Source organism: Hippoglossus stenolepis, chromosome 9, assembly GCF_022539355.2.
Source record: "Hippoglossus stenolepis isolate QCI-W04-F060 chromosome 9, HSTE1.2, whole genome shotgun sequence".
Classification (NCBI taxonomy): domain Eukaryota; kingdom Metazoa; phylum Chordata; class Actinopteri; order Pleuronectiformes; family Pleuronectidae; genus Hippoglossus; species Hippoglossus stenolepis.
In genome coordinates this window covers 16,824,880-16,885,827 of record NC_061491.1, presented here as the reverse complement: position 1 = coordinate 16,885,827, position 60,948 = coordinate 16,824,880, and the positions used below count along the sequence as shown (strand labels likewise).

The 60,948-nt window shown below is 41.5% G+C and overlaps 3 protein-coding genes and 1 long non-coding RNA gene across 10 annotated transcripts; 1 reads left to right on the top strand and 3 right to left on the bottom strand.

Annotated features, from left to right (window-relative positions):
• The first annotated feature begins 3,685 nt into the window (after positions 1–3,685).
• LOC118115597 (protein prune homolog 2) lies at positions 3,686–41,905 on the top strand. 7 transcript variants are annotated; one of them, XM_035166866.2, is made up of 20 exons: positions 3,687–4,057; positions 11,521–11,622; positions 12,349–12,551; positions 12,815–12,980; positions 14,532–14,648; positions 15,876–15,964; positions 24,164–24,313; positions 25,046–25,377; positions 25,522–27,046; positions 29,036–29,082; positions 31,469–31,978; positions 33,513–33,601; positions 34,088–34,309; positions 34,535–34,714; positions 35,674–35,773; positions 36,159–36,290; positions 36,461–36,547; positions 36,826–36,924; positions 38,621–38,662; positions 40,824–41,905. In XM_035166866.2, the coding sequence occupies exons 6-20, from the start codon at positions 15,926–15,928 to the stop codon at positions 40,852–40,854; spliced, it is 3,585 nt and encodes a 1,194-aa protein (XP_035022757.2). In that variant the 5' UTR covers positions 3,687–4,057; positions 11,521–11,622; positions 12,349–12,551; positions 12,815–12,980; positions 14,532–14,648; positions 15,876–15,925; the 3' UTR covers positions 40,855–41,905. The 7 variants fall into 7 exon arrangements, with proteins under 7 accessions (XP_035022751.2, XP_035022754.2, XP_035022757.2 ...); XM_035166865.2 differs by having other exon boundaries at positions 31,466–31,978; XM_035166860.2 differs by having other exon boundaries at positions 3,686–4,057; positions 25,522–29,082.
• A 1,422-nt stretch (positions 41,906–43,327) lies between these two features.
• Positions 43,328–45,057, bottom strand: LOC118114917 (beta-1,3-galactosyl-O-glycosyl-glycoprotein beta-1,6-N-acetylglucosaminyltransferase-like). The gene is made up of 4 exons (XM_035165678.2): positions 44,643–45,057; positions 44,440–44,533; positions 43,906–44,310; positions 43,328–43,813 (listed from the first exon to the last, which is right to left on the bottom strand). Exons 1-4 carry the CDS (start codon positions 44,948–44,950, stop codon positions 43,328–43,330), a joined length of 1,293 nt encoding a protein of 430 aa, XP_035021569.2. The 5' UTR covers positions 44,951–45,057.
• Positions 45,058–47,976: 2,919 nt separating this feature from the next.
• LOC124852492 lies at positions 47,977–48,960 on the bottom strand. The gene is made up of 2 exons (XR_007032979.1): positions 48,275–48,960; positions 47,977–48,081 (listed from the first exon to the last, which is right to left on the bottom strand). It is a non-coding gene; the product is annotated as an uncharacterized LOC124852492 (long non-coding RNA).
• A 136-nt stretch (positions 48,961–49,096) lies between these two features.
• On the bottom strand, positions 49,097–52,150 carry LOC118114919 (beta-1,3-galactosyl-O-glycosyl-glycoprotein beta-1,6-N-acetylglucosaminyltransferase-like). Its single transcript, XM_047341266.1, has 4 exons — positions 51,843–52,150; positions 51,111–51,372; positions 49,832–51,018; positions 49,097–49,521 (listed from the first exon to the last, which is right to left on the bottom strand). The coding sequence occupies exons 1-3, from the start codon at positions 52,148–52,150 to the stop codon at positions 50,533–50,535; spliced, it is 1,056 nt and encodes a 351-aa protein (XP_047197222.1). The 3' UTR covers positions 49,097–49,521; positions 49,832–50,532.
• Positions 52,151–60,948: the final 8,798 nt, after the last annotated feature.

Here is a 60,948-nt window from a genome sequence, read left to right as displayed (position 1 = left end):
GTGTGTGTGTGTGTGTAACTGACGGTCGTCTGTTTGTTTCCTGTCTCTAATAATTATTTGTTCAGCTTAAGGGCAAAGATATTCTTTCTCTGGCTGCCACTCGCAAAGGGAAAGTGTGGGGGTAATGGCAATTACACTAATAATAATAATCTTAAAGACCTCTCTCCAAGTCATAAGGGGCGCATCGTCGCGGAGAGAGCCATTAAAATCAATTAGCGAGGCCTATATTGTTTTCAATGGGAAATTAAACCAGTGTAGGAGTGTGGTGCAGACGCTGTCAGCCTTACTTGGGTAATGGGGAATTATTTAGAGGCAAAATAGGACAGATATTTCAGTTTACCCCATAAAAGAGCGAGCAAGGAGGTGCGTAAATGGATCAAAACTGCTGTGTGTGCGCGCGCGCGCGTGTGTGTGTGTGTGTGGGCCTGTTGCCATCTAGAGTTACCTGAGTTATATCTGGCAAACTTGCATGCAAAGCTTTCAGTCATTCTTCCCAAACTTTTTGACCAGTGTCTATTTGTGTGCATATACAAGTTTTAATCTACTAGAGCATTTTAAAATCATCTGACAAGATTTATTAATTTACTGAATTATATTCTTACGTCAAAGTATTTCTCGAAACTGTATATACATCTAACACAGACACACACACACAGAGAGAGAGAGAGAGAGAGAGACATCAATAATGACAAGGGAAAAACTGTTACAGGTCACAACATAATTTTAGATTTGACATTGTTTTTACAAACGGTGTGATGCTTATTTAAGCTACTGTTTTTTGTTTACTATGGATCATGGTAATAGACACAGGTGATGACAGTAACATGGGAAGTCCTTCATTTATCATTTGTCCATTTTCCACTGAAGTACTTTCTGTAAGAGAGGGCTGTGGTGTACGTGGTGTTAACAATTCCTTTCACCACTCGCCAAAATTATCACATGGCAACTATCTATTATTAGATTTTATGTCATTTGATTTGAACAAACAAGGAAGGAGCTGACGTTTTCCCTTCTTTACTTTTTCCTATCAACTGTATTCTTCACATTGCCTTGAATACAGCCCTAACACCTCTGAACCATTTGCAGACTACACGCATGACATGCCCACAGAAGCTGCTTTCAGACATGCACTGAACTCTGGATGATCTCCTGACACTATTTGGAGGCGCTCTATGTTAGAACACATATGTCAGAGCCTCCAGACAATCTTACTTGCAGTTTACCTTTCACACATGCACAATGCAGAGGGAGATTCTCCACTCAGACGCATTCACCACAGCAACAGATTCTCTGCACTATTCAGGTGAGGGATGGTGCAATAGACAGAGGCAGGATATAACATATCTTATCTGCTGCCATTACATGTTATTGTTTACATCACATCGACACTGGCGTCAGCTCAGTCACCACAAACTCTCTTGACGTCTCCGTCGGTGTCTTCTTCGAGTGGCTCTACTTTTTCATCTTGAGATATTTGTTTTCTTTTTTTTTCATGTTTGCGTCTGTCGTGTTTTGGAAACGTCATCAACCCCCCCACTTGCTCGAGGTGAATTTTGCGTGGGATATCCTGCTCTGCTCTCATGTCGAGTTCTGCAGACTTTATCTAACTGGGGTTGATGAAAGGAGTACTGAATAACCAATTCTGACGAGAATGGAATAATCAACAGGTTAAGGGAAGGTGGGCCCATCCAAAATGTTTTGGTGGAGAAATGTCATGAAATATATTCCATCCATCCATTGTCAATACCACTTGGGTATCGGAACCAGTGCCAGCTGACCTTGGCTGAAAGGTGGAGTACACCTTGAACGGGTCACAGGTGTATTTCAGGCAAATATACAGAGGTTCAGCGCATCCCATGGTTCAAGGCGGAGACCCCCCTCTCTCCGTCTCTCTCTCTCTTACTCTCATTGCCTTTCCTATCTCTACTGACACTTTCAACAAATAAATAAAATAATATGATAAAAAGAGAACAGCCCCTAACCCACACCCCCTTCCCCCCCAAAAAGTCTGTAGTCTCAAGTATTGATTTTGTCTCGATTGACTCCAGGCCGTTTGGCAGTGACAATGCACTAACTCAGCTTCCATTAAGACCTGACTAGCACTGTCTTCACCACAAATGTGAAACCACAACATCTCTTTTAAAGGTGCTCATGTTGCATTCTGCAGTAAAGCTACTGCACCAGGCACGGTGATGACTATGGTGCCTACTCTGGTGTTGTGTGTGCCAGTGTTTAAAGTTTGCATTTTGTCCTGTTGCGATCACTTAGCACCATCTACGCTGATGCTGTGATTGACACCCCACTTCTGTGTGTGTATAGGGCCACTGTATGGGGCCCCAAAGGTTCAATAGTGTTTTTTTATAAATTAGTTAACTGCAAATTTGTTAAGTACCAAAAAAAAAGGCAGCTCCTGTAATATTATACAATATGTCACTGTGTATTGTAGAGGACCATGAGTCAAAATTAAATGAGATTACTTTATACTGTATTTGTTTGGCATGGAGCCGCTCCAAAATGAATCAGTGTGTGTTTGTGAACTAACTGCTGCATGGCACAGAGAGAGAGAGAGAGAGAGAGAGAGAGAGAGAGAGAGACTCATATACAAAGATGTGTCCAATGGCACCCTGACCCAGTGATAAATGCCTTATCCGTTTTAAATATTAAAGTTTCAGGGCTGTGTGTGTGTGTGTGTGTGTGTGTGTGTGTGTGTGTGTGTTTGCATTGTTGCTGTTGCCTCTTCTCCAGCATAAACACTGACCTTGTCAGGACCAGTGGACCTCGTGGGGACCAAAGCTCAGTCCTAGGCTAAACATAATTTCTGAGTTCCTGGTTAAGGTTTGGTGTAAGATGTAAACTATGGTTACGTTAAGGTTCGGGTTAGGTGTGAACTGGTCATGTTTAAGGTTAGATATAAGGTTTTGGTTATAGGCTTTTCACATTGAAATAGAGGCCAATGCAAAAGTCTTTATAAGGAAAGCTGCAAACATGTGTTTACTTGTACTTGTATCTTTTAAAGGATGGGAAAGTGAGGATTTGGCCAGTCCTCCCTTTTCCAATTTTTAAGGTTAGAGGTTTAGCTGTGACGGTTAAGGGCTATGAAATACATGCTGCCAATGAGTGGCACTCACTAAGATAGAAGTGCAAGGTTGTGTGTGTGTGTGTGTTTGTGTGTTTGTAGAGAGAGAGAGAGAGAGAGAGAGAGAGAGAGTGAGATTCTATCGTTGGGTGTTCTCTGTTTTGTGTGGTTGTTAATCACACGGCCATCTTTCAGGTTAATGAAAGTGCATCCTGTCACACACACGCACGCACACACACACACACACACACACACACACACACACACACAGTGAACATTGATTCTGGCTCTGGTTTGGATCATATTGCAGTAGAATAGGGGAGAACAATTGAAAACTGCGGCAACTGAACGGTGCAGAAATCGATACCAGTCAATGGGAGGGTGCAGCCTGTGCTGCTGGAGCTGGAACCATTCACTGTACACACTGGTTATTCTCTTTGGTGGACGGTGAGGCTGTGCAACCTGCAGGAGAGCAGGTGTGTGTTTGATTGTGTGTGTGTGTGTGTACGTTCATGTGCATATAGAGAGGGGGCTTGGAGGGGGGAGTGTGGGGGCATCCATACCGCAGGGAGCGCGGTTGAATCACCGAGCGCGCCCCCGCCGGTCGGATCTCCTCTTCTTCCTGCCGACACACCCACTGCTGGGTGGGTGCTGGGTGGGTGCTGGTGTGGGCTCACCCCGGAGAGGAGGAGGCGGAGGAGGAGGAGGAGGACCGACGGCACACGCAGCAGCGGAGAGTGGTGCAGTGCGAGCGCAGCGGGGGACTCGGGAGCCGAGAGAAAACCCACACATACACACACACATACACACACACACACTATCTCTCTCTCCCTTTCTCACACACTCACACACACACACGTACACGCACACGCACACACACATCAGCGGCCTGAACTCTATGGAGGGATCTGCAGCGGCACCGTAGCGACGCAGCGGGCCGTCATGGAGGAGTATCTGCGGAGGGTCCACAGCAGACTGGGGGTGAGTGTGACAGTGGCTGTAATGAATGACGCTGCTGCTGCTGCTGCTTGTTGCTACAGGCTGCGGTCCTGTTGCTGCAAAGAAAAGAAAAAGAAGCCGTGCATGTCTCCCCCCTTGCCAAAGCACCTGTAGATTATGAGGAGGTGGGTGAAGGCAGGAGCAGGAAGGCGTGTTCGACCCCTGAAAACACGAGCTTCTTGTGTTTCGAGGAACATCAGAGGGTGAATTTGAATGAGGGGCTGGTTTGTAATGAGGGAGGGGGGGGGCGTGACATCAACAAGTTTAGCCAGGGGCTGTCCTTCCTCCCCTGGTATCTGGTTCCTCTGCAGACACACGCTGACTCACAATTTGCATTAGATCCAGGGTTGAATATCTGTTCACAGGCATTAAAAAACACCCTGATGCAAATACTAAATGACTGTGAAACCTCTGTGCAGCTGTAGGGCTCACACTGTGTGTGTGATATGTTGTTGAACTGTATTCTTCTGTATTGTGTACAGTCAACCTGCCTGCAGTGACACATTTGCACAGACCCTTTTGCCTTGAGGCCATCAACCTGCTCTCTGTGCATGTGGCATAGTTGTATTATTAGCTGTAGTGCATGGAACTTGGCACTGATGCACTTCATGCGTCTTTGTGTTTATTTTACCTTGTGTTGTCACCCCCTGTCCGTTTGTTTGTTGGTTGGTTTGTATGTTTGTAAGCGAGATTACACTATAACAGCTTAATTGATTTCAGAAAAACCCAGTTCAGACATGACCTGCGGATAAAGTCTAGAGAATTGGGCCCAGACTTTACCCAGAGTTTGCTTTTCACACATGCACAACGCAACAGGACGTTTTCACATTCACAACAGCAACAAATCCGCTGCATTATTCAGGCGAGAGGTGAGGCAGCAGACAGAGACAGGAAGTGACGTATTCATTCCACTGCGGAGATCACGTGATTTGACATCTTCGTCGGTCTCCTGTACCTGTATGACACCATCTTTTCACCGGGAGATATTTGTTTTCCTATTATTTTCTTCATTTTTGCGTCTGTCGCTTGTTATAAGCGTCATCAACCCCACTCGATCAACGTTAATCCAGCTGCTGTGTTCACACATCGGATTCTCACGACTTTCTGCAGATTTTATCCTAGAGGACCAGTTTAACAAGGGTTGAAACTCTGTTCACACACATAAAAAAAAGCATCATGCAACTATATAGATCAAATGACTGTGCAACCACTGTGCAGCTGTAGGGCTCACATACTTAGATATCTGGTTATACTGTTCTTTTTACATCTCTGGATTGTCTCCGTGTCACCTGCCAGGAGTGAAACATTACCACAGGCCTTGTTGCAATAGGCAGCCTTGCACTTATACCTTGAGGCCATGTGGTCCTTTAAACTGCTCTTTGTGCCTGTGCTTGTTTAAATGGCATAGTTGTATTATTAGCTGTAGTGCATGGAGTGTCTGTGAAAGGCTTTGAGCTGTAAACACATCCTCACTGCCACAAAGATTTTTTGTGATGATCCAGTTTCCAGCTGATGTCGGCACTCGTGCACGTCAGGCGTTTTTGCATTTACCTCATTCATCATTCATCATCATTTTTTTTACCTCACGTCTCACCTGGCTCTATTTGTTTGTTGGTTGGTTTGTTTGATTGTTTGTTTGTAAGCAAGATTAAACATAACAACTGAATGGATTTCCACCAAACCTGGTGGAAGGTTGAGGTATGGGGGAAGGATGAGGGTCAGGGAAAGACACAATAAAGGTTGGTGTGGAACCGGATCAGCAGGTGGATCTCGTTTCTTTTTCTTTGATCAGAAATATGTCTGTCTCCATCTGGCAGCCGTCAGCCATTAGTCAACAGTAATGCTGCAGTTTTTCTCATTGAGTTCACTTTGTCCTGTTTTTCATGCACAACGGGGTGGGAAAACATGGACACACACACACACACACACACACACACACACACACACACACACACACACACACACACACACACACCCATACATGAAAATGTACTGTACTGTGCATCCAAACAAACAGCTGCAATTTAGAATAAATTATGTTTTTTATATGTCTCTACAGGCCATATTGTCCATTTTCCCCATGTTACAAGGGAATATTCACCCCCACACTTACTACCCCATGAAGACACACCCACTTCAATGTCACTATAGTAGCCATTCTGGAGCTTTCGATCATATCACATAGTCTTTCATCAGCAGATGGAGTTTGTCCAGTTGTCGGAACTGCGGATATTTCTTTGTAACTTTAAAACCTGAGATTCTCAACCCCCGTGGCTGACAAAACAATGGGACTTTAAAGTTTTCTAAAGTCATAATCATCATTGAGAAACCAGACCCACTTCAAAGTTCATTTACTAGCTCTTCTGGAGCTTTTAATCATATCACATGTTCTTTATTGGCATATAAAAACTGTACGTTCAGACACGTTCTCTGCATATATTGTCCGACCTGTGTCTGAACATGTCAAAGTCCGAAGTTTACATCTCCTTGTCATAAAAAACATATGGGTAATGGTTTATGGTTGAAAAAACTAATAAAAACATGCTTCTGAATATGGAATATTCTAAAATATGCCTGAAGAAAAGAATGTAAAGAAGTTATGTTTATATAACCAATATGCTATTACTCAGAATACACGCTTGTGTTTGCTCTACTCCTTGCTACAGTTCTCAAAATGTCCAGTTAATCCATGCAAACAGGTGTAAACATACACACGACCAGCCAAGAGGATGAGCACTTTTTATATCAGATTGTACTTCACGTAAACACAGTCAAAGCCACAGAGACGAGAGATCAGAGCAGCACATCCACAGATCAGAGCACAGCAGGGTAACTGAGAGATAAGGACGACAACTGATGAGTGTCGCGGAGGTTACAGATTAACACACGTCACGATTAGCAGCTCTCCTTTATAAACTTTGATGACTCGCCCTTTTGCTGGCCACTCTCTGTCATGTTCCCGCTCTCTGTCTCTCTACTCTGTGGATGGCCCCCGTCCAGAACACCCATACTCATAATTGACCTGGCTCTTAGTGCTTAGTGGACCTGTCTGTCTTTCTCTCTCTCTTTTTTTTTGCCTGTATATCTCACGATCCTCCACTCTCACATCATTTGGCATCGAGCTGAGCCAGTGTGCTGAGTAGACTTTTCAGCATCTGTCCTTCTGAGACTACACACACACACACACACACACACACACACACACACACACACACACACACACACACACACACACACACACACACACACACACACACACACACACACACACACACATATAAAAAGGGTTTTTAGGACTACTTTGCTTTTGGCATTGTGTTTTGTACCAAAATGTAATCATCTCTGACTTTATGTGTGTCTAGAATGTGCTAACATCCATTACTTTTCCACCCTTTAAATGTTTTCAACATCACAAAATTATCGAGACATAAAACAAACTGCTCAATAAAAAAAAGGCTCCACGTTGGCTTCACTTTCAAGTTTTTCCAGGCCCTCTAAATATTAAAAGGAAGGTTGGCTTGAAAAGTGCAATAACTAAAAAGTCATTTATTAGCTTGAATTAACCGCAGACTGTGAATAAAGATGGACGCTGCGTCTCCACAGCCGAAAGTCTGTCTAGAGGTGATCAGGGGATGGAGCTGCAGTATTGACTTCCCACCGATACATGTGCTTGACCAATCACAAGACAGTCTCAGCTGTCAATCCTGATGTTTCCACCCCGTTTCAAATAACTTTTTAAAACCAAACTTACCAGAAAAATTAACACATTTCACCTATTTTTTTTCCCGGTTTAAAATTACAGGGACAATGCTCATTAATAAAGATTTTTGTAAATGAGCCTGTTTAGCCATTCTGGCAAATCTTCGTCTGTAGTCCCTGGGCAGGTGTGCCATGTCACAGCTGCTAACACGAAGGAGACTGGATTTATGACCTAAACTGCACCGAGGGTTGGGTATCATTAAGGTTTTTGCCCATGCTGGTGCATAATTGAAATAATTTAACACTAAGTAACAGTTTCAGTGTTTAATACAGGAAAACACTCCAGCTCCAAACTTGTCCCGTTACGTGCTGCCAGAGCCATGTAGAGAGCGTGTTGCCACCAGAGTTAAATGTAATGTTGACTAGACAGTAGACATGTGTGCCTGTAAACAGGGCAACTACTTCAGTAGCATTGAAATCTGCGTTGTGATTCAGTCCCTTGGGTACGAGCCATGTAGGAACCCGTGCCTGATTGGCACCGGATTTCGGTACCTAACCCTAACACCACCCAGCCACCAGGTGGTGAGTGAGACGCTTTGGCTTCACTTTTGGGGAATAGATGGAATAGACCAAAAGATTCTTAAAAGATAGCATGTTCTTTACCAGGATCCTTAACCAATCTTCCATGAGTCAAGCAATTAACAAGTTTAAAAGCAAACCTTTTTTTCTGCAATATGCATTGTTTGTTTCTCCGATAGTTGCAGTCATCACTGATGTAAACATTTCATGTTTAAGAATATGTTTATATACAAGCATGTGCATAACTGCCCCACATTTTTAATACAAGGAGCATTTACTGAAAGCTTGTAAATCTCATATCAGAGTGAGGATTTGCTGAAAGTTTAAATTGAGGCAGCTGGTAGGGCTGCATCCTTCATCAGATAATAAATCGTCATCTTGATTCACACCGATATGTGATTTCTAATTTCTGACGATTCTGCTGCACTTTAATTAGGGACATCAGCTGCATCAAAAAAGGAGAGATAAAAAAACAAAAAGATGGAATCTACAAGACCCCCCCCTACAGACACACAAAGAGTGAGAGAGAGAGAGAGAGAGAGAGAGAGAGAGAGAGCACTCAGATTGAAGGATATCAGATGGCCAACACACCCATACACCAATGTTCTCCTCTGCAGGAGAACAGGCACTGAGTGGCCTTTTCTCCTGCTAATGCATCACATCCTTTTCTCTGGCCAGTATTGATTTATTCTCCCTTCCCATGGACCCAGCTGCAGGCCTCCTCCCCCTCTCCCTCTCTCTGTCACATACCTTGCACGTCTTTCCGTCACATCTTCAGTTGCTCTCATCTGACATCTTCCTCCTTTCTTCTCCCCATCACATTATTTCACCCGTTTAGCCTCCCATTTATTTCCCCTGCTCTCCTTCCTCCACCTTTTGTACGTCTGACTTATCAATCTGCGGCCCATGCGCTCTGTATTTCAGCCCCTTATTCTGAAGCGTATATTCTAACTCCCTCCTTCCTCCAATCTCATTTACTTTCTCATCCTCGCTCTAATCAACGGCCTCCAGTCTCGCTCCTCCCCTCGCTCTCAGTAATTTGTTCTCTCACTTCTTCTCCCCTCATTTGCTTTATCTGTGTGGCCTGTTGGTGAGGCCCGATCAACCGAAACAAGACAGACGTCAATTTGTTCTACTGTACATAATGACAGGTATTTTGTTCATCTAATGTTTGCATTTAGCTTCCGTTCATTTTACAACAGACTCAGATATTTGATATGTCAACAGAGTTGTTGAGCATTAGCCAAGCTTTCAGGTTGATATTCTCTGTTAGAGAATAGTGAAAAAGACCATGTCCTGATTGTTTTAACTCCATGACCACACATTCACACTGCTGCCGATCATTCTCTGATGCAAACTGTATTTTATCTCCTACATGAGGTTATGTTTTCACCCCTGTCTGTTTGTTTGCTGGTTGGTTGGTTGGTTTGTTTGTATGTTTGTTTGAACACCTGAACGGATTTCCACTTATTCTATTATTTCTTCAATGTTGCTCTTGTTTAACGTTTTCAACATTTTCTCAGGCAATAAATGCCTGGATCTTGATGAAGCTAACAACACATGTTTTTCATTGTGAATGCAATATCTCAAGAACACCAACAGGGAATTCTTTCATATTTGGTACAAACTATAACTTGGACTCACAGATAAACATATTAGAATTTGGTGGTCAAACTTCAAGGTCACTGTGACCTTACAAAACACATGTTCTGTCTTGTGAACGCAGCATCTCGGGAACACCTTGTGGCAATTTCTTCAAATTTGGCACGGATGTTCAGTTGGACTCGGGATGATCTAATTCGATTTTGTTGGTTAAAAGGTCAAAAATCAAGGCCATGGTGGCCTCATAGAACATGTTTTTGGCCTCTTGAAATATTTTGGCCTCTCTTCAAATACAACTGGTCAAATATTGACCAGTTGTCAATTGGACTCAAAGATGAACGAATTAGATGTCAGTGGTCAAAGGTCACGATATCTTCACAACTGTTGGCAAAGGCAAACAACCACAGAGCGCTAATTCCAGTTTTTTTACAATAAAGATGTGCTGTCATTAAAAAAACGGAGTGACTCCTATTTAATCAGTCACTCAATCATTATGACCTTGCTATCAGAGTTATTTGACCATGGCCACAAAGCCAGCGCATCCTGTGTTAGCCAAGGTCAGAAAACGCTCAGAGGAAATATAACTCAGCTTGTGACCTGAAGTTTGCTGCTTTGGTTCCAGCTGCAAGAATCTAACCAAGCAGCATAAACAGTCTTCCTCCCCTCCACCGCTCCGTGCTCTGCCATCAGAGCATCCTACAAGTCCATTAAGATGAGCTACAGATAGACATGATATTTATTGTCTCCACATTTTTCTTCTTGATTAATGGTGCAGGCTGCAGGGCAGGCTTGTGGTGAGTCAGCAAATCTGTTTTAGATGAAACAGATTGACACACACACACACACACACACACACACACACACACACACACACACACAGAGCAGGCTCTCGATGGTGGTTGGTGATTTTGTTCCAAATTACCATCAGTTATTGCACTTTGTACTTTTACCATTAAGTGCAATTTATGATACCAATGCTTGAATCAGAGATGGTTCCATAAGATAATGATAAGCCATAATAAAATGTAGTACCACGAGTCGCAGTCAACAAATAAAGGAGCAAACTTAATTTTCTGCCTTTTTCACCCAGAGATGAATGTTTAATCTCTGTAATGGAGCCATCATTAATGTCCACTTAACATAAATGAGGATTGTTTGCCTGCACTGTTTAGTAGAATTAATGAAACTCATCACTTCTCTGATAAAGCATGTTACTCTGAGTTAACACTGAAGTTTCTCTGGCTAATTTAAACCACTGATTGAGCCTTTGCATTGTGCAAATTGCGCGTTATATCTCTGCTGAAGCTTGCTGCACAATGATTTTATTATTTAGGTGTTCATTTCAAACTGCTGCAGTCATCTAACACAGTCACACTGGCTCGATGAGGTCCGGCTGATACGGTTACATCAGGTATCACATCAAACAACAGTCCCTCGCTGGATGTTGGAAAACAAACAGATCGAGTGTCACTGAATCCTGTCTCGCCAAGAACCTTTATAAATGAAAAAGCCACTGAGCCGCAGACACACTTGCCCTGTTCCTTACGTTTGTTTTTTGTTTCCAGGCAGGTGCATCAGAGGGTCCCGTCCATGCTGTTTTGGGTGGACCGAGGCCAGATGTTGACACTGTGGCCGCAACACTGTGCTTAGCCCTGCACCTCAGCCAGGTACCGTGGACTGTGTCTGTGCATGTTAAGACCAAACATTTGTTTACAGGCTTGAATTTGAAGTATTTCAAAATAAAAAGGCACAGTCCATCGCTGTCAGTTTTATCTACTGTTTATACAGTCCATGGCAGCACTTGGGAATTAAACCAACTTTTTTATCGAGAATGTATTTGTCAGCTCTCAATTTAAAAACCTCTATTATGTCCCAAATCCTAACTACACAGTAATTCTATCCAGTATATACCACATTGATTTAAGAGTGATGCACAGTAGTGTCATCTAAAATATTTTAACTAAAATATAATCGCAATTTCTTTGTTGTTTTAGATTTTTCACATTTTTCTTTACTCTAGCTGGAAGCAGCTTCTCCATGTCTTTTGTGTATTGCATTGTGGGAGGAATGTATCAATTGATGGCACCATAGACCATAAACAGTGAAGAGGCAGTCTTGTTTCAATAATGCACCAAATACAATTTATTAAACAAATTTGATATATAATTCAAGTTTATTTATGAACCACGTTTAAAGCAAACAGAGTGGACAAAAATGCTGTACAGTAAAATAACAAAAGTGAAATACAGTATACAGTAAACAAATAGATTTTGACTATAGTGGTATATTAGAAAGATATGACCACCATAACATTGTTTTTCATGATTATTACTGTCTTTGTAATCTCATGAATGAATCTGGTTTCATGCACTTTGTGTGTTTGTGTAATCAAGAAGGAACCGTCAAGCGGACTGTGTCTGCCTGTGTTGTGCGGCCGGCGGGGTAATGCCGCGCTGCCCGAGGACACAGTGAAGTATCTGCAGAGGGTGAACATTTGTGAGAGTTTGCTGCTGTGGAGAGAGGATGTAGACCTGGTGACGCTTCATTACACCGGAAAACTCTCACTCACTCTGCTGAGAGATGGCCTTCTAGATAGGTAAACACACACACACACACACACACACACACACACACACCATGCATTTTACAAACATATCCAGACACAGTGGATTCTGGCTGAGAAGACTGTATTTATGTATAAGTATGTGTAGAGTATCTTTGGGTGTGTATTTCAGGCCTGCGTGTGTTCATCCTCATGACCCAAAGGGGGGTTGAATTAATGCAAATGCCTCACAATCATCGCTTTTCCCCCTGCAGCCATCCATAACACCTGCACCCCCTGTCTTCTCACCCTCGTAGCTCTGAGTACCTCGCTCTGGAGTCCAGCATCCTGCGTGTGGTCCATCGCGACGGGCAGCAGGACACAGGGGATGATGGGGCATCGTCGCGGTGACGACGGTCGCCAGGGAGATTCGTCAAGAGGCAGCGGAGCACATCAGAGCAGCGCTGGGGAAGACTCTTGGAGGTGAGGGAGGCGAGCATCGCCTCCCAGGGGGTAATGGGGCGATGAAGGAGGACACACACAAATCCCCTGACATGACTCGCTTAACACTCACCAGGAGAGATGGAGAAAGAGAGAGTTAAGGGGTGGTGGATGTGAGTAAGGCAGAAAGACACACAGAGTCACATAATGGGAGTCTTTTTTTATTTTAGTTAGTTTGCTTTCTACTCAAATGAGAAAAATTCTAAAATAAATCAGTAAATGTTTGAAAGGGATGGAAACCATTAACAGAGAAAACAAAACTATGTTTATGTTGCTATACTGTAAGTATGAGAGGTAAAACTGTGTGTGTGTGTGTGTGTGTGTGTGTGTGTGTGTGTGTGTGTGTGTGTGTGTGTGTGTGTGTGTGTGTGTGTGTGTGTACTCCAGTTGTCGGTGTTAGGCAGCTGTGTAAAGGTTGGTCAGAGACGTGACTGATCTCTGTTCAATAACTCTCTGCTGCTTTTCCTCTGTGCCGTCCCTTACGGTGATTTGCAGAGACGCTACAGGAAAAGGGGATTAAGTTGGACGGAGTGAGAGGAGATAAGGAGCAAAGTAATGTGCAGAGACAGAAAGTGAAGAGATAATTAGAGCAGGAGAATGATGTACTGTGCGTGGTCCAGTTCTCATAGTTCTATGGGGGATTTGTTTGGACAGTCCATTTTCAGGTTCATTGAGTCCTGAAGAGGTTGGAAGCTAAATTATTATTATATTTCTGCGACTTCCTGCTCCTCGTAGGCTCCATCCAGTGGAAACTAGTGAGCTACACTGTGTCCAGTTGTGCTGCTCATTTAGGGAGCGGGGGTTTACGAATTATTCAACTACTAATTAAAAATTCCCTCCAGAATGAAAGAATATTAGATTTTACTCTACTAGAGCCCAACCGATTGATCAGCATATCAGCATATTTATGTGCAGATATCATAACATGTGCATTTAGTTTATGTTTATTATCTTAATTCCATTTTTTTCTACTTGGTTGTATATTGTGATTTATTTTCATTTATAATTTATGTACTTTACTTTATAATACATTGATGGATAATCTGGGAAATATCAAGCTTCAATTATCTTTCTTTGTCATAGATTGTCAATACATACACCAATTTATCTGTATTGGAAATGTTTTACCCCCTAATATCGGTATCGGCCCTCAAAAAACATATCAATGTAATGCTTTACATTTTCTACCGTTTTCTTGAGAAATAAGAGAGGACAGCGACAATTTATGTCATTACTTATCGATTACTGCTCAGCAAAAGAGTTACTCAGTAATTAATGACTTTTGTTTATCAACTCCTGAAAAGTAAAGGTTACTGGGCTCAGTAAAAACTAAATAAAGTAGAGTCTCTAGAGATTTATCTGAGACAATAAATTATGAGACTTAACTGATTACTTGCTACACCAGAAGTTCAGGACAGTAATTTCTAAAAGGCACAAATTCATAAACAACTCTCTATTCATTAAATTGCCAAGTTGTACTTATAATTGATATATTTGCTGGATACACTGATATGTGTTCATGTGTCTACACAGAGGCGCTGCGGCTGCAGAATGAAGCTCTGCAGATCAAACATGGCCGTCAGTCACCACAGCTGGAGGAGCTCTGGAGATCCTTGGAGCAACCGAGCGACGTCGCCACAGCTCAGTCTGGTGAGGCGAAGCTACGACGTGCGTATTTGCACACGTTGAGAAGTTGGGCTTTAATTGAAGGCAGTCGGGTTTACATGTAGCGGAGATAGTTGGGATGACTTTTAATAATGAACTGATGCAAGTTAATAAGGATGTTAATGATTCTGCAGTTCTCTCTATCGACCTCGTCATACTGTCATGCAGTTATGCTGTAAAGTAAATAACAGACAGCAGCAGGAGAAGCATTGACTCTAATAGACCTTTAATAGCAGACATTCTGTGATAGCAGACACTAAACTGGGCTGTATTAAAACTTAGCTGTAGCAGTTCATTTAAAAAACAGGCAACAGTTTCAAGAGGAAGTCTCTCTAGCATCACTGTGGATGTAGATCTGGATACCAAGATGGTGTCCTGTTGCCTGAATGAGAGCAACAGCAAAAATAGTATTTCCGTATTTCTAGTTCATGTGTTTCTCCCTTTGGAGCCGCCCAAACCATCCCACTGTGAAGGTTCAACAAAAATAAATCCTTCATGGATTCAATATATATAAAACAAAGAGTAATAATCTAAAGTTTTACTGACATATAGTCTTTGGGGGAATTACCTTTTAGGCCACATAGGACTTTTTTGTTGCAATACCGGAAGTAGCCACTGGATCAAATTAACCGTGAGGGCCCATTCACACTTACACTGTTCGCAAATACATAATAAGCAAACTTTCACGTCCTGTTCACTTCCAATCTGTGCGAGTGAGGAGGTGAATAAAACATTCGCTTCCTGGGTTAGGGTTAGGGTTACCCCATGAAACACCTTAATGGAATGGAGCCATGACATTGTTAAAAGTGTAGCTAGGAGCTCTTGTCAATTTAAATGCCACATCACCAAACTATAAAAATATAGTCAATATCACCCAAAAATAAAAAGTGTCTCATCAAGTGCAACAAAGCTTTCAGGAGAAGACCTAATTAGGCAAGTGAAAACACTGTGGGTGTGTAGCAGACACATTTACCTCAAATTATGGCTCTCCCCCATGATTGGTAAAAGTTAAGCATAACCCTTGTAGTATTATGTTTTGCTCAGTGACACTGAATCAAAGTATCGCAACATCCTTTCTACTACCTCTCACTTCTGGAGAGAGGGTAATTCATAGTTGTGTCTTTTTCTCTCTGTCGTGAAATTGTTGTGTATCCTTTTTTGTGTGTGTTTGATATAACTGTCAGTTTGTCTGTGTGTACTGATGGGATGTAGACTTGGAGCAGCTGTTGACTACAGAGCTGAAGGAGTTCTCTGATGGAGAGATGACCATAGCACTGACTTCACTCACTACAGATCAGGAGGTGAGATTTCTTTTTTGAATGCTAAAATAAGGTTAAAGGGCCTGATTCCATTTAGTTCCAGTTCAATTATAAACATATTTATATTCTTAACATATGTATTTAGCATAAATCAATATACCAGTGAAATAAAAAAATTAATAAAAAAAACATGAGAAAGTGAGTTCAACCAACTACTTCCAAACACATCTGTCTGTCTGTCTGTCTGTCTGTCTGTCTGTCTGTCTGTCTGTCTGTCTGTCTGTCTGTCTGTCTGTCTGTCTGTCTGTCTGTCTGTCTGTCCACATCTCGCAAACTGTTGCTCTTATAAACTTCACACTTGGCATGTGAACTGTAAACTGTCCAGGAAGGGGCAGTGCTGAGTTTGGTCAAACCGGGTCAAACCGCAGGTCAAAATCTCTGCCGGATCAACTTGATAATTTAACTATTTTTATTTCACCATATTGGACTGAGACACAGACACACAGCACACAGGTGCTGATCTCTGTCATGGCAACAATATTCATAAAATCAATTTCCTAATTGGCAATTTGTCTTCAAAGTAAAAGCACACCGTTCGTTTTGTTGCTCTAATGCTTTATATTAGAGCTGAATTAGATCTTTTAATTATGAAAAGGTGAACTTGGGTCTTAAAGATTGTGTCGATTGCTTAACAGACCTCGGACATTGTTGACATGCAATGTATGAAAAATAACAACAGTTAGGAAAACCATTTCTTGTAGAACTGTTTAAAGACGACTCACTAATGACAAACAAAAAATCTCGGAGCTTTGACACAGGCTGAACAAACAGCCCATTCCTAACAGGCTGGTTTAGAACAGACACTATGTTAAATGTAAATTGGACCCAGTTGTGCCGGTCAAAACAACTCCTATAATGTTCAAATTAACTTATCTGAAGCTGATGTTGATGAATCATGTTAAATGGGTCAGAGTTTCAGGTTTAAAGACCCATTTGATGTCAGTTACATTAAAAGACAATTTACAGCCTCATTAAATAGGGTTAAATGTATTTTATGAGAAATTTCTAACCACATGACTTCAATTAAAAATATGAATGTATATAAATCCTACACTTGACATATAAAGATAAGTGCGCTTAGAAATATTAGTTAATTAATACACTTAATACCTCAATTAATGGTCTCATTAGCCAGATTGTTTTTTACAATATATCATGCTAATTATATTGAAGTATTATTCAGTGCACATCCTTCTGTTAATTGTTTTGAAAGTAGCTGATGAAAACTTACAAAGTCTTTTGAAAGAGAGATGTAAGAGAAAGAAAAACTTTAACATCAACCATAAAATGATGCTTCTTTTTTTTTTAAAGTTACTTTTGATGCCTTTCGTGTTTTGGAGCCGTCACACCTGCGCTGTGTGATTGTGTAGAAGTGTTCTTATGCAAGTACAGGAGCCCCTCTGATGTTGTGATGTTCTGCATTTGGATGAGATGCAGATGGAGGCCTGAGAGCCTCAAACACAACCAGGTATCCTCCCCACTGATATCCTGAGATCCAACACACACACACACACAAATGTACGCAAATGTTCACACACACTTGTGCTTTTGGGAGATGTTTGTGTTAACTTCACTATCTTTCTTTCTATGACTTCCTCTTGTTCTTCCTCTTCACATTCGTGATTTCTCTCTCTCTCTCTCTCTCTCTCTCTCTCTCTCTCTCTCTCTCTTTCTCACACACACACACACACACACACACACACACACACACACACAGAGGGTGCTTTAAGCCTTTAAGCCTTAGCCCCCAAAAAAGAAAGAGAGAAAAAACAAGAAAATGAAAAAAAATAACATTTATTATTTCTTTTATATCTCCCTCTCACTTCCAGAGCCCATTTTTCTCTGCGGCTGCCTAGTGTGCAGTATTAGGCTATGTGTAAAATAAATGATGTCTGTAGCCGTGGGGGTATGGCTCTGCCTCCCCCAGAAAACTACCTAACGTCCAAGGAACATTAAACACCCAGATCCTCGTTTAGCGAATAAATAACCATTCATTTGAATGGCTTTGTCTGTGTGTGCGCGCCGGACTTTCTGTGCATATTTTACCAGCGCTGAGCCGACATGCTGCGTATCGAGAGAGAGAGAGACAGAGAGACAGAGACTGAGAGAGAGAGAGAGAGAACAAGAGAGAGGGCCCATTAGAGACTTAATATAGAATAAATGGCCAGGGGCCTGTGTGTCGCCAGCGGACCCTCCAACTCCACAGCGTCATGGTGGGTTACTAATGACCTGAGATCGGGCTCCAAAATGAACTCCTTATATGCATGTCATTTGCAGTGTGTATATATTTATATATTATTTTTTAATTGTGTTTGAAAAGAGAGTAAAACGGTATCAGAGTACCATTCATTGAGGGGGCTTAGGGAAGTTCTGCCTTAAATGATTCTTTTCCAGAAAACTAAATAAATTAGATTCAATTAGCCTTTAATGGTTTATGTGTAATGTGTTTGTCAAAGTGTGTGTGTTTTGTGTGTGTGTGGTGGCAGTTAAAGAGGACGGAGTTAGATTTTGGGGTGAAACAATTCTGGCTTTGACTGTCTAGTTAGCAGAAGAAAAAGCTTCAGAGTGTGCGTGGTGTAATGATATGGACATATCGTATAGACTGACTAATGCATTTTCGTGTATTGTATAAACATACATTAGTCAGTCTGTGTGTTCCCCTATTATGGCAGAGAGAAGTGAAAATGAATGGAGTTTCATTGTTTGAGACTCACAGGGCCTGTCGGGATGTGTCGGTGTATCATTTGTTTATGTTCGCGCGGCATCTGAAGCCGTAAAAGCAAATCAGTTCCTCAAACTGTAATTCCAAGTTTGGATAAAGTTCCCCGTTGATGTTGGACATGAGCAAATATCATATGAGTTTGTCTGTGACACCCTTTTGCAATTCAGAATAATTAAAAACGTGTGTAATGAATGTGTCCCTATATAAAATTAACACTTTTCAGAATAAGCTATGGAAGCAGTGAGCAACGTATCCCTCATACAACCTTGTCAGCTTTATAGGATTTGTAAATATTGTTTAATTTTCTTAGCAAATTTGCTGCAAGGAGCGTAAAAATTAGATATGATCATTTACCTACTAATTCCGTCTGTCTGTCTGCATCTGGAACTTCTACCTCGACAACCATTCATCTAATCGGCCTCACACTTGGCATGTGTATTGTAAATTGCCAGAGGAAGTGCAGTGCCTGTGTTTGTCTCTGTTATAACACTGTAGTAAAGATAAAGTATTCAGCCATATAAATATTATTATATTATTATTTTTATTTAAAAAAAATTTCGGGGGTGTGTGCAGCGCTCACAGAAACACGACATTTCCAATGCATTGTTAGCAGCACTTTGTTGGCTGTCATCACAGAAGTCAATAGGGGTCAGCTGCCTCGCTCAAGGGCACACAGTCATCACGCAGCGTCACCTGTAGCTGGGAGAAACCCGACAACTAAAAGCTCAGTTGATGTAATATGAGATAGCTAAGGTGGGCTTTGGGTTTTTCTTGGTGACATACAAGGTCTGGTGTAACACTAACACGCAGCTCAAATCAATAAACGCACAAACACACTAAATGTCAGTGAGTGTGTGTTTGTGTATCAGAGGTTTTCATGGCTCAGTAATTAGCGCTGGCAGATGAAGCTTTGGTCGGATGAGGGGTTGTCATGCTGTGGGGTTGATGAACTGTGGGAAGGACAGGAGCCTGCAGACACACACACACACACACACACACACACACACACACACACACACGCACACACTATTACAATACATAATTTTTTTTTAGTTCTTTGTTTCTGCTCTCTAGACAGTAGAAATTGTAAAGGTGGAAAAGCATTTGAAGTTTTCCATTTGGTTTAAACTCTGATATGAGCACACACTTATCTTAGTTTTTCTCTGTGTGGGAAACAATTTTGTTGATTTCTTTGCATACATGTTACCAATATTTTGTATTTTGTTGGTTGTGTTTTGTTTTGTTTGATAAAGTTTTGTGCTGCTGATGTAGAATTGTTTGTCTCATTCTATTGGTGCACACGTGTGCTTGTCCGTCTCTGCGTCTGAGGTTTGCTTTAGGTTTCCACGCTGGCGACGTTGATTGCCTCAAATGCGTTGTTTGTTCACAGTCCTCCGGCCCTTTCTGTTTGTTTATGCGGGGCCAGTTTAGCCCTACACCACTTGCACAAATAATTATGGTCGCTAATGAAGGGGCCCGCAGCCACAGCACTCGCTAAATGCCTTTCTGATGAGAGGCACTAGGAGACAGCAGGTGCAGGGTGGGCCTCCCAGGGACTAAGATTGAAGACCAGGGAGCCAGGGTGCCCCGCCCCTCCACCCCTCTATCTTTCTGTCCCTCTCTGACTTCCTGGTTCTCTCGTTCATGCACTGCAGTGATTTCCTTTTTTTAAATATTTATACTGGAGCCACATCAAACTGAGAGATGATTCAAATATTCCCCCTTATAAATCTGCATACATAAACACATGCTGATGGTTCGTCGTTACTCTGTTCGCTGTTGTTTTTGTTAGCGGGGCACAAAGAAACATTTCTCTTTTGTCTGGAAGTTGACATATTTTGTCATCAATTTGTTTTGGGCTTCAATACACATTTTAGAATTCGCTGTATACACACAAATGTGGCATTTAAACAAGTTTAAGAAAACCACTGCACAGGAAAGTCATCACTCTGTATCTTTACTAACTTTGCGCTGATGGTTCCTCCTCATCATCATCTCTTCAGAAACATTCATTGTTTCTCTTCCTTCATTTTCATCCTCCCCCTGTGGCTTCCTCTGGCTTTGAGGGCAAACAAACAAACAAAACAAAACATTTATAGACTCAGCGCTCGCATCTTGGCCCCCAAATCCCTGCACTTAGAGCTGAGTGAATGAAGCATGCCAAGAAGGCCCATATGAGAGAGACAGACAGAAAGACATTTGAGCTTCTTTCTCTGCAAACTTTTACACCCGCCCTCCCCCTTTCCTTCCAAAACTTCATGAGCAGTGTGTGTGTGTGTGTGTGCGCGCGCTCCTGAGAGTAGAGCTGTTGGTTTGTGAGCAAATGCACGTGTGTGTGTTGCATATGCTATATATTGCACATGTGTGCGTGTGCGTGCACATTGGCATGCGTGTGTTTGAGCTGGGTGGTGTCAGCTCGCTCCTTGCCACCCCATTTGCTGTAGCTGTACCGCTGTGATCACAGACAGATGTATAAATCAAACCTCGCTTGATGGATTCATCAGGGTGGTGAAACGATCGCCTGAGAAGAACTCGCAACTCTCTTAGCGTTCTGTGTTCTGACGGAAAGGGTATGCAAAGAGCCTAAATGGATGAACGCTTGATTAATTCTTTGCCGGAGATGTTGGCGACAGCAGGAAATGTGTTTTTGCTTTGACTGTGTTTGCACGGGAATTTGCGCGCGCGGGGCGTGAGTTATGAGGCCTGAGTTTTGTACCTAAGGCTATTGTGCATAATGATGGCAGGTTGGGAGAACTGCAAGCAGCCGCTAAAGACTTGCTACCTGTGGAGCAAAGACAACCAAAGAGACAAGGGGAGGGTGTGTGTGAGAGTGTGTGTGCGTGTCTTTCTCTGTGTGTGTGTGTGTGTGTGGAGATTGGAGCCGAGTGGGAGAAAGATGAAAAGTGAGGCACACAGGTGATGGAGAAACAGGATACAACAGAAAAAGGATAAAATGTAAAATGCAAACTCAGGCTGAAGAGTCAACAGACTTTGATCATTCTTGATCACGGGTTAATATTATCAATATATACAGTAGTACAGGATCTGTAGTCACATCTTGAAGTAGTAAAAAACTGAATCTTCTTTGCAATGAAAAGGCTAAAAGATCACGTTGACTAAGGTTTAAAGAATATCATTGAATAAGAAAAACTAAATGTCTTAGTTGTAGCGCCGCTGTCATATTACCACACCTCAAAGACTACAAAGTTCCTTGATCAAAAAGAAAAAGTTTATTTCTGACACTATCACCATCTACATTTAAATTTTTTTTCTTTAGTCTTGGCCGCAAAAGTTGTTGACATAGACCTACTGGTGTTTTTCTGTCTTTGTGTTGTGAAGCAAATTTTGTTGTTTTTTATTATGTTTTAAATATTTCCTACATTTTGTTTGTGTTGCTTTTTCTCTTATTGTTTGATGGAAACTCAGAACACTTGTAAGAGATTTGATTTGGTTTTTATACTCTCTTTTTCACAATAAAAAATGATTCAATGAAATGAAATACAGTCGATTAGGGATATAACTTCTGCATCAGTAAAACATTGCATCCTTCAAATATGACTTCATCTGAGTGCCTGCTTTTGGTGACTTTCTACTTACTCAATGTGGCATTTCTCCACTGAAAATAGTCATACTGCTCAATAATCTTGGCTTTTTGATTTTCTGTACCTCATATGTTGTACTTTAATGACAAAACATGCCAATATTAACATATTCTCTTCAATAAAAGTCAATAGAAAGTAAGCAAAGCAACTCTGTTTATGTCTAAGGAAAGCTCAGGATATGAGATGCAGGTTTTCCGCGTCCAGATCTGAAGGTTCTTGGAAACAGTTAGCAAGTGGATTTTTATAGCTAACATGTTGGTAATTTATAAGAAGAGGCAATCTGTTTATCTGGAGGTGGCAGAGAGAGGGAGGAAGAGGAGGGGCAGGCAATATGAGTAGTAATTTACTCAGTTCAGAGCCAAATGGCAGACAGACTGTGGCCCTGCGTGTTATCGCGGAGATTTGCACTCTGCTCGTTTTCTGACGATGTGTGTGTGTGTGTGTGTGTGTGTGTGTGTGTGTGTGTGTGTGTGTGTGTGTGTGTGTGTGTGTGTGTGTGTGTGTGCATACTGTATGCACGCAGCTGGGTGGTAGCTTCAGAGTATTTGCATCATTTTAACATTTCTGTTTAAATTGTACTGTAAATCTTGAAGACTTTATTGCCTTACCAGAAATCATATGTGTACATACAGATTGCCCTATAGACGGATGGTGGGTTATTGTGTGTATCTTCGTGTGTTAAGGCTTCATGCGCTTTCACTCGTGCGTTAAGTGAGTGAATATGTGTGTTTTAACGAATCTTGGGAGGCTTCATTGCACTCATCAGGATATCAGTGTTGAGAAATGGCGGTGTCAGAGAAGTTGGCAGTTGTGTGTGTGTGTGTGAGGATTGATGAGCCCGAGTATGACAGCAGCCATATTGTGGGGAGAGAGAAAAGGATGGAGGGGTGGTGGGAGGAACAGGAGGAGGAGTATTGTAGCCCCCTCATCCTCACAGGTTAATATTGACACAGCCTGGGCAGATACAGCGCCTGAAGTGCTCATCAATCATTTTCAGTGGACCCACACAAACACACTCACACACACATGGGCTCAAGCAGAGAGAAGGACCACACACACTGTACAACACAGAAAAAGAAGATGCACACATTCAGATGTCAAGTAGATCATTGGACTTTTTGAATTCCCGGAAATGATGTTTTCACATGTTCTCACACACAACTTCCACTTATCGTTTTCCCATAACTGGTCTTTTAAAAGTTCGACTTAAATAAGCACAAGAACATTGTTGAGAACTTCCCAAAGCAAACAGTTGTACAACAGATTTAGATTAATCAAGCAAATATGTTTTCAAACTTTATGCATAACCCTACATTGCAAATTATGGCTGCCATAATTTTGCGGTTAATCATTTCAGAGTGAAAGAAAAAAAACAAGTTCCCTTGACAAACAAAACAATTAATTAATGCAACTTTCCATCCATCAATCACCGTGAGTGTCGGTGAATTACCATAATCTGTGCATGGTGGCTGTTTTAAGAGCAAACAGTTAATTTTCAGACAATAAATCACAAAGTGTCTCTCTACCCCTCTGTGCGTTCTGACAGCTTCGTCTCTCATTGCTACTGATGAAGGCTGACTTCAACCACTTCAGCTTCACTAAAACAAAATTCAATCATATGCGCAATAAAAGGCGGGGGTCCAACAAAGTTTCTCGTACAGCTGTAATCAAAGCGTTACAAAACGTTTATTAGACTATTATAGTAAATCTAATTGCTTTTTAAAAATGTTTTCATTAACAAAGTAAGTTTTTAAAAATTTGCAAATCACAGGATCCGTCTTACTCATTTCAGATGTTGACCCCCCCTCCTCATCTTTCTTTCTTTCTGTTTTGCTGTGTTTCTTTTCTCTCTTCCAGCACTGGCCTAGTTATGTGGGGGGGCTGAAATCATTCAGTCAGCGCCATGGCCTCGACAGTCTGGTGGTTCTCCTGTCCAGCAATGATACAGTTCATCATCTCTGCCAGCAGGTGGCTGTCTACTCAAACGACACAGATATCCTAAACCAGGTAAATCAGCCTTGAGTTAACAGTGACACACAAGACAAGCTTTGGAAGAGCCAGTTCTTTTTCAGTGTTGTGGTTACTGGTAATTCATTAAAGAATTGTCTCTTTTCAATGGTTTATTTCCATTTTTTGTTTTCTTTCTAAATCCTTACTTAATACCTGTAGTAATACTGGTCAGGAGATGATGGTCAAACACCTGTACAGGTGTGATGGGCCAGTTGGAAAAATAAGTAAAGTGTATGAGAATGTAATCCAAGGTTGTATGTACTGGGGGACCCCCTTCAAGTGGCCCACTGTTGTGCATCTTACTGGATTTTGACAAGCATCATGGTGGAAAGACAGGTTTTGACGAGGGGTCGGAAAACACCAGGGACTCCTTCATTTAAGGACTGGTTTGATAGACGGGACATATACATTGAAAAATGGGGGATATATACTGTTTCCCTACGTTCAGATTATGGGCAATGACACATGTTGATGGTTAATAGCACACAGCAGCTTATCTCAACCTCACTGGAACCAAGACACGCAGGTCCTAACAATTTTGTTATTAAAATGATTTACTTTATTTCTGTTATTTAAATTTGTTGCTTGTTATTTTGATATGTTGATAATTATGGAAACAATGATAAAATAGTTTTTTGACCTCTGAAACAATATAAAGTAACCCTAAAGTATACATTGTAAAAAAAAGAAATATTTTGTATAAGAAAGATGAAATGGCTCTCATTGCAGATCTGCTGTGAGTTGGAAGACTCCTCCAGCTGGTCTCTTTCTGGTGAACTGGAGGCTCGGGAGAATCTCCAGGTTTACCACATCCCTATAAACACCTCCTCGTCCTCTGGTACTCCTCCCATGCTGGAGGAGGAAATCCAGAGCATCCTCAAGGACTTTGTGGACCGACGCAGCTCTGTATTAGCTTGCCACCCCAGCAGTCGGACCTCTTCCACGGAGGGAGTAGCAGGCAGTGTGGAGTTCTCCCAGGGATCATCTGGTATCAATGACATGGATGCCTCTGACATAGAGAGGGCAGAGGGAGGCACTGCAGATGTGGTGGCAATAGCAAGGTATTAAATGCATTCCTTTTTTTTTTTACCAATTGTCAGTAGAAGTCATCAAAACAAGCAATTTGAGATCAATTATTATCTATCATGATTTGGGGCAAAAATGGGCCCAATGCAATAACAGCGTTGTTTTATCTCTGTATATAGGGTGATGGCAGATGGTGAGGAGGACACAGGAGGTGTAGGAGTCAGTGCTTGTGGTGAGCTAGTGAGCCCTGACAGCGGTTTGACCACCATCCGCAGCAGCCGCTCCTCCAAAGAGAGTTCAGTGTTCCTTAGTGATGACAGTCCAGTCGGTGAGGTCATAGCAGGAGGTGGTCCAGCAGCTGGGCCAGGAGGACTGCTCCTGAGAAACCCCTCTCCCCTGGGGTTGTTGTCCCTCTCCCCTCCTGTCCCACTTGAGAGGAGGAAGCACCGCTCTGGCAAAAATAAGACTGACAACTTTGACCTCTTTAGTTTTGACCCACTACACAGCAGTGACCCCTCTTCGTCAGCAGGAGGGGAACTGTCAAATTCTGAAGTAAGAGGAGATGGGGGGTTAAAGGGGCTAGCAGGGAGCTCCAACTTATCTGAACTTGAAGAACTGAGTTTCCTGGATTTCTCTAGTGATAGTCGAAATTCTTCAATTGACCACCATGGTCAAATCCATGGGAATGAGATGATTGACACTGTGGTTCCTCCAACCCCAGTCAACAGCCTGGCTGGTAGCTGCCCACCCAACAGTTGCGCGATCAGGTTCTTCCCAGAAGATGTAGCTGAAAGGATCAATGGCCTACAGCGAAAGGACAGTATGTCATCGTCCTTGTCAGAGACCTGGGATGAACTTTGCTTTGACACACAAGGAGCACTGTCCTCAAGTGATAATAATGCCTCGAATAGGACCAAGGAATACGAGAGCCCACCGAATATTGTAGAGGACGTTGGACTCAAAGAGTCGATCGCTGAAAGAGAAATCTTAAAGAATCCCCACCAGAGGCCAAAGAGCCTTCAACCTCAGCTTAGTCTGGTCAGTGGGCAGACCGACTCAAATGAGAACTGGAACACAGATTCTGTACTGAAGGAGCTGTGGAACCCTGTTACTTTGGGTGATCTGCAATTGACACCACCAGAGGAGGAGGGAACTGGAAAATGGAAAGCTGGTTTTATTGGAGCGAAAGAAAAGACAACTTCTGTGTCAAGAAAGAAAGCAATCCTAAATACTTTAACACCAGACACATCTAAAGAAGAGGATGAAGGAGTCCAAGGTAAAAAGGACGACAGAAAGATGGAGCTCCTAGACTTCTGGACTTACTCAGCTCAAAAGGGATTTCTTAAATCTGATAGTGGAACCACCACGTCTTACCCCGAATCACTAGATATGTGGAATATGACAATCCGGGATGACAGTCTATCACCTCTCGCAACCCCTGACCACCTGTCTGAAAACTCTGGTTCTTTCTGTGGGGTGAACCGTAGTGTTGTGGGTGGTTCATCCACGGAAAGTCCACCAGGATTCTGTGATGGTGGAATGGAGATGTGGAACACCACCATACAGGAAGACAGCTCTTCCACTGTAACAAGCCCCGAAGGACCTGACAATGGAAAGGAACTCAGCCACATGGGATCACCGGATGCCAGTGATTCTCCAGAGACTCGTGCAGGCAAAGAGTCAGAAGAAGAAAAAGCCATAGAGGTGGGGAACGATATGAGGAAAGTAATTAGTCATACACCTGAGGAAGTGGAGTGGAGAGGTAATGAGCACAATGTGAGAATAGTCATAGAAGCTGCAGAGAGTATAGTACAGGGTAAAGAAACTGGGGGGGATGAAATGCAGAACTTGGGATCTGAACATTCAGAAAAGGAAACTTCCCCACATCCAGACACAAACATGTGGGACTTACCTGTTCCTGGCATGGTAAACTCCAACTCAGAATATGACAATGTAGGAGCTGATCAGTGGAGCCGGACATCCTCTCCTGAGACCTATGCCAGCCCCGTAGTGGACATGATACAGCTTGAGGGGCAGTCTAGCCCTTTTATAGCAGTGACAAGACCTATTCAGATAGACGAGACACACGATCAATCCAAGAAGGCTATTACTCTAGGAAAAACTGAGAGCAGAGCAGTGATTTCAAATAGAGAACAGCCAGTTAGCCACGTGTTCTTATTTGAGGGAACTAGTGGGGGAAGTTCAATTGAGAGTGAATATGACAACAAAGGAAAAGGAGGATCAATAGAGGCTGATTGCGCAGAGCAACCCAGTGATTATTCCCCATTTTTTTTGGTGGACTATTCGTCTGCCACACAGCAAAATTCTGCCAATTATCGTTCAAGCCGAGGAGAAGCTGCTGAGACTCAAATCCAGACTGACCAATCACTGTCCTCAAGTCATGTGAATTGGGACAGCTCAGAATCGGCTTCATTATCAAATGCTCTGTCAATCACAGTGGCTCACGATGAAGATGGGACTGCCTCTGAAATCCAAAGGGAGCCCAACAAAGAGAACAATGGAGATGCGGAAAGCAAAAGCTCCAGCTCCAGTGGGAAGAGAGACACATTGAAATGTAGCCCTGACAGCCTTCACTCAGGTAGTCGAGACGAAGCCAGGTCCAATTCAGACGGAGATTCATCCTCAGGCCTAGAAATGGAATACATCGTTGTATCAGGCACAGTAAAAGAAGCAGAGAGAGAGTGGCATGACAGGCCTAAACAGGCAGACAAGCAAACCAAAGGAACAGGAAAGTTCATGGAGACATTTAGCACGCTTTTCCATGCTGCCACAGTGCTGCAAACCCAGGTCCAAGGTGCACATAGGGAGCATCAGGAGAAGACGGAACAAAGAAGGCAAAGTCAAAGCGCAGATATGGAGCAAAATCAAGCTGTCTTACCCACTAATCACGATCTTGATAATACGACTGAGCATCACATGGTGTCAGAAAGTCCCAGCCAATCAAAAGTTATCTCAGAAGCTTTTCATCAGTCTCATTCAAGACCAAAAGGCTGCAGTCAAACACAGGTAGGAGAAGGAAACTACGACGAAAAGTCAAGCACCGTGGCCAGAAGTGTGTCTCCCTCATTGAGATATCCGTCAGATAACTTCCTGAAAGCCAGAGAAGAAGTTTATGTCCACTCACAGATCTCAATGGAAGATTCCGATGAGGGTGGACAGTCGCCCTCCGCACCTCCACTATGTCCAACCTCTTTGGGAGATTTTCAAGACTGGGGGGGGCAGTTAGTGAGACAGGACACACCGCAAGCACCATCTGAAATACAATCTCCTGTACTTAGCAACAGTTCAGTGTCCCATCCCAGCTCTTTGGCTGGTACCCCATTTAGTGAATCTGGGATTTCTACTGACAGAGGACTTGGATTACCATTTTCTGGAGATTTGATGGAAGAAGAGAATGATGAGGAAGAGCAGGAGGAGGAAACAGATATGGACCACACTACCCGGACCAAATGGACTCCAGAAGTACAGGATGAGAGGGAAGACAAACAACAGTTAGGATCTTGTGATTTGTTAAGTTTCACTGAGGAGCTGAGCAGAGGTTCATCGTTTCAACAAACTGATTTTCAAACACTTGAGATGAAGCAGGGCAGGTTCCTTCAGGACACGGGGGATTGCTATAATGGCCAACCTGTAAGGACTGTTGATCATGATGAATGTTTATCTGACCAACAGACTGGAAGCCACGAAGCCTCTCAAGATGGCTACTCACTTGTTTCAAGGTAAGCAACAGTCCTCAACTCATGTGCTTTGTCTTAAGCTCTATGCTACTCTACTTCTGTCACATTTACAACCAGTTCAATTTAAGGCTATGACTTTTTCCATAACTCAAGTTCCAACATAAAATGACACTCAATTAATTCAATTGGAATACCCCACATGCAGTCAGATGAGTTTGAATACTTCACACTCTCCTCTGCCTCTTCCACTTCCACACGCTGCTACTCCAATGCTTTGCTGATGTGATTGTCTGCATGAAGCAGCTTTGCTTGCTAGTGTCCTCCATTTTCTTAACTAAACAACAGGACATGTCTTACTTTACTGATAGGTCATGATGGCATGTTTTAGGTCAAGCTGATAGTGAGCGCCCTCTGTTGGATCAAGAGGCAAACTACTTCAGACGGACTCATGCGCCTCTAGACTGTTTTTTCAATTTGAACGTGTCATTCCAGTTCGAACATGAACCTTCCCCCGCCACATTCAAATGAATGTTTGACAGCCCTAGTTCAAATACATAAAAACTAATAACGTACAAATGTTTTTATATATTTATATAAAAAGACAAGAAGTTCTTCTCTTAAAAGGTTTGTCAACCCAAATTACAAATACATTTCTCATAGACTAGTTTACTGTAAATCTAGTGAATAGTATATATTTATTTGCAGATAGTTTGGGTTTGATTTTCAATTTCCAGCATTCACTTTTTTCTTTACAGCAGATTTTCTGTTTACAGAATGAGTGAATGAACAGGCCTGTGCACACTCATGCCTGTCCCACGCGTGCACGCACACGCACACACACACACACACACACACACACACACACACACACACACACACACACACACACACACACACACACAATCTCACTCTCCCACTCTCCCCTCTTCCCCTCTTTGCTCTCTGCTGGGTTTTTGAGTCTCTGCAGTTTTCTCAATCAAGTCTCTATGTCAGAGGAATATTAGAATTGCTGAACAGACTGTTGAAATGAAGCTAGAAAGCCCTCCTGAGGAAATGAGTTTGTGTGTGTGAGTGTGTGTTTCATATGTTCAACAGCAAGCTTCCATCCACACCTCTCTGTGTGTGTTTATAAATCTGTTTATGCCTCATTAAATATGCATTACCTGCCTCATTACAGTTGGAGCCCCACCACAGCTAATGAAAACAGCTCCCCTAGCTCTCTTACAAGGTGTTGGTGTGAGTGTCTGCATGCAAACCTGTGTGTGTGCTTGTGCTTAGTTAATATCTAGTGTATCAGAGAAGAAAAGTTTGTCCCTTCGGCTTAAACTCAACATTGGTAAAGAGTATGTAACATATTTGGGTCTTGTTGTGGTAATTGTTTTGAATATGCTGTATGTCAAGCAGACTGTCTACTTTCATATTGCAGAGGAGTATTACACGGTATGAATTTATATGAATGGTGAATTTATATCTAGGTGTTAAAACAGTTTGGTTTCTCTGGATTTAATTAAATACAAAGTTCCCTGTAGAGTTTCAGGTAAACAAACAAACTTTCACTTTACAGTCGGCGTTGCACACTTTGTTTGGATCCTTAAAGCCCAACAAATATGTTGAACGCTTCCCTCCTCAGAAATCATTACCTCTGCCAAGGAAGTTATGTTTTCCTAGCTATCGGCCTGTAAGCATGATTCTGCAAAAACTACCAAACCGATTTTAATTAATTTAGGTGGAAGGGAGGGGCACAGGCAAAGGAAGAACCCCTTAACTTTTGGAGAATAATTAGTTAATGGCGCAAATCCAGGATTGTTTTTCTTTCTAAAAAATTTGCGGAATAGGGTGTTTTTAGTGAAATTCTTCAGAAACAAAGCAGAGACCTTTGACAGACCCATGAATCAGTGAAATCAGGTGCGGAATACATGTGTTTTTGCTATATAATGATAAAGTGGCCAGTTAGCCTTGGCAGAGGTAAGTGCTCTCCAAGGGACATTATGATTGTTAATGCAGATTTCTTTTCATAACTTAAATTTTTTTTTCGTATCCATATTTTTCAGTCCTTTTTCAGTCCTCTTCTCCCCCATCTTTGCTGAGACATTGCTGTGATTCCTAGATCAGGGGACTAAAGGCAGGAATGCACTTAACATCACCCTTGTGCACATGCATGCAAAACTAACTAGACAGGGCCCACTCGTAATAACACTGCTCCATTAAGCTTTAAGCTAATCGGTCAAAAACTCAACCCTCAACTGTTAAACCTTGGGTATTTGACCACACCAGTACTCAAACAACTCAATAAAAAAATTCAGTTAAAATTGAATCTTACGTTTTTTCCACACATAGCTCAGATGAATGAGGTTCAATGTTCTCCATTTGTATCCACAAATCCTAAATTAATTTGTCTTTCTCTCTGTCCTTATTCCCCTGGAAGAAGACATCAAGATGTGTCATCCCAGCCAACCAATGAAAATGCTGCATATCAGTGGACAGGAAGTCACGATGTAACTCAGGGTCAGACCCAGTATGGCTACAACTACCATCATATTGACCAAAGAACTGAAATCCAGACCACGCACTCAACCTGCGTAGAACCCAAATCTAACAGCCAGTTGAACACCACAGCTGTCTACGCTGAGTTTACAACTGATCCAGCAGCTATTCCATGTGGGTCTGACCAGACTGAGAGCTACTATGAAGCTGGGGTTAGCGCTGAGTACACCCCGGATGATTCCAAGTTTCATTACGTGGCTGAAAACCAGTATGGAGATGACTCCTCTCAACTTCAGTGCTCTCAATATCAAACTGACGGCCAATGTCAGTATGAGACGGACCATGCTCAATACCAGTTGGAAGGACAGCCATTCTACCAATCAGACGTCCAACCTGAGAGGGAAGATCATGCACGGTACGTGCCGGAGGAATACGTTCACTCTCTACTGTCAAGGTGAGCTTTAACTCATACAGATTTAAGTTGGACTTTCAGAAAATTCAAGGTTCATTAGCACAGTGTAACACTTAAGTTCCACTGTCTAAGATTTCATTATTTCCTCCACTGGTATCAGCAAATGCCAAATTTGAGGAAAAAGTTTTTCTAAAAACAATTATTAATTAAAATGTCATCGGCCATTTAATATTTTTACATATCGTGTAATTCTTCACTGCATCATATTAAAGGATTAAAGAAGCAGGGATGTATCTATTTCTAATAATCAAAATATATTGCACCCCCACCCTTTACAATAATACGCACATATATTTTTACATTGTTACATTGCTAATTGGACACAGGGGAAACGCATGAGGAACAGGTACAGACAATCACAGGGAGGCAGTCAAGTTAGAATCACATGAGGAGCAAAGTTTCAAAATAAAACAGGAATATACAGAACTCAAAAAGAAACACAGGACAAGTCATTAAACAAAGTGTCCACAAACAAAACCACAACAAAAAATCCAAGATACTCTTCATCTAAGCGCTAAAGCTAAGGTCTTGATTCCAGAGCCATGACAAAATCCTCCGCCCTATGCAAAAATAATCCACTTTAATCTGTCGACATGGACCTTTAAAGACATGGTAATTTGTCCGTTTTAACGAAAGATGCCACTGAGTTGCATTATTTAATTTATCGACACATACTAGAATCTAAAAGTCAGAATATCTCATCTTTAATATTGAGGGAATGTTTGATCCTAGTTATATTTTTTCTCAATCAAAAGTCAAAATCTAAAGTCTTGTTCTGGAATCACTATTCAGTGGGCGGTAATATTACACATGAAAAAGAAAACATTTAATTGCTCCTCATTAGCAGATACATCATGGTGTTTTTCCCCACTTTGTAATTCCGATGACCCCGGCCCCTCTTTGAGATACACAACCCTCCCCTGTCTTTTTTACACTCTGTGTGTGTGTGTGTTTGCACACATCACACTTTCCATAACCAAGTGGTCATGTGACTTGATAGTGGAAAGAGTGGTTCAGTCACTCATGTGTGTGTGTGTGTGTGTGTGTGTGTGTGTGTGTGTGTGTGTGTGTGTGTGTGTGTGTGTGTGTGTGTGTGTGTGTGTGTGTGTGTTTCCTCATGTTTATAAGCATGTGTGCTGGATTCTCTGCACTGCCTCTATTGTTAGCGGGCCTTATGCTAATCAGAGTCTGTTAAAAGGGGCTTTGGTAGGGGGAGGTAGCAACACAGCTCAGTATTGTTTCCTCAGCCCACACGTGCAGCCTGGGAAAGAAGCAGTGAGTCGCTTTCTGTCCGTCTGCTTTGTCACTTCTGTAATCTTTCGTATCTGCTGTGAGATGAACAGATTTTAAACTTTCTCCCTCACTCAATGTCATGGGAAAAGTGAGGTTTTCTGTCGATGATTTTCTTTGGCTTGTTTGGCCCAATACTATGTGTAGCTGTGCCTATGGTGGCGGTGGTGATAGCAATGGTGATCTATGTTGTGGCTCATTATTGCCTCTCTGTGCCTCTGAGCAGACACTCCCCACAGAGGGACGGGGCAACAGGGATGATGATGAAGATGGCCTCCAGTGAGGAAGCTGCTGAGGAGCTGGATAACGGAGAAGGTAAATAAACAGCAAGATAAACTACACCTACTGTAAATTGTCTCAGTTATTCACAGTGACATTTTAGTGCTAGTGGTGATATTTGTTGCACCTTATTAGTAAAAGATTAGATGTTGAGGCTCAACAGTCTAATTTTAAGATGAATAGCAATATGTAATGTTTGGGGGAGATTTAAAAAACAGTTTGAATTTGCTTGAGTCATATTTAAGTTGTCTAAAAGTGATATTTAACATCTTTTAGGAAGAATACTTGGATTAATTGACAAATGCGTAACACAAAGAGAAATGCAGTTCGTGTATTCAACTAAATACTTCACTTATTGTTGCTCATCCATTTACAAAAACACAGGTACTGATAGAATTTATGTAGCATCATGTAATACATGCATATATGGTGATCAAGGCTGTAGATCTGCAACCTTTCTCTACAAAAGAATAAGACATTTTAAAAAAGAGAAAGAAAATGACGCCATCTCTCTCTGAGCAGACCCAGCCTCCTCGGCAGATGTGTCGGGCAGCTCAAATCAAAGGAGAAAGTTGGCCGCACCGCCATTGAATGTGTCGCTGGACCACAGTGAGGGGTCTCTTCTCTCAGAGGACGCTCTGGACACGGATGACGAGGCCTTGGATACTGGAGACGACCTGGACATCAACATTGATGAGCTGGACACACCTGACGAGGCAGAATCACTGGAGCTGAGCAGACATGGTGAGACAGACGCCTGAAGATACAGTATGAATACGTCTAAATGCACACAGGAGATGACAGACTCTGCTCTTTTACAGTATGTATGTGGCAGCATCCATCGTTTTCATCAATCTGATTTAGCTCAGGATTTCCTTTTGTTTGTTCCCTGTCGTCTTGTAAAGCCTATACAACTTATACATGACGTGTCATATCTTTATCTCTATGTATCACTCATGTCACAAACAGGGGACTCAGAAGAGTCTAATCTGGCTGCGGGAGTAGCTTCAAGTGACGTCACCGCAGGACACAGTTCAGCCGAGGGGAGCAGGGACAGCCGACTGTGGAGGAGCGTGGTGATTGGAGAGCAGGAGCATCGCATTGATATGAAGAGCATCGAGCTGTACAAAAGGGTCATTTCTCACGGAGGTAGGCTTGCTACCACAAACGCTAAGATCCATAATTTCACCAGGACTCTGTGTTTCATAACTTTGGATCTTTTAATCTCTGTTGATGTCCTCATTCTCACTTCTCCACATTTGACGACATGAATCTTGCTGCACGGTTTTCATTGTTTGCTGATTTTATTCTTAAATATAATATATAAATACTAAATTGTTTTTGTCATGTTTTTTTTACCTAAGAGCATGTTCCACAACACTCAGCCACTGTCGAACCAACGTTCCCCTTTCAAATTTCAGATTGTGTTTATTGATTGAACTGATTTAAATGAGCCTAGAAATTTGAATGTCCAATCTACTAAACATATCTCATAGTCACTACACAGTAAAAGGGGAAAGACTGGTTTATAGAAGTATAAGAGTGATGGACCCTCCCTTGGCAGCTTATCACATAAAATAAATGCACCTCAAAGCAATCAACATGTTGGCATCAGAATTGAAAAGTACACAAATTCATATTCATATGAACATACATGTACTGTATTTGTAATTTATAACAAGTATCTGTAATCCGTTCCACTAAAAATGAGACCCATGTTACTATTAGTGCTAATTGATGGGCCCTGGTGAATTGTTTCACATTTATTAATCCTTTTCCTCTGATGTCACGCTCAGGGTGGGAAGCTCAAATGCTGTTTAGACAATAGATTGTTAAAATCTGGAGGCATTCAACCTCTTTCCATTGTATCTTACATGATACAATGGAAAACAATCTATATTTCTGAGACACAATAATTTGAGCCTCAAAGTAAAATGCACTGCAATTAAAGCATCTTATCTGACGCTAAATGTTTTCTGTCTATCTGTCGTTAGCAAATCCAAGAGAATGTTTGTGGGTTAAAATTTTATGGTGAATGAAATCACAGTTCTATGTGCACTGCAAGTGAGACCCACTTTGATTGCCCTTCCTGTGTTTCATGCTTTCAGGTTATTACGCGGAACAGAATGCCATCATTGTGTTCGCAGCATGTTTCCTTCCAGACAGCGACTGTGACAATTACAGTTATGTCATGGAAAACCTTTTTCTGTAAGTAAAGTTTTACTACGTGGCTCAAGCACATGTGGACGCGCAAAACATTACAACCCCACACATCATTCTACAATCACAAGCATTAAGTTGCTGGATTAACAGCGTCCACTCTTCTGTCAAGGCTTCCCACAAGGGGGCAGTGCCATGTTAGTTAGAAGATGCCTTTACTGAACTCATGAATCCAGAGTTACAAGCTCTCTTTTATATGAATTTATCATGACATGCTGTAGGATTAACACTACCCTGAATGAAATGGAGAGGCCTAGCTTAAATCAATTCACAAGAAAGTTGAATTTTAAATGAAATGTTACTTTTTGTTGAAGACTTTCTCTGTAGGACTTTTTCTCTGTCTGACTCTGTTTTCTGTTGTCTGTGTGTGTAGGTATGTGATAAGTACCTTGGAACTAATGGTGGCAGAGGATTACATAATTGTTTATCTGAACGGCGCCACACCTCGCAGGAGGATGCCCGGTTTTAGCTGGATGAAAAAGTGCTACCAAATGATAGACAGGAGGTAATATCCACACCAACAAGTGCAATGCAAATGTAAAGTAGGAATAATTTTATGATACTGTTGTGATTAACACAAATTTATGGTGTATAGTAAATTTGGAGAAAGGCCAAGTGTAAAGGAGCTACTACTGATCATTTCACACCTCCTCTGCCTCTACTCCTGTCCAACAGACTAAAGAAAAACCTCAAGATGTTCATCATTGTTCATCCTTCCTGGTTCATACGGACTTTGCTGGGAATAACCAGACCCTTCATCAGGTTTCACTGTTGTCCTTTAAGTTTAAATGACACTACTGTTGAAAACATTTCAGCACAGGATGTACAATCAAGAAACCCTCTTAATAGTATATCCATGTTTGGATCTATTAGCACTTGACACTACACATTAAATTGCAGCAACTTGAATGGCCCAACTATTTCTAAGAATACATTTTTGACTAGTCTGGAAATCCAGGAACCAACATACCCCCATTACAGTGGTTGAATCAGATCACGTAAGCAGTGAAACAGACCTTTCTAATTTTTGTTTTCCACAGCTCCAAGTTCAGCAGTAAGATCAAGTATGTGAATAGTCTGCGGGAGCTTGGAGAAATCATCCCAATCGAGTACATTCACATTCCACCCAGCATTATCAAGTAAGTACGTCTGTTAGTTTGAGATATCGGACTTCAGATCAGATGTGTCAGGAAACAGCATGTCTACCGTCATGGATGGTGGTTTTTAAGGAATGCTAAATCCAGTCTGGTCAGTTTAAAGGTGCAGTTATTACCTGTTTTTGAACGATGTTAAAGCCTGGAAGATAGAAAACTTTCTATGGATGTCGATTTTTTTTTTTTTTATCCAACACATACCTAACATATACAGTATAAAGTAAGTTATATAAATGCAGATATGATTAATGTTGTGTTTGGATTTTTGATATTTTTGTGTGTTTTGTCTTTCCTTCCTGAAGAGTATTGGCTGCAGTCAATGACAAATACTATAATTTCTGCTGTGATCATATTTTTAATAGACCATAGTCACGTGGTGGCCATTTTCCTCTTACATATTGCTCGGGGAGCTGAAATGCTTTTATGAACAGAATAAACCTGCTTTATCTGCAATGAAGATTTTATAGTTTTTCAAAACTGAATTTGTTTCATTACTGTTCATATTTGACAATGCCAGGGGGCTCTCCCACACACAGCCAGGGACAAAGGTGTCGCTTTTCAGCATCTTTATTAACTCAAAACAGAAACTTATAAACTCTCAAACTCAAAACACACAGCACTTCCTGCTGGCCCGTCAGCTTTGCAGCTCAGTGTCTCTCGTGTCTCTCGTGTCTCTGTCTCTCGTGTCTCTGTCTCTCGTGTCTCCCCTCAGGCAGCTCAGCCGCTGCCTTTTAAACCAGAGGATGTATCAGCTAACAGCTCTCACCTGCGCTGATTGATCCTCTGTTGCAGGTGAAGGTGCTCTTCCAGCCAACGACACAGTGGCTTATATATAAATTTAAACGATTTACTTAACCACAGTTTTATTTTTCATACGTCACATTTGCGCTATTTCAGACGCCTAAAGCGTTCGACACAATCTTCAGACCCAAATTAATAACTTTTCAAAATAAAAGCACTGTAATCCAGTTCAATGTAAAACGAGCACTATGCTTTTACTATAAAGCCAACATTTAAAAACAGCTGCAGAGCACTGTTCACCTTTTTATCCAATTTTTATCACATGTCCAAATCGCATGAAAAAGGGCACTGCACTTTCCTGGGCCACTAACAATACACTTGTGTGAAGCCAATAAGATTCGTGAGAAATGCGTTTTGTGTAATGCTCAGTTTACACCAACACAAAGGTTTGTCACCACTGGATTTTGCATTAGCATTACATTACAGGCTTGATTCAAGTGCATTTTAGGCTTGTATAAATTTGTCCCAGAGGCGCATTGTTATTTCCGGATTAAAATATCTTTTCCACTATATCAGGTAACAGTATTATTATTGATGTGAGTTAGGAAGTGGTTGCCAATGTTAGCTGCTGTCTAACATGGTCCCCTGTCCCTCCAAATTTAGTCTTCTCAGTTGCTGATAATTTAGGAAGCAGTGAAATGCAAACAGTTTGTCAGATTATCTGTGTTTACATGATTTATAAACCTGGATCACAGCAACACGCATTTGATCTTCCCACCCTGAGCGTGATGTCAGAGGTTAATGGCCAAGGTGTGTATACGATCTATAACCTTAGTCGAAAGAAGTCACAAAACAAACAGTAAACAAACATAGTGCAATATTTTATTCCAAGTGCCAAATTTGCATTGGCATGTTTATACATCTCTCACTCTGCCCAAAGGTATGACGAGGAGAGGGGTAAACACAGATTTGCACGCATGAGGTAAATCTGCATTGATCACTATGCTGTCTAAAAGTCTTTCTGAATTTTTTTCTCAAAGCTGCTGTTAATTTTCATAAGCTGTGACTAACCTTCTACTGACCTCAGGCTGCCTCCTTACCCAACACAAAGCAAGCCGGATACTGATTTTCTGTTCGTGTTATGGATTCCTGTGTAAACTGTTTCATCTCACCTCTCATCTGTGACATCTTAGTAAAACTCTAATAATCATCTATAACCTGAGGAAGCCTGCACTAACAACATAGTCACTCCCAACGCACAGATAATATGCTACTAAGGAATTTAGAGGAAATGTAACAATTGAGAAGAATAAGGGGTGTAGTATTAGATCTGCAGCTGAGCCTTGAGTGAGATAAGATAATTGTTAGTTTAACTCGGGTGGATCCTTCCGGGCCCAACCTATCCCAGGATGCATTGCGCTTCAGTGACAAACCTCAAAGAGGAAATGGTGGCGACAAGTGACGAGACGTCCAGTGCTTGAGTATCACACTTCAACTCAACTGAACATCTAAATGTACACATGTAAAAAAAAAAAAAAGGGTGTTAAAACCTGCTTGGCATGTCCGACTTCAGCTCTGTTGCTAGGCAACAGCAATAAGGGTAGGAGAAGCTGGTGAAACTGATCACGGAAAACTTGTATAGACCACGCCATCTCTCTACATGGCCCACAGAGGAGGTGGTTTTGGGCCAGGTAGGTGGTGCCCCTTTCGAAGGATGCAACCCCTGAACTGAGACAACAGCTTTGGTTGCTTTAGGGTGTTGTCAAATTTAACAAAACCATGATTCGGTGGTTGAGGTTAGGGAAAGATTGACCACTGCTACAAGATAAAACCTGAACTGTGTACACACAACCATTCACCTTGATGCCCTCCTTGATACTTTTTGCAACACAAATTTCCTATAGAGACGACAGTCATGTACACAACTACTGGTGTCTCATCAGGAAAATGTAAACACGGAACTCCCTGAAACCCACAAAACCTCAGTGCAAATAGATAGATGTAAAAATGAAGTCTGACTCATTCTAACTTTATCCCTGTTCATTATCCAAGAGGCCATCTCAATTTGTAACATCATGCCTTGTTTCACTGAGCATGTGTCACAAACTACACACATCAACACCCTTAGATAGAAATACAATCACTCTTGATATTGCTGCAGTGGAAATATAGGAGAGACCACTAATCTCCAGCAACTGCATGTGCACTGACAATGTGGCCGTGCCCATCATTTGTTTGACACCTTCACTAACCTTTGCTCTCTACCTTCCCACCCAATGCAAATCCAGATTGGATACAGATTTGCAGGAATCAGCAGCTAAGTAAGTAGTACTCCAAGACAAGGAACAAAAGAGAAAAACGTTCACACATTAAAAATGTTGGTCCAAGTCAACAGTTTGGCTGACAGAGCGGAGATAAGGAAGTTTACACATCTCTGCTGTGACACACGCCTTTTTTGCCAGTACAACAGTGTCAATAATCTATGTTTGAACTGTGAATCTGTCTCTTTCGTCACTATGACCTGAGTAGCTTATCAAGTCAATTCTTCCTCAACCTGAGACCGGTGAATGAGACCTTATCAGTGAAGTCATGGACGCGTATTTTACCATATATCATTGAGAAATAAGGATGTAACTTTAAAGATTTCCTGGTTCATTTTGCTGCAGTAAAAGAGATGGAGGTATTTTGTCTGCTGAGCCTCACTGAACTCTCCATGCTGGTCTGCTCGCCTCACAGAGACATTTTCCAAACAATTCAAAGCTAACAAGGAATGTGCTGGTCAGTAAATCCTCGCCTAGTTTCTGAGGTTTGGTTCTCAGATTGTTGTGTGATGTAGTGGAATGAAACATAATTGATGGTCGGCTGAAGACATGATCGTAATCAACCTACTGCACAGCAAACTCGTTACGCTTTAGTTGCAATATTTAACCATCTTTAAAAAATGCCCCCCACTGGGAAAGCAGTAGGTGCACAGTATATATGTGTATATAGATGTATGCTTTGTAACAGCCTTTCAATATGATCTGACTACCAAGTTCTTCCACATCTCATGTTTTTTTTTTACTGGAAATACCTTTGTTTGAAACATTTTCATTCTAAAGCCAAAGATACTACTATTCTTTCTGTCATCTTCTCTCGCTCAGAGCCGACAAGAAGGGGAACTCGGCCGTTTGACAGACACAAGACACCTGACACTCCTGCCTACTTTCTCCCTGCAATGTGCTGTATTCTACCACAGCATGACTGAATATGAGCGGCCCTGCAGCATGATGTTCGCGGCACTAGCAACAGGCTGGAAAAGAATAAGCTGTGGTACAAAACATCAGGCGACTGCTTGTTCAGTGAGGGAGGTATTAACACCTCTCACTGGGTGCTAAACATAATCCGGTATGTACAGTGACTGAGACTGTCACTGTTCTGTACTACTGTATGTTACACAGCACTTGATTGTGTTCCCCATTTATTAGTTTCTGGGGTTTTTTCTTCATTTTTGATTAAACAGTTTTATTCTTCTTAATTCACTTTGGAGGAATTACTAACAGGCTTGGTAATAACACAGTAATATGACATAACAGCAGTTGTAACACTGCCCATCTGCTCACAAATACACATTTGTGTTTCCTGAACAGTTAGGATTATACTGTACTGTAGCTTGGTCAATAGACTGTAACGTTACAGGATGTAGAATCTGATTTCAGACACTCAAGGTTTACAAATGTATGACCCACACATTAAAAATTCCAATTCAAGCCTGCAGTTTGTAACGATATGAAACAGAAAGTGAATGCTGCTTTTTTAATAGTTTATTATATAGGTATCACACCCTAAACATGTCTTATAAAAGCTACGAATTGCCTATTCTGTTAGCATTGTATATCACTGTGAACATTCTGGGGATGTCATACAGGCGGTTCCCATAGCTGCAGTAATGTGTTGCATGCCTTCAGTTGCATCCTTTCCGATTACTCAGATCTGATTACTCACCCAGATGTAGAACTGTGTACTAATGTTATTTTAATCATATTTGTCCATGGTGTGTGTGAAAACAATTTGGGGAGTGATCAGGGAATACTATGTTAACTGATGGTTGGACAGGGACAGTCGGTGTGTGTCTACTTTTATTTTCTTTTTGTTTTATTTATAAATATATTTGTGTCTTGCAAGGTGTTGATCTGTTGTACAACATGTAAAATTATTTGTTTCATTAAAGGTGTGTTCCTCCTCATCAGTCTTTTTTTTTTAAAGTTTTCACATGAAAGTTTCACAAGCACGAGCGGACTCGGACAATAATTGTAGCCGGGAATTTGACTCCATTCCAAGCCACCTTATTTACACGCAGCGCCAGCCTTTTAATTGTGTAGGCTTAACCTAATCGTAGATGTAACTGTTACCAGACTAGTTATAAACTTGGCCACTATGTTCTTCAAGGAGGAACGTTTGCCAAATTACAATGTTTTTCAAGGTATGTTATGGTTGTACTATCTTTTATAATATTATTGTAGCGCTGTAACCCCCAAAAAGCAATACTGAAGAAGCAGGAGTAGATGAAAAAATTGTGCATTTTATTAACAAAAAGGTTCTACAACAGAAAGACAAAAATATCCCTGGGAAATGCAAAAAAAACTAAATCATACCAGAGAAGGAAAAAGAGAAACAAACTAGAAAAATCTGCAGCCTCACAGCAAGCTGCCAACTCCTCTCCCCCCCTCACTACTGACTGGCATTTTGCTTTATAGCCTCACCTGCATGGAACATACAATCTGTGCTGGTAAGTATAAGGTGAACTAAACAGAAAGACAAAGAGAAACCACACTCAAGACAAGACCCAGTTTGGACTCTGGGCTACTGCTGACCTATCAATTCAACCTATCTGCAAGAATACAGCAGATAAATGCAATAGGTTGACTGAAATGTCATCTAATGCAGCACACGTCACCCATTCTCTGTCACCTTGAGTCTGCCCAGCCCCTCCTTTCTCAGAGACCTGATCCTACACACCTCTCCCTGATCGACCTGCTGATCTGACCCCATGCACAGATCTGGAAAAACAACAATCAAACAGAGCAACATCACAGACATAACAAAATAAACTGTCAACACATACATGCTGTAAAATAATTCAACACACAACTCAAAACCAGATTATCTACATAATCTAATTGATAATCAAAATTCTAATAATAATCAAATGACCAAATGTTTTAATATAGCGAGACAGCGCCTAGTGAAAAAGGGGGAGAAAGCTCCCTTTTCGCAATTATGATTATTAATATTAATATCTTTGGCTGCTGTGTGCATCGCAGAGAGACGTGATTACGTTGGTGGTCCTGCTTGCTATATTATCGCTGGTTAAGGAAAGCCAGAGCGACCATCAGGCCACTGGGAAATGTCCAGGTGCTACCGATGTGCAGTCCGCCACTGCAGGATTTTTAATCGTAACACTGATAAACTGCTCGAATAACCGTACACTTGAATAATATAGTGCCACTAATGAAACATTTTAATTTGTGTTCATCACACTAGAATTATAAACAAATTTAAAATACATCTTGAAATTAAATCACGTGCTGCTACATGGCCTTTCCCTGTATTAATAAAGGTTTGAATTGAATGCCATTCTCGGTTGCTATGAAAATCTAAAATATATCTATTGTAACTCAGACAGTGCCCTTTTTCTGAGATATTTCTCCAAACAGTAGACAGCAACGGGGTCTGTGTCTATGTCAAACTTGTTGGCAAAGAGATGATGCTGCTTGAGCAACCACTTTAAGTCCCCAGCACCATATACGCATATTGCCCTGACGTGGCTGCCTTGACACTCTGGGTACAACGCGTCCGGTGAAGCCTGCGACCCCTCATGCCACTGCCACTTCACCAGGCGAGCGATGGCATTGAGGTCTGACATGTCATATTTGCTGTGGGGCCGTGTTGAGCCAGGAACTCCGAGCATTCGCTGAATGGTTGCCCAGAGAAATTCATCAGGACTGTAGGTGTCTTTGGCCCACTCCATCAGTGCCAGCACTCGGCCGTCCTCCAACACACTGCGGATGTAGCCACGGCTAACCACAAAGTAGGCACTTCCAGACATTATGGGCATGTTGAAGGGAGGAGGCTCCTTTGCCTTTCCTGTTCCCTGAGGGGGTTGAAATAGTGAATTAATGTTAAAGTGATGACCAGTACGTTCTAATGTTTCCTTTATAATTATATGTAATGCAAAATAGGTACCTGGATTCCTCCATCTATTATTTTGTGTGCATTTCTCACTCTCCACACTTTTCCTGCAGGCATTTTTTCTGACTCTAAGCTGTTCCCGCCCTTCAGTGAACGCAGAGTCTTTACAATCTCCAAGTTGGTTTTCAGAGGGAAATCTTGGCCACAAAGGTTGATGAAGTATTTCCATTTTGTGCTGGTGTTATAGAGATCCGCCATACAGTTAAGGTCAGCCTGGACACGTGGCCAGGCAGAATAGACCACGTCAACAGGCTGGCTGACCAAGAAGATGTTCGGGAAGCAGTCAATAATTGCCCAGATGGCAGATAAGACTGAGGATTTTGCCTTTTTGTCCACATGGACACAATATATATTTTGAGGTGCGTAGATGGCTCGCAGCAGTCGCTCAAAGCTCTGCACCTATGAGCATATAAAAAAATATCACAAGCAGTGGTGAAGAGCTCCTTTGATTGATGACTTTTAAGTAAATTGTTTACTCCACTTTTAAAGTTTATTTAAATTAAAATTCAGGCTTTAGAATCTGCATACCTTATGATGCACAACCATAGAGTATGCCAGGGGGAACTCCTCTTCTTCCTGGCTCAACGGAGATGTTAAGTATTTTCTTCTTAATTTGAATGCACTGTAAATAAACAATATTAAACAAAGAACTTTCAGTGATTTCAGTGAAATTCTTTATTCAAATATTGGCAAAGTAAAACTTCTAAAATCTGTAGATTAAATCAACACACCTGCAGTCTTTGGTTGCATTCATGTAATGTTCATCAGGGATGTGAACACTCTTGTGGAAGTCTTTGGTGATGGTCAGTAATTTGGCCTGCTCCAGTGCCTCCCTCTCTCCCTGCAGGATAGCTGAGCAGTTGCACACTTTCTCTGGGCTGTCATCAGAGTCTGTATACTCCAACCAGCTGTACCTGAGAACGGAGCTGGGATTCCAGCCTGGTTTCCTGCAAGTAAGTAGGGAGAGGATCCATAGTGATCCCAGTGCAATGGTGATTCTCAGGACCAGTAGAAACCTGCCTGGTTTCAGTAGCCTCATTGTGGGAGAGGAGAAACTGTTACGTGTCTTTTTGCAGTGTGAGTTCTGGATGTATTCCACAAATTTAGAACTTCCTTAGACCATGCGTACACAAAAATGATGAAGGCCTGGCTGTCCTAGAAAATGTAAACACACCCTTTTAAATAAATGCATAGTATATCAAACTCCATTTATTAAAAAAAAGAAATTTGTCATGCATTGACCAGATGTATTAAATAACTATGAAATTGACGTCATTCCATCCTCATCATCTCTATAAAAACCTGCTGAAATCATATTCATGTTTCTGGATAAATGGGGCATCGCTTCTTCTGCAACAATGAAGCGCTAAGTCGTAATCTGCAGGAGTGTGTGTGTGTGTGTGTGTGTGTGTGTGTGTGTGTGTGTGTGTGTGTGTGTGTGTGTGTGTGTGTGTGTGTGTGTGTGTGTGTGTGTGTGTTGTACTGATAATCACATGTATTCGGTTATTAATCGATGATGTCGGATCATGACTCCGGATCGTTCCGGGCACTTTAACAGTGTTTTTTACCTTTTGGGGTCGTCTCTTATAACTTCAACTGTTCAGCACAGCGCTCTCTTCATGACACACGGAGGACCTTATATGGAGAAATTGAAGAGTGGCAGTATGCTAATCACAGAGAGCTAAATCTGTCGATTTAGAATGATTCTGATGAAACAAACGTATGCATGGTGGTGAGAACAAATTTTGCGCACGTGCATAATTTCTTCGGAGAGTAAGAACATTCCTGCGCACATGTTAGTGAATGAGGCCCATGATGTTGCAATGGAGATAATGGTCAACTATTTCCTGGTTAATGTTTGAATTTTATACCAATATTAACACAAGGAACAATATTTTACGATACTTACATCAAAGTAAAATACCAGTCACGTAACAGCAAGGTTTATAATAATATGTTTCTGTTTGTCCCTTATTTATTCATTTTTTTTAATTTTCATATCCTGTTTTACGTCTCGGTACAAGAAAACTGTCCGGTGCCACCTTGCTTTGACGTAAAAAGATACATTAAGAAGCCATAAAACCAATAAGATGACTGTGTGTAACATAACTGTAAAACAAAGTCCACGTTTCCCTGGAGATACTGTTGACACATGAACTAGAAATACAACTATCAATTTTAATTGATTTAATTTAAAAAATGCTAACTAAGCAGAAGTTCCTCCCGTTTTGTCAACAATTACATTAACTAAATATTTCAAAGTAGTTGGAGGTAAAATGGTGAAGGTCACTATTTGAGGCGCTAAACTCTTTGTACAACACAGGCTCTCGCAGCTCAACATTATCCACAGAAACTACTCTGCACCAAAAAGACTCCATAAGATAAAAGAAGATAAATAAATCATTTTCCTGTATCTGACACTCTTATTCATATATTTCCTTATTTATTAGTTACGTGGCCACAGTAGTTCAGTCACCCTGTAACATTATTGTTTTTATTAAGGCCCTTGTCTGGTTTTTATTTTATTAATTTATGTCAAGGTTTACTTTAATCTCTGTTTACTTTAATTCTTTTTTTTTAATCCTGTAGACTACCATGTGTTTGAGGGAAAAAAAGTTGTGTCTAAAACTCTGAGACCACTTTCAATAATAAGCATAATAAGTGTAAAGCAAACAGAATGTATTGTTTAATATATATTAATGATAAAACTAATTTATATTTTTAAATTAATCGAAACAGATCTGTGAGGTGAAAGCACAGACATTCAGTGAAATGAACATTATTCACGCAGAAATCATGAATTAACACTCAATTACTTTGGTTGAGCTGAAGAGTAGAGTAGATAAATGTGTCTTACCTGTGAATTTACCAGCAGCACATCAGATTAGAGTTTCATGTTTGACTTTATCCTCTATCTCTCCCCTTACCACTATGTGATCAGAACTGTTGGGTGCACTTGTTCTGGTCTACCCATGAGTAGGAAGCACAACTTCCTGTGTGCGCTTTTCAAAATAAAACCATGTATCTATGAATCAAATTAAAGAATAGATAACACAGGAACTAACCTCACACTTTTTTTAAGTGTAAAAATGCCTGAAAGCTGTTTAAAATTAGCTCCTGCAATTAGCCTTGAAATTTTTGTAACTATTTAAATTTGCAAATATTGTCAGGGATTTGGACTCTTCGGGTTTTCAAGAATAAAACACTGCAGAAACTGCAAACAAAGTTGTAAAGAAGCTTCGCCGATGGGATTAAAGAGCTGATTTGGAGTCTGCAGGTTAATTAACATGTGTGTCCCACATGGGGCTGCATGGATTTAATGAAGCCACAATATACCATATGTACGGTGGCCGAACGCACTGTAAATTAAGAAAACACATCCAAATAGAAAAACATGTGCAATGTAAGAAAACAACTTCATCAATTTGAGGACACATGCGCTGAAAAAAGTCCCAATACATGCAAATACAGAAACGCGTTGCAAATTGTTTCCAGGGTCAGGGGACCCAAAAAAGTGATGAACCTGGCTGTAGTTCAATGATTGATGAAGTTATTGTCAAACAGTTAAAAGGTGATGAAGGAAGACTTCAAGAAAAACGTCTGCCAGTGATACACACACAAACATTTGAATAACTATCAGGTTTGGGATGTTTTTAAAGCAGCTGCCTCTGTTGATGAATATGTCCTCACCCACAAGGCCTCTTCGTCAGACTGAACTACTGTGGCATTTTTTAAATCAACAAACAATGTATATATTATCTTAATTAATATTTGTCTTTGTAATGATCTATTAGTCATTCTTGTATGTCCCTAACATTTAAATATATTTTTACGGGCTAAAATAATGTCAGCATAATCTGGGCCATGCGCTAAATCAGGGGTGTCCAAACTTTTTTTCCCGAGGGCCACATACAGAAAAATATACTAAGGACTGGGCCACTCACTAGACGTGAGGTATACTGCCTCACCTCTCATGCACTAATATTGGCAAAATCAATCAAATGCAGGTAAATTACATTTGATAATTGAACATGTTTGAAGAAAAAAAAGCCTCCATCAAAGCTCTCCATTAGTAGATTTAAATTTTATTTTTTACAAAAAGGTTGGCAGGTCATTCTCTCAGTGACAGCCTCAGATTGGTTCTTAGGGTGCTGATCCCCCTTCATTGTCCTGTATGAAGGGAGAGACAAGAAGAGAAATAGGGGATGTGGATATTTCAAGCTTATTACACAAATAAATGATTGGGCTTGTTAACACATCAACTAACGTTTGTTAAAAGATTGTCATCAACTTTAATTGACTGAATTTATTAAGTATTTGGGCTTATTAACAAATGAAAACTGTGTGTATATTTTTAACTCACCTGTAATGGGAAGAATGTTGCGCTCAGTGGGAGCAGTGATGCTGCGCTTTGGTCTGAAGGATAGCTGGCAGGTCAGGAGTAAGTTTGGTGGTTGAGATGCGAAGGACGTCACGGAGATGGCTGTCGGTCGTTCTGGTTCTCAGTCTGCTTTTGTTCAGCGTTAACAGAGAGAATGTCTGCTCACAGATGTATGTTGAGCCGAACAGACTCATCATTCGTTTAGCGTGGCGTCTCATCAGAGGAAACTTGGCCTTTTCCAAGCTCCGGTAGAAGTCAGGTAGGGAGAGAAGCTGATGCTGATTCTTCACACTGAATTTCGATCAGTTCTAATTGCAGACTCTCCTCCACTTCTTCTGCATCCATTGAAAACGGAGCCGCAAACAGTGTGATTTCCTTCTCAATGACAGAAAAATCTTGGAAGCGCTGACTGAATTCTGTCATGAGAGATGTGATCACAGACACATATTCTCCCATTTTTGCAGAGCTTGGCGTTTGGAAATGCGCATTTGATTTCGGTCAGCGTGGGGAAGTGCGCTACATTGAAGTTGCGCAGTTGTGACTCGAAGAGACGGAGCTTCGCACGGATATACTTCATAACTGGCTATTGTTGCATTTTCTTGAGCTTTGTTAGCACGGAAAAACTGTTGCTGCGTTAGCAGGCTAGCTGCCATTTGCTTTACCTTCTCTTTCCGCCAAGGCCAGTGTAGGACGTGAAGGTCTGATGTTTCGTTTCATAATGCCGCCGTACATTGTACTCTTTCATCACGGCAACACTCTCATTGCAAATCAAACAAACACACTTCCTTGGTTTCTATAAAAAATATTCATTTTTCCACCGAGTCTGACATTTTCTGCACTCGCTTGCAATCTTGCGTCTCTTCGGTTCCGGCATTTCTGGTGACGCTGAGCAAATTTTTTCTTCGATTGCTTGCTTTGTGGAGACGCTGCCTTGTTCAAGACAATAGCGCCACCTAGTGTTTAAACTAAGAAGTGCAATACAGTGGGCCATAGTCCATTATATTTTTAGACTTTGATACGGGCCAATTAAAAATGGATGGCGGGCCGCAGTTGGCCCGCGGGCCGTAGTTTGGACACCCCTGATCTACAGGAACGTGTTGTTGCAGTAATGTTGGCAGTAAGGGAGAGTTGACTGTCCAGTGTCACACCCAGGTTCCTAGCAGTCTGGGTGGGGGATAACACAGAGTTGTCAAAGGTAATGGTCAGGTCGTGGGTGGGAGAGCCTTTCCCTGGAAGGAAAAGTAGTTCATTAACAAAAAGGTTCTACAAAAATATCCCTGGGAAATGCAAAAAAAACTAAATCATACTAAAGAAAGAAAAAGCTGCCAACTCCTCTCCCCCCCTCACTACTGACTGGCATTTTGCTTTATAGCCTCACCTGCATGGAACACAGGTTTCACACTCAAGACAAGACCCAGTTTGGACTATGTGCTACTGCTGACCTATCAATTCAACCTATCTGCAAGAATACAGCAGATAAATGCAATAGGTTGACTGAAATGTCATCTAATGCAGCACACGTCACCCATTCTCTGTCACCTTGAGTCTGCCCAGCCCCTCCTTTCTCAGAGACCTGATCCTACACACCTCTCCCTGATCGACCTGCTGATCTGACCCCATGCACAGATCTGGAAAAACAACAATCAAACAGAGCAACATCACAGACATAACAAAATAAACTGTCAACACATACATGCTGTAAAATAATTCAACACACAACTCAAAACCAGATTATCTACATAATCTAATTGATAATCAAAATTCTAATAATAATCAAATGACCAAATGTTTTAATATAGGGAGACAGCGCCTAGTGAAAAAGGGGGAGAAAGCTCCCTTTTCACAATTATTATTATGAATATTAATATCTTTGGCTGCTGTGTGCATCGCAGAGAGACGTGATTACGTTGGTGGTCCTGCTTGCTATATTATCGCTGGTCAAGGAAAGCCAGAGCGACCATCAGGCCACTGGGAAATGTCCAGGTGCTACCGATGTGCAGTCCGCCACTGCAGGATTTTTAATCGTAACACTGATAAACTGCTCGAATAACCGTAATACGACTGAATAATATAGTGCCACTAATGAAACATTTTAATTTGTGTTCATCACACTAGAATTATAAACAAATTTAAAATACATCTTGAAATTAAATCACGTGCTGCTACATGGCCTTTCCCTGTATTAATAAAGGTTTGAATTGAATGCCATTCTCGGTTGCTATGAAAAATCTAAAATATATCTATTGTAACTCAGACAGTGCCCTTTTTCTGAGATATTTCTCCAAACAGTAGACAGCAACGGGGTCTGTGTCTATGTCAAACTTGTTGGCAAAGAGATGATGCTGCTTGAGCAACCACTTTAAGTCCCCGGCACCATATACGCATATTGCCCTGACGTGGCTGCCTTGACACTCTGGGTACACCGCGTCCGGTGAAGCCTGCGACCCCTCGTGCCACTGCCACTTCACCAGGCGAGCGATGGCATTGACGTCTGACATGTCATATTTGCTGTGGGGCCGTGTTGAGCCAGGAACTCCGGGCATTCGCTGAATGGTTGCCCAGAGAAATTCATCAGGACTGTAGGTGTCTTTGGCCCACTCCATCAGTGCCAGCACTCGGCCGTCCTCCAACACACTGCGGATGTAGCCACGGCTAACCACAAAGTAGGCACTTCCAGACATTATGGGCATGTTGAAGGGAGGAGGCTCCTTTGCCTTTCCTGTTCCCTGAGGGAGTTGAAATAGTGAATTAATGTTAAAGTGATGACCAGTACGTTCTAATGTTTCCTTTATAAATATATGTAATGCAAAATAGGTACCTGGATTCCTCCATCTATTATTTTGTGTGCATTTCTCACTCTCCACATCTTTTCTGCAGGCATTTTTTCTGACTCTAAGCTGTTCCCGCCCTTCAGTGAACGCAGAGTCCTTACAATCTCCAAGTTGGTTTTCAGAGGGAAATCTTGGCCACAAAGGTTGATGAAGTATTTCCATTTTGTGCTGGTGTTATAGAGATCCGCCATACAGTTAAGGTCAGCCTGGACACGTGGCCAGGCAGAATAGACCACGTCAACAGGCTGGCTGACCATGAAGATGTTCGGGAAGCAGTCAATAATTGCCCAGATGGCAGATAAGACTGAGGATTTTGCCTTTTTGTCCACATGGACACAATATATATTTTGAGGTGCGTAGATGGCTCGCAGCAGTCGCCAAAGCTCTGCACCTATGAGCATATAAAAAATTCAAGCAGTGGTGAAGAGCTCCTTTGATTGATGACTTTTAAGTAAATTGTTTACTCCACTTTTAAAGTTTATTTAAATTAAAATTCAGGCTTTAGAATCTGCATACCTTATGATGCACAACCATAGAGTATGCCAGGGGGAACTCCTCTTCTTCCTGGCTCAACGGAGATGTTAAGTATTTTCTTCTTAATTTGAATGCACTGTAAATAAACAATATTAAACAAAGAACTTTCAGTGATTTCAGTGAAATTCATTATTCAAATATTGGCAAAGTACAACTTCTAAAATCTGTAGTTTAAAGCAACACACCTGCAGTCTTTGGTTGCATTCATGTAATGTTCATCAGGGATGTGAACACTCTTGTGGAAGTCTTTGGTGATGGTCAGTAATTTGGCCTGCTCCAGTGCCTCCCTCTCTCCCTGCAGGATAGCTGAGCAGTTGCACACTTTCTCTGGGCTGTCATCAGAGTCTGTATACTCCAACCAGCTGTACCTGAGAACGGAGCTGGGATTCCAGCCTGGTTTACTGCGAGTAAGTAGGGAGAGGATCCATAGTGATCCCAGTGCAATGGTGATTCTCAGGACCAGTCGAAACCTGCCTGGTTTCAGTAGCCTCATTGTGGGAGAGGAGTAACTGTTACGTGTCTTTTTGCAGTGTGAGTTCTGGATGTATTCCACCTGCCCTTCCCTTTTTTATTGGTGTCACTGAGTCAATTTTTGTGTCGATGAAAGTCTACATGTCTAAAATGATTAGGCCTGCCTGAAACATTACAATGTCCTTGATACATGCTCAACTGAGCTGTTTTATAACAAGTTCAGACTTATTTAATGTCTGAAAGTGGTCTTGTCCTTTTTGTACATGTTCCAGTTATTGATGCATTCTGTAGTTTACTGCACACCAGCAGGCTATGTTTTCTATAGAGTAATGTTTAAATGTTTGTAGATAAGTCACATTTCTTATAGATCCAGGCAGTTCCTCTGCTTGTTGTTGCTCCTGTAAGAGAAGTGATACGGACAACCTTTCTTTAGTCACACAATTTCTAGGGATTTTTTTCATTTACTAACAGTGCGTACGCACAAATCTGTATTTATCAATATGTTCGTACCTAAATTTGTTCGTACTCTGCGAACAAATTTAGAACTTCCTTAGACCATGCGTACGCAAAATTGATGAAGGCCTATCTGTCCTAGAAAATGTAAACACACCCTTTTAACTAAATGCATAGTATATGATACTCCATTTATTAAAGAAAAAAGACCAGATGTATTAAATAACTATGCAATTGACGTCCTTCCATCCTCATCATCTCTATAAAAACCTGCTGAATTCATATTCATGTTTCTGGATAAACGGGGCGTCGCTTCTTCTGCAACAAGGAAGTTAAAACACAGCTCTAAGTCGTAATCTGCAGGAGTGTGTGTGTGTGTGTGTGTACTGATAATCACATGTATTCAGTTATTAATCGATGATGTCGGATCATGACTCCGGATCGTTCCGGGCACTTTAACAATGTTTTTTACCTTTTGGGGTCGTCTCTTATAACTTCAACTGTTCAGCACAGCGCTCTCTCACACGCTCACACGGAGGACCTTATATGGAGAAATTGAAGAGTGGCAGTATGCTAATCATAGAGAGCTAAATCTGTCGATTTAGAATGATTCTGATTCACAAACATACGCATGGTGGTGAGAACAAATCGGATGGTGCGATTTTGCGCATGCGCATAATTTCTTTGGAGACTAAGAACATTCCTGCGCACAGTAGTGAATGAGGCCCAATGAGGTTATGATGTTGCAATGGAGATAATGGTCAACTACTTCCTGTTTAATGTTTGACTTTTATACCAATATTATAAATTGTGTTTCAGATACTTACATCAAAGTAAAATACCAGTCACGTAATAGCAAGGTTTCTAATAATATGTTTTTGTTTGTCGCTTATCATTTTTATTCATTTTTTTATGATTTTCATATCCTGTCCAGTATCCAACATTATCCACAGAAACTACTCTAAACCAAAAAGACTCCATAAGATAAAAGAAGATAAATAAATCATTTTCATGTATCTGACATTCTTATTCATATATTTACTTATTTATTAGTTACGTGGCCACAGTAGTTCAGTCACCCTGTGACATCATTGTTTTTATTAAGGCCCTTGTCTGGTTTTTACTTTATTAATTTATGTCAAAGTTTACTTTAATCTCTGCTATCAGTTATTTTTCTTTTAATCCTATAGACTACCATGTGTTTGAGGAAAAAAAAGTTGGGTCTAAAACTCTGAGACCACTTTCAATAATAAGCATAATACGTGTAAAGCAAACAGAATGTATTGTTGAATAATGATAAAACTCATTTATATTTTTAAATTAATCGAAACAGATCTGTGAGGTGAAAGCACAGACATTCAGTGAAATGAACATTAGTCAGGCAGAAATCATGAATTAACACTCAATTACTTTGGTTGAGCTGAAGAGTAGAGTAGATAAACGTGTCTTACCTGTGAATTTACCAGCAGCACATCAGATTAGAGTTTCATTTTTGACTTTAGCATCTGCACCAGCATTTATGTCCCTCGATCTGAGGCTTGTTGCCAGTGCTGACGTGGAAGCTTTCCCGGAAGTCTCTTCCCAGAGTCTATGTGAAGTGCGTCTCATCCTCATATACATATCACAAACATATCGTTTTATCAATCAAAGTTTAAATTTACTTATTGAGTATATATGATCCACCCAATCAGAAACATTTTAAATCATAGGCATCAGGAGGTCCCAGTTGAGGCAAAAGGTGATGTTTATCAGTTCCTTATTCCAGAATTCAGTCCATTGCTCCCATTCCTAGGCAAACAGGGAAAGTGACCACAGAAACAAAACAAAAGCAAAGAAAAAGCCTAAATAAAGCTTGATGGGATGGCAAAAAGAAACCAAAGAAGGGAAGATACACCAGCCCAACCCCTAATGGGCCGTTGCCAACGGGTACCCTCCTTATAACCTTATCATGTCTGGAGTGTAGTGGACCTGTTTGAGACTTTTATGACCTGTCGAAATACTTATATAACCTGTCTAAATACTTTTATGACCTGAACTGTTTGTGACCTGAAACCTTATGACCTTTTTATTACTTATTTACTCTCCAAAGAACTGAATTTATGTCTGCTTTATCTCCAAAGGAAACATATGTAAATCACTTTTCTGTGTTTTGATCCTGTCTCAAACTAGGCCTACAGAACCAGTCTGAACTGGCTCAGACAAACAGCGTTAGTTCTCCTATATAAGATCCTTGCATTTGACTGTTCTCCATCTTCACTCTGAGATCCTTGTGACTCTCTGTGTTGATCCTTTCTGCAGAAAGGCCAGCCTCTTGTATTTTTAGATTTCCATCACAGGAGAGTCTAAAATAGAAATCAAATCCAAAACCAGGACCCACCAGGTTGGTAATCCTAAACTAATCTAACCACAGAATATCACGTTTCGTCACTTTATCACTTCTGTCATGGATTCACTTTTCTGAATCCATAGTGCCTCATATCTGAGTCTCTCAGAATGGGGAAGATTTGGTGAGTACCTTTCTCAAAACCAGTATGATGCAACAAACCAATAGACAGACCACACTCAAGACCACCAATGTAATTATTGGGTATGTAAATGCCACATTGTTCTCCAATCATGTGACTAAGGTCATCACTTCTGCAGGTTTTAGAGTAATTAACATTACTGGATCCACACGGTTCAAGGTAAAACTGTCAACGTTGGATCTCTTACCGTTATAGTTAACCCGATCTGAAGATAAAATCATATTATGTGACTTGCCACTGAAGTTCTGATCTCTTCCAGACAATCCACTTGTCAGGTTTTTTCTGGAAAGTAGCTGTACATTGGTCAGGCCCCATAATTAATCTCTTTCTGGAGCCATATTTAAGAAAATACAAAACAACCTTCTAGAAAATTTAGCAACTGTAATGAACCTCAGGTTTTATCCACCTTCTTGAGTGGAATAATAGCTTTCCATTATTCAGCACTGTTCCTGTCTCTCTTTTTACGTCTAGAAATTTGTGCCATATTGGTCTTAATCACTCTAGCTGGTGGAGTTTGTCTGGTCTGTAATTGCATCATACTTATCTGATTCATGTCTCTCGGCCTTTCCTTGGAACGTTCGTTTTATCAGCTGTTCCTCCTGGGTTTGTCCTGGCAGTATCCACACCAGACAGCCCATCCCCATTTGCAGGTGAATCAATGACATCCTGCTCGACCTTCTCCTCCGTTGGCACCGGCTGGCTTTGGTGCAATGGTTCAGTTGGTACCACGTGGTGCTTCCTTCCACTTGGACGGCCTTTGGCGTCGCTCGGACCACCTTTCATGGACCTTCCCGTACTGGCTTGTGCCACTTCCTTAATGGCGATCTCGTCCTCTGCACTGTTAAAAATCCAACTTTAATTTTTTTGGCCTAAAGAAGTATTTTAAGTTTTTATAACTTTGAAATATAAATTCAATATAAATAAGGCCAACACTTAAGTCAGTCCAGCAAAAAATGGTATTTATTTGGTCCAACAAAAATAAGTGAGTTATTGCTAGATATATCTTTACGTTGCGAGTTAATACAAAAGAGTCAAAGTTCTGATAACTCATGTGTCTTTGTTGTGAAACGCGGGAAAGCCAACTTTCCAAGTTGGAGGTCATCACTTGAATGCCCCACCCCAGTGTCGTTGCGGTGGAGCTGGTGTCCACACGGGTATGTATTAACCTACTTTTCTTTTTATTAAGTGTGTCAGAATTATTATTTAGAGTTATATGGTGTAATAACTTAGCTAATGAATAAGGTTGGCATTATCTTTGAAAATGTTACGTCCTTTAGGTGCGATGCTATAGCAGTTAGCCACTATAGTGCTTGCTCATGCTAGTGAGGCATGTCTAGACAGGTCCAGTAGCCCTCTAACAGAGCAGGTATGTGTTTTCCGAATTGTCTTTACATATGTTTTACAGTATTACATCCACGGGAGTAGCTGTGTTTAAATCCTGACACTTGAATGTAAACTTTTAAGCTGTAATTTTTAACTGTGTGGCGGGGAGTAGTTCTCGAAGTACCGCTAACGCAAGCTAACGTCAATGCCCTGTCACAGGTCAGGGGATTTGACCGCACTGCGCAGCATCAGCTTCGACATCTGCACCTGCATTTCTCGGTCTTCTTTGTTAGAAGAGAGGACCGTTAACAGGCAGGAACAGCGATAAAGAGGGGGGTGTCTTGTCCGAGGGACACACCTGGCTCCGGAGAGCTGGTCCACCGTGGGAGCTGGTCTGTAGTGGTGGGCGGATCGATCCTAATATTGATACCAACGTTGGTATTGATGTTGATCAATACCAGTGTAATGAGATCGATACTTTAGTTTCAGTTTCTCTCCTGTATGCACTGCTGCAGCTGTCTGTGTAAGTGCCGCTGCTCTCAAGTGCCGCTCCAGTCACAGCGCGGAGCAGGCACACTTTGCGCCTCCTCCCCCCGGCCAGCAGCACAGCACACAAGCAGCACAGAGACGGAGCAGAAGAATGGCAGAGAGGAAGAGGAGCGCAGTGTGGCTATAATTTGTTTTAAATGTTTTATAATATTTGTTGTGGAGTGCACTTTGTTTATATAACCCTTGTGTTGTCCCTGCTTCCCCCGGCTGTTGGCCCCCTCACATAGTCCACCCCATATTAGGACGCACACGTAGGGCAATAGACAAGTGAGCAGCCCTTGCAGATGTATTTGTTACACCCGCGGCACACGGTGTGAGTTTTACAGTCCTTTTTCCTGGGGCATATCTGACACCTATTCCTTTTACTCGTCCCGAGCGGGGCTGCTGCTAGGGCTATGGAGGAGGCCGGACACTCGGGTCGAGCGTCGTAGTCAGGAGCTCTCTGTGTGGCGGCGGCGGCGGCGGCTTTCACAGCCTTCACAACCGCGGCGGACACTTCCGTGCGGGGGATGCGCTCCTTCGTGTGATGAACGGAGTCACCCTCCGCTTGTTCCGCTTGCCCGGCATCCAGTCTGGGTTGATCTCTGTCCATATCACAAAGGCGTTGTAGGAAGAGACGTCGAGAATGTTGTGAAAGACGACCAGGGGCCAGCGCGCGGTCATCCTCCTGCAGCTGTACGTTCCGATCACCTTGTCTAGGTTGTCCACGCCACCTTTGTTGCGGTTGTAGTCCAGGACGATGACCGGTTTCCCGTCCTCGCGGTCACTGATGTCGGCCTCGGGTGCCGTGTGCTCAGGAGCACCACATTCCTGTTTTTCTTTGGGATGTAGGACACCAGAGTGGCGGTGGATGCAAACTTGGATGAGAACACCTCTCTTCCCTTGACCGCGAGCAGTAGCAAGCGTAGCTTGATTTCGCATCGCAGGCCACCCACGACTTGATCCCGTATTCCGCCGGCTTATTGGGCATGTACTAACGGAACGGACACCGGCCTAGGGAGAAAAACAGGAGGAGAAGAGATGAGAGGAGATGAGATGAGGACGAGGACTAGCAGCCACTATCTACATAACATAACATAACGTAACGTAACGTAACGTAACGTAACGTAACGTAACGTAACATAACATAACATAACAACATAACATAACATAACATAACATAATAATTATGTTTTTTTTTAAAAAGACTAACCTCTGAACGGAACCAGTTGCTCGTCCACGGTCACCTCGGGCCCCGGGTTGTAGAGGTGCGGTAGCCGCGACACCCACGTGTCCCAGACCTCTCGCACGGCCGCCAATTTGTCCGTGGCTTGTCTCGTGCGTCTCGTCTCGCGGTCATCGAAGCGCAGCAGTCTGGAATACGTGTGGAAGAGTTTTAGGGGCATCGTGGCAGCCCTACGTAGGCGCGCAGGTCGGTCTCGTCCATCCCTTTCCATTCGTTGCCGTATTTTCGACGACCCGATTCGTCATCTCCAGGATGATGTTCTCTACCGTCGGCGTGATGAACAGGCGGAAGGTGGTGGTGTCGCCGTGGTCTTGTCCTTCTTCTTCTTCTGCTTCCAAGGATGCAGAATCTGCAGAAGCATCACCCACTGGGTCGTAGTCTTCGTCACCGTCGTCGTCTTCGTAGTCACCGTCGTCGTCGTCTTCGAAACACACACACTCTGGGTCATCCGACCCAGGAACAACACGAGGGTTAAGAAAAAAATCCCGACATGAAAATGTATGGGGAAAAAATTGTTTTGTAACTGTTCTGTTGTTACTGTAGTTTCTGAACAAAAACTTTTATGATAAAGTATTTTCTATTTACGAATAATCTTTGCCCAAATTCTGTCGTGGATTTTAACTAATTAACAATCCAAAGGAAAAATCACAAGAACAATTAAAGGTCATGAAAATTCATTCAGATTTAGCAATTTGATGATGCATCCACCGTAATTATTACTATTATTAGTAGTAAATGTACTCCTGTGTACTCAAACAAATACCAGTACTATACAGAATAAAGCCGTGCATTTTATGCTCCTGCTAATATTTCAGATTACAGGAAGCACGAAACACGGTAAAAAAAATCTAGAGCAGCACAAATGAGGCGAAACCTGCGCGCTAGTTCAGGCAGCCAACTCCAGCTACGCTGCTCCAATCATGTGACAAACATCATGTGACATACCTCACTCTCCACAACCATCTATAATACACACCCACCTTACTAGGCGTCTATTTAAGCAGAGATAAATTTCCCATCACCCTCCTTGCTCGCACTGCTGCGGCAGCATTGATGCCAGTTGCTTCAGCCCCTCCACCACCCCAGTATCCACCTGTAGGCTCCGACAGGGGTTACAAGTATTTGCTACAAACTACAACATAGGAAACAAATACTGTAAAGATATTTTAAAAAGCATCACTGCTGTACAGTGTAGAGTCACTCAAATAAATTCACACAGAAATGGTCTCCTCCTGGTCAGACTACAACCCTCATTGAGAAAATATGTCCAGGCATAATTTTGAGGAATTCTTATTAATAATGAATTACCGCCCGTGTGGAGTGTAGGGTCACCGATATTTATGTACACATAAACCGTTGTTTGGTCAGACTACAACCCTCAATTAAAAAAAAGTTGATTAAGCATAATTTTGAGAATTTTTTTAATTAGTAGTAATTAATTACTTAAATTATTATTTAAGATTTAAGATAAAATGGGTGAGAGATTTACAGCGTAAATCCATCTATAAGCCTTGTTTTACCATTGTTATTTTGTCATAATTTGGGATCACTCACAACTTAACTAAAGGACATTATTCAGTGAGTATATTTATATCGCTTTTTAATTTTTTATTAAAAGCTACAACCTGTGTGGTATATGTTTGTAATGATAATTGTTCGAAATGTTGTGGCAATGCAGAGTTTTTGTTAAATAATAATCACATTTTCTTGGAGGACGACATCGTGACCAAGTGTACACCCCCATCTCAACCACATCACCTAACCCCTCGAGAAACCAAGGGATAAAATACCATTATTGTTGTTTACTTCCTACAAAGAAGAGTGGCTTGTGGCTGTACAAGTTACAATTTAAAATTAACCTCCTCAATTCCTTCTCCAGATGAGCTTTGGTACAACTGAATGCATGAGTGGATGGGTCAGAATACACTGACTTTAATAAATAATAATTTAAATAATTAATTGTCTCAGAAAAAATTACATTTAGATTCTTCTTCTTCTGTCTGCTTTGCTAATTTCCAACAAATTTTGTCTTTCAGGTTGAAATGAATGCAGTGCAAATTCTGCAACTTCATTCACGCCAATGAAACTGTTCTCCTCAAACACTACCACCTTCATCACAGAGGAGTGAACTGGCCTTGCATCTACACAGACTGCTTGTGCACTTTCAGAACCTTTGGTGCATTGAAGTCACATCTTTCAAGATTACACAGGACTGTCGCAAGGCAAGAGAACTCAACATTCCAATGCTGGTTGTGTGAATACAAAGACATTTGCTGTAAAAAACAAGTCTTAATTCATTTGCAAAATCACCTTAAACACAGAGAGCTAGTGTGTTGCCCATTCTTGGGGTGCAGCTTTAAAACCAACCGTTCGAACAGCTTTACTGGTCACATATCAAGGAAGCATAAAAACCATACGATAAGAGATTTTGGGGCATCAGTCAGGGTAGTAAGTGGTGTTCAGTCAATTGACACAGACCCACCAAGCAATGAGGAGATGAGACTGAGTTTTCATTGGCCAGTAGTTCGAGATTAGAGTCCACAGAAAATGATGAAGCTAATTGTGTAGAGAATGTTGATGCAAAATTACTCAAACAAAAATTAGCATCCCTTTTTCTTCACATGCAATGCATGTTACATGTGTCTAGACAAGCAATACAGGCAGTTATAGAAGAATTAAATAATATTTTATCATTTTCCAAGTTCCATACAACTGTAGTTCTCAAAGAGGTGTTTGCAAAACACA

Bases quoted from the DNA above. Each gene is read 5' to 3' on its own strand.
- LOC118115597 (XM_035166858.2), top strand. From the start codon at position 15,926: ATGACCATAGCACTGACTTCACTCACTACAGATCAGGAG. The intron at 34,310-34,534 runs GTGAGACAGACG...TGTCACAAACAG, and splicing joins ACTGGAGCTGAGCAGACATG to GGGACTCAGAAGAGTCTAAT. The intron at 34,715-35,673 runs GTAGGCTTGCTA...TCATGCTTTCAG, and splicing joins AAGGGTCATTTCTCACGGAG to GTTATTACGCGGAACAGAAT.
- LOC118114917 (XM_035165678.2), bottom strand. From the start codon at position 44,950: ATGAGGCTACTGAAACCAGGCAGGTTTCTACTGGTCCTGAGAATCACC. The intron at 44,311-44,439 runs GTATGCAGATTC...ATATGCTCATAG, and splicing joins CTATGGTTGTGCATCATAAG to GTGCAGAGCTTTGAGCGACT. The intron at 43,814-43,905 runs GTACCTATTTTG...CAACCCCCTCAG, and splicing joins TAATAGATGGAGGAATCCAG to GGAACAGGAAAGGCAAAGGA.
- LOC118114919 (XM_047341266.1), bottom strand. From the start codon at position 52,150: ATGAGGCTACTGAAACCAGGCAGGTTTCGACTGGTCCTGAGAATCACC. The intron at 51,373-51,842 runs GTGTGTTGCTTT...CTTCATGGTCAG, and splicing joins AATGCAACCAAAGACTGCAG to CCAGCCTGTTGACGTGGTCT. The intron at 51,019-51,110 runs GTACCTATTTTG...CAACTCCCTCAG, and splicing joins TAATAGATGGAGGAATCCAG to GGAACAGGAAAGGCAAAGGA.